Raw genomic sequence first — 72,089 nt, forward strand, 5'->3', positions numbered from 1 at the left:
ACCAGGGGTGGGGGAGACCCAGTGACTCTCTCCTGTTTTAAACAGCATTTTCCTTCCAAGGAGCATGCAGCTCATTTTTACAAATCTTAACTGCAGCTTAGCTTTAGTCGATTGACGAGTCTTACTGCTTGCTTTTTTATTTTCCATTCTCCTCATTATAAATCCAACATTTCCCTGCCAGATGCACACGCTGGCATAGACATTAGAGTTTAGATAAATTAGAAAGAATCCTAGAAAGAGGTGTTGGGAATATAATATATGGCAGATGACCTTTTACAAACCCCGTGAGATAGGCAGGGCATAAACTGTGTAACTGGGTTGTTTTCAAGGCTTTTGAAGTCGCAGTGCAGCAGGTGTCCGGGGCGCTTAGAATCAGAGGGTTTAGATAGGTGGCCTGCTCCATCAGCAGCCCCCGCTGTCTTCAGCCCTCTCTGGAACCCTGGCCAGAGACTCATCAGATGTGTTCCTGAGGGGCCCAGGGGAAGACGGAAAATGTTGAATTGGGGGCAGCGGGTTTCTGCTAGGGGGTTATGGAGATTTCCTAGGCAACTTGGAGTTGGGGGTCGGGGCCGACCCATTGGGCCCTACAGCCTGTACTGTGATGAGAAAACAACATTAGTGGTGACATTTCCGAGGGAGGCTGAGACTGAGGTTCCGCTTTCGTAGATCAGCCCCGTGCTCTGCCCTCCCTGGAGTGGCCTGTGGAGAGCGGCATGGCCCCCAGGACAGCAGATCGCGGGGCTCCAGGCCACGAGGGCCCGGCCACTGACCCACAAGTAGCTGGTCCCTCCCCACGTCCCGTTCTCACAGATCCAGTCCAGAGGGCTGGAAGAGACGTCATGCATCCCTGTGAATCTGGAGGTCTAAGGAGAGGCTGGCAGCTGGTCACGTGCAGTGGCTGTCCCCATGTCGGCGCTTCTGTCATCGAATGTGCCGTTGCTGCTCTAGTGTGACCGCCCCCACCCCCACCCCGGGTGGCAGGGACCCCCACGTGGCAGCCCCCAGGCTCGCTCTCTCTGGATCATCCACCCTCTAGAAGTTTCCCCAGACCCTGAGTAGGAGTGGGCGCTGCTGCGGGAGTGAGTGTGTGTGTCCTCCAGCCCGTGTGATGTTCCACGACTAACCGCACTCTGGGTTTGCACGCTTCCTCCCGCGCTCCTGGGACCCGGCAGCGTGGCAGGAACGCAGAGGCTGGACTCCGCCACAGTCAGGACTCACTCCTGCTGAGCTTCGGGGTGAGCACAGGCCGGCCTGGTCCCGAGGGGGCACGGAGGCCACGCCCTGGGAGTGGAGGGTCGGCGGGTCTGCGGAGGTCGGCCCTGGAGAGCCCTCAGCGGCAGAGAACGTGACCTTGGCGCCCGGCTGCCGCAGGAGTGGTCAGACCACGGCCTGAGGCTTCCTAGCGTCCCTGGGCACGGGTGTCCCTCCCACCGCAGCAGTGCAATCTTTAATCTGTTACTACTTGTTATGTGGACCTGAAGAGATTTCATTACAGGGTTTTTCATTAGTGAAAAGTTCATGCATACCATAGAGAAAATATTTTAGAATTTAATGTTTCTTATATTCATGTAAACTTATGACTTCATTTAGATAGATACTTATTCTTGTATATTCAGGCTATAAATATCCTTTCAGATCAATTCATCTTCTGATACCTGATTTTAGTCTTTCAAATGAATGTACTGTACTGCTTGTCTGTATAAAGCCTATGAACAAACATAGGGCTTTTGTAAATGATGCATTTATTGTCATTATACCTGTTTGATTTTTAAATGATAACCCATGAGAGAAGGGGTTTTCCTGCGATTGTAAAACCATCATGACACGGTGTGCATTATCCTTCCAGAATGTAACCAAGCTCTCCAACTATCACTCTGAAATGAGCAACCTTAATTTCAACCAATGGTCGCATTTTAACGACTGACCTAAACTGGCTTTTTCCAGCAAGAAATGCTTTTTGTCTGCAGCGTGAAGTGATGTAAAAGTACGGGTGTTGAGTGTGAGCTTCTACTGAAATCTGGGCTGAAAGTATGACTAGAAGAAGCCTATGACAATCTCTCCCAAAACCTGGTCTCTGTGGACCCGGATCCCTCCTCTCCGCTGAGACTCTTCGGGGACCAATCGCGATGCCCTGCGTTCACTGCGGAGCCGATGCGCCACATGGTGAAGGAGCCACATCCCCGACAGACAGACAGCATGATGCAGCTCTGACAAAGGCCTCATTTTTCTTCTGTAAACCATCTTTTTACATCTGTTTGTAAACTTGTTTAAAGAATGGATCTAGGCATACATTTTTAGATTTTGATGACATAGCCATTCTGGATTGTATAAGTAGCAAATGTAACTTTTACTTGTTCAGTGGCCCATTAAAAAAGCCAGCAAGAGATGCGTTCAGATCACGGTGTGTTATTTATGATGCCGCTGATAGCTTGGTAGACAGAGACGGCATGTCTCTTTACATGTGGGTAGTGCCTTCAGTTTACCTGTACAGTTCATTGTTACCATTCTGTTTTTCTCTTAATCTTTTGTGAACTTCCTGAATATGTGAGAAAGTACATACAGTTTACTTTGGAACAATTTTTATCACAGTATTATTTATTGCTTTCTTTCAATAAAGTACTGAAGCCAAATTTCCCACTGCCACTTAAGAGTGCCAAGGGAAAGCTGGACTCTCCCTGAGAACAGGCCAGAGCTGGTAATGGGAGCCCGTGTCATCACATGGACATTCTGGTAAGAGAAACGGATGGAGAGAATGGAAAGGCTAGAAGGCGGAAGTATAGGTGTCCCCAAAGGATGACCGACGGGCTGTTCATGCCCTTGGATCCAGAGACAAGAGGCTCCATCACTTCAGCATCTTCGGGGCCAGGGCCCCTCTGCTGCAGAGGCGAGGGCAGCAGGCCGAGGGTGGGAAGAGAGTGCAGGTGTCAAGGCTCACCGCGGGTGCCCGGGCGGGCTGGCCAGGGGAATGCACTAGGGAGTGAGCGTGTGCACGCTTGTGTGTGGGAGCTTTTTATGTCAATTTAGTCAACACTCTTTATTATTCATATACCCACAGAAACAAGAATGTAGCAAGGGGAGGTGGGAGGGAGATTCAAGAGGGACGGGACATACGCACACCTAGGGCTAATTCATGTTGATTTACGGCAGAAATCAAACCAATATTGCACAGCAATTATGCTTCAGAAAGAAAGAACATACAAAGGTGGTCAGGAAAGTATGAAAAAAGATTTCTCATAGAGATTTTTTTTTTTTCTCATAGAGATTTATAATCACAACTCTGCGTACATCTGGGAGCAGGCTGCCCACCATCATCAGACCGCCCCACATCATCAGACATTCCTTCCCAGCATCAGGCCCTAGTCCAGCATCAGAAGTTCCCCCACCCCAGCCTTAGGCCCTAGCCCAGCATCAGGCCCTCCCCAGCATCAGACCCTAGTGCAACATCAGACAGTCGCCCAGAAACAGGCCGTCCCCCAGCATCAGACCCTAGTCTAGCATCAGACATTCCCCCAGCCTCAGACCTTAGTCCAGCATCATAAGCTCCCCCACCCCAGCCTTAGGCCCTAGCCCAGCATCAGGCCCTCCCCAGCATCAGATCATAGTGCAACATCAGACACTCGCCCAGCAACAGGCCCTTCCCCAGCATCAGACCCAAGTCTAGCATCAGACATTCCCCCAGACTCAGACCCTAGTCCAGCATCAGAAGTCCCCCATCAGCATGAAGCCCTAGTCCAGCATCAGACACTCGGCCAGCAGCAGGCTCTCCCCGAGCTTCTGACCCTAGTCTAGCACAAGACGTTCTCCCCAGCATCAGACGTACCCCCTCAATATTCGGCCCTAGTCAAGCATCAGACCCTCCCCCAGCATCAGGCCCTAGTCCAGCATCAGATTTTCCCCCTCCCCGCCCCAGCATCAGGCCCTCCTCCCCCAGCATCAGGCCCTAGTCCAGCATCAGACCATAGTGCAACATCAGACAGTTGCCCAGCAACAGGCCCTCCCCCAGCATCAGACCCTAGTCTAGCATCAGACATTCCCCCAGCCTCAGACCCTAGTCCAGCATCAGAAGTTCCCCCACCCCAGCCTTAGGCCCTAGCCCAGCATCAGGCCCTCCCCAGCATCAGACCCTAGTGCAACATCAGACAGTCGCCCAGAAACAGGCCGTCCCCCAGCATCAGACCCTAGTCTAGCATCAGACATTCCCCCAGCCTCAGACCTTAGTCCAGCATCATAAGCTCCCCCACCCCAGCCTTAGGCCCTAGCCCAGCATCAGGCCCTCCCCAGCATCAGATCATAGGGCAACATCAGACAGTCGCCCAGAAACAGGCCGTCCCCCAGCATCAGACCCTAGTCTAGCATCAGACATTTCCCCAGCCTCAGACCCTAGTCTAGCATCAGACATTCCCCCAGCCTCAGATCCTAGTCCAGCATCAGAAGTGCCCGCCCCCAGCATGAGGCCCTAGTCCAGCATCAGACACTCGGCCAGCAGCAGGCTCTCCCCGAGCTTCTGACCCTAGTCTAGCACAAGACGTTCTCCCCAGCATCAGACGTACCCACTCAACATCCGGCCCTAGTCCGGCATCAGACCCTCCCCCAGCGTCAGGCCCTCCCCCAGAATCAGGCATGGCAGCCCCACTTGTCTGATCCTCCTGAGCACACTCAGGCAGCCCCCGAGCAGCAGGACAACAGCTCTTGCAGGAGGTGCATCTGTAGGAATCATCTGCGGAGCAGCAGCAGCTGGGGTCTGTTTCAGGTCAAGGAGAGGCGAGGGGGCACTTGCGCAGGAGGCAGCGGTGCTGTGGGCACGCTCCCCAGCTCTGCTTCTCCCCGTGGGGGCTCTGCTCTCCTGCTCTCTCACGGGCCCCAGGGCAGTGTCCTTCCAGATTCACGGTCGCCTTGATATCTCAAGCCCAAGTCCTGAGTTGCGTCCCAGTCCAGCTAGGCAGAGGCCTGGGACCACCCACGCTCAGGGGCTGAAAGGATCCCAGGGGGACAGGCAGGCCCCAGTGGGCGGCGGGGCAGGGGACGAGGGTGGCCGCCCACAGAGGGCCCCGCAGCAGCACTGCAAGGACAGCAGCGATGCCTCAGCTCACTCGGGGACGCTGCCGGCCTAGCACTCAGAGATGTTACCGCCGGCAGCAGCTCTGGGGACGCAGGAAGCCCGGTGAGTGACACCACGCCACTCAGGCCGTGTGCGTGGGCACTGCTGACCATGGCCTCGGTTTTCATTCTGGTTCCAACTGTCCCTCCAAGGGCTGACGGGCTCCTCTTCCGAACGGCACACTTGTTTTCTTTATGTGGGTGAAGGCGTCCCTGCTTGTTTCTGTCCGCACTGTTGTCGCTCATCGTGTGGTTTCCTCGTTACAACCTGTGCTTGCTGCTCTTCCAGTTTAACTTAGGAGCAGCCCTTCTTTTCTGCATCAGCGTTCACGGGGCCTTTCCAGGTGGCGCGAGCTGTAAAGGTCCTGCCTGCCAGTGTGAGAGATAACGAGATGTGGGTTGGATCCCTGGGTCGAGAAGATGCCCTGGAGGAGGGCATGGCAGCCCACTCCAGTATTCTTGCCTGGAGAATCCCATGGACAGAGGAGCTAGTGGGCTACACTCCCTGGGGTCGCAAAGAGTCAGACACGACCGAAGCAGTTTAGCACACACTCAGGCTTTAGTTCAGTCGCTCAGTTGTGTCCGACTCTTTGGCACTCCGTGGACTGCAGCACTCCGGGCTTTGCTGTCCTTCACTACCTCCTGGAGTTTGCTCAAACTCAAGGCCATTGAGTCAGGGACGCCATAGAACCATCTCATTCCCGTTGCACCCACCAGAGCGGGGGCTGGGGCTCGGCAAAGTGCACGGTCCCACTGCCTGGGTGTGCACCTGCCCTCACCACTCCCTGACCGCGTGACCATCACTGTGTCCTCCTCTGTAAATCGGGAGGTGGCAGCCCCTGCTTGGGAAGGGGCACGCCCAGCATCTGGCATATAATCAATGCACCTTCCATCTCAGCGTTGTCTTTACTAAGACTAGGGATAGCATTGAATAATCTGCTCCTTTTTCTCTCTTGTGTCTTAACTGTGGTCCAGACCACACCTTGTTTCACTTACCCCTGGGTGTATATCCCACACCCAGCACAAACAAGACACTCTACAAATATCTGGCTGAAGAGGCAGGAACATACCCTGTCCTCAAGGAGATGAAGCCGAGAGACATGGGGGCTTAATGGTAACACTGTGTGGTGAGGAGACCCCAGGAGGACCTGCGTGACTGTGTGGTGGGGCGTGGGCCATGGGCAGAGCCCCTGAGGAGCTCCTGGGGATGAGGAAGGTGGCAGGAAGGAGGAGGAGGGCCGTTCCTTGTGCGATGTCCAGAGATTGGACCTCACCCCTCACTGATGAGCACTTAGGCCGTTTCCAAACACTTGTCAGTGTTCTGGACGAAACAATCATTGCCCAGCTCCTACTCAATCAACTTCATAGAATATGTTTCTAGCGTTGGAGTATAAACATCTGCTTTATTCATTCCATGCTTCATTCATCCACCCATCGAGCCAGCCATCTCTTCAACCATCCATACACACTCACTAATCCATATTCCACCCACTCATGAATTCCGTCTACCCATCAAGCCAGATATCTGTTCATCCATGCATCCACTCTCTAATCCATCCCTCCATCCCTCTACACATAATTCATCCACCCATCCACTCATTAACTCATCAGATCATCTTGGACCCACCGAGAAGACGGATGCCTCCTCCGCTCCTGCTCCCAGGAGGACCCCGAGCGTGAGTGACAGGAGCCTCGTGGCGCAGCGGGGGAGACACAGAAGGGACATGCCTGCAGGCCCTCCTCCCTCTCAACGGGGAAGCACCCACCTGGTCCTAAGGCCTCCCTGCCGGGAGTCCAGGCCGGCCCTTTTACTTCTTGCCAAACAAGCGGCCGATGCAGGACATGATGCCCTTCTTCTTCGCGGCTTTCTGCAGCGAGTCCTGGCTGATGGTGTTGCTGCTGGGGTTGCCCCCGGGGCCGTCCTGAGAGCCGGTCGAGCTTTTGGGAGAGAGAAGGACCTTTAACCGGCACCCTCGTGCAAACACACACCCGTCCTCAAGATCTACTGTTAGAACCGGCCACCCAGCAACACCCGCACCTCAACCTCGAGCACACAGTGGAGGCTCCTTCACCAACCACACTCCACACAAGCAGTGCAGGCTCCCAGCCACAGACATCCGCCCCGGGAAGCTGAGAGTCTCGGACTGGAGCTCCCCCTGGGGAGGGCTTGACTCCAGGCCAGCTGGTGCAGAGGGCACCTTGACCCTCCCTCAGGGTCTCCACTTGGCAGGTGACGAGGCTCCCAGAGAAGGCGAGCTCCCCCAAGCTGGGCAGCTCCCCCCACCTCCACAGGGTGACCGTCCCCGGCCGTGGCAGCACAGCTGCTGGTCAGGAGACCACACGTGCCCTCCATCGAGTGCTTCCTGGCTGAGGACGGGAGCTTAGCAGGCAGCGGTCTGAATGAGGACAGTGTCAGTCACTGCAGGGGATGGAGTCTCCTGAGAGGAGACCCTTGAGGAAAAGGGAGGGACCCTCAAGAGGGAACCCGAGAGGCACGGGGCCGTCACCCTCAGGAACGCACCCCGGGCGGGGCAGACCTCTAGCAAGAGCAGGAAGAAAGCTCCCACAGCGGGGTCAATCCGTAGAGATGGACGTTTTCTAAAATCAGCCAGGCCACTGAGCTCTTCTCACCCAGCACCTGAAGTTCACCACTAAACACAGGCACCGAACCCAGTGGGATTCCTTTAAAGACATCCTTCTAACTCTTTCAAGAGAAGAGGCGCAGGGCTCCTGAAACTGACGACGAGGCGCGCAGGCCCCTTACTTGCGGGCGTCCCTGACGTCCTCGGGGCCGGCAGTGCGCAGCGCCCCCGTGTGCAGCCGGTCCAGCCGAAGGGACCGTGGCGAGGCAGGGCTCGAGGTTTCACCTTTGATGGTGGTCTCGTCGTCTTCTACCTCTTCCATTAAAGCTGGCAGCTGAGTGAGACAGGTGTAAAATGGCAGTGTAAAACTGGCTAACGATAGACTGTGTCAGAAAAGGCAACCTCACAGGCTTTACATTATAACCGAAAACTTATATGTAAATTTATTTGGTATGCTTTCCTCCAAGTACAAAAAAAACAAAAAACAAACAAACAAAAAACCACCCTTGTTCCAGCTTAGTGCCATCTTACAGGACTGTCTTGTTCAAGAGAAGCGGGGCGTGGGGCAGCGAGAGCACCCGACTGAGTGCAGACGCCCTGGACGGGAGCCTCCCTGAAGCCGGGCTCCGCCCTCCCTGGAATCCAGCGACCAGACGGCCACGCCGGGCAGGACAGCAGAGCGATGCCAGCACCGTGAACCCTGCATGGCATGAACCGCCCTGATGAAAGGACTCTGCTCATCGCCAGATGCTGCTCAGAAGCACCACTAGCAAGAGGAAGAAGCCTCTCAGCAAAGGCGTCCAGACCCTTCTGTTTGAAGGAGCAAAGGACACAGCTTGTGCCACCACCCAAGATCATTGGTAGTGACGATGCAGCCACTGGAGCCCAGGACAACAGGGGAAAGACAGAAAAGGTACCTCACCCGGCATGCGAACACCACGTGTCTGGCTCGTGTTTCTCAGTAACGGACAGACTGGGGGCTGACACTGAAGTGCTCACTCGCAGTTCAAGTGTACTTTGCTCACTGTGGTGTACATAGAGCACCCCTAGGTTTTCACTCAGAGATGACCTTGTATGAGACTAGAGAGGTGGGATGGGGAGGGAGATGGGAGGGAGGATCAAAAGGGAAGGGGTATATGTATACCTATACCTGAGTCACGCTGAGGTTTGACAGAAAAGAACACAATTCTGTAAAGCAATTATCCTTCAATTCAAACATAAACCAATTAAAAAAAAAAAAAGATGTTTCTCCTGGAGTCCCAGCTTTTCCGCTGGTCCTGGGTGTGAGGACAGGACAGACAGTGGTGGTAACAGTGTGGGGAACAGACTAACCCCTTCAGGGTCCAGCCAGGTCTCACTAGTACATTTGGGTGTGTGGTTAAGCCAGGGGAAGTTTCAGGAAACAGGCACGGCAAGTATTTTTGTAAACAATGAGTGTGTTGTTTTAACCAACTAACCTGTGCCTTTGTAGTGGGATTCTCTAAAGAATACTGATCCACTGCAGCCCCACAGGAGCTTGGTGACAACAAAGTGACTCAGTGCAAAATACAGCTGAGCCCGTTCAACAGCAGCTGGGTAAACTATGCACCCTCCCCTGATCTCCAACAAGAACCCTCAGGCAACAGAAGGCTACAGAGGCTAGAAATTATCCCCACGGAACTGAACAGGGATCAGTCTCAAATTCAAGGTACAATAAGCCTTTATAAAAATCAGAAAACAACAGAAACAGAGTGGGAAGTGACACGCCTGGGTTGACCGTGGACTCAGGGGAGACAAACACCTGCCTCAAAGTCAGGGACCGCGGCCAGCCCCTTCCCCGGGCCTCCTCCTGAGGAAGGCCTCTGGGTCCCCAGCCTGGCCGCCCATCCCCAGGAGGGAAGCCCGCCCCCCGGGTGCCCACGTGATTAGGATGGGCAGGACCGTGTCCTCACGTAACAGGAGGGCACAGCAGGCCACAGAGCTGGTGAGCGGCACACCCAGGTCACCAGCCCCAGGGCACAGTGCTGCTCCGCGGGGCCCAGTAGAAGGGCTCCCGGGCACTGAGCTGCGAGAACTGGAGCGCGGCTGCCCGAGTCCTGCGGGAAGGTACCAGGAGTGGTCGGTCAGCGGGCTAGGAGCGGGAGAGGGTCAAGGACGGCCTGCCCTCGGGGCACTGGACTCAACAACAGGGGCTCATCCAAGGGACCCGACGGGAGGGGCAGCGAGCTCCCTCCTGATGCTCCCTCCATCAGGGATGCTGTGAGGGACACGAGGGCCTCTGGAGGAAAGGGGGCGGGACGGCAGCAGGGTTAAGTGTCCAGGCTCTCATCAGACCAGTCCGCACCGCACTGCTGGGTGTGCGAGCCTGGGCACGGGGCCCGGCCTCTCTGAGCCTCAGTGTCCACGTCTGCTGACTGGGGATGACAGCCGCCTGGCCCTCACCTGGGTGTCTGCCAGATGAGATGACAGGCTCGGAAAGCACTCGCCACGCTGCCTGGCACACAGAGGCTCCTGCACGCTGCTACCCCCGTCATTAGACTGCTTCCCCCAAAGCTACCACCTACGGCTCGGATTCAGCCGTGTCTTTGAATAACATGCTGAGCGGAAATTCCACCGTGGTCCAGACGTTAGGACTTGGCACTCTCACTGCCGGGACACCGGCCTGGTCCCTGGTTGGGGAACTAAGATCCCATAAGCTGTGCAGCACGGCCAAAAAGTAACTGAAGACAATTTTAAAAATAATCCTATGTCTATTATAAATAAGCATGAGTTGATTAGAAGGTAAACAAGTGGGAGAAAGGCAAACTGTTACAAGAGTCCCCGAATGACCTATTACTAAGAGAACCATCAGCATATTTCAACTGGTGGATGAGTTTCAAAACTTCCATTAAAATGTCAATTATTCACCAGTACATAACCACATAGTGTTCATTCATGTAACAGGATAAGGACTCTTTAATACTTCACAGAGAAACAAACGTATGCTATATTATTAAATAGTTAACCTTTCGACGATGCTTCCTTAACTCACTAGGCTGAAAGGTGCATGCAAAGAAATGAACAGAAACCATATTGATTGCAACTCTGATGCTAAAAATGCAAGAAGCGTCACAGGCAAATACAGTAAAGCAAACATGACGGCAAACATAGAAGTGAGATGAAGACTTAGAGAACATGGAACTGGAAACAGAGCATATTTTTAACCACAGAAGTGAAATGAGCTATTCAAGGTTTACTAGAGAAACACTATAAATTATTACTCAGGAGATACCATTCTATTACAATATCATGATTTATTAAAGCAGAGCATTCTGGTCAGCAAAGGGCCTTAAGAGTTGTCTGTTCTCAGCCAAAATTTGCTATAAGTTAGTTTCCCTTAATAGAAAACCCGTTATACTTTAAAGTAGTAATTTCACTGATTAGGAAGTTACCATAATACCTATTTTAAACCTGAACAAATCTAACCACCTATTGGACATTAATGTAAAATCCTTACCTAGAATTTGATATAAAACTTCTCAGAATAAATCCATTAAAGCAGGTATCCCATGAAAATTTGTAAGGAAAGCTAGCATAATAGCAAGTGGAGTCTTCACATCTTATGAACCATAAAAGATACTTTGCACAAGAGTCTAGGAGAGACATTAACCATGCAAAAGCTGATGAGATTTACCGTCTAAACTCCAAGCATCAACACCGAAAGGATATTGGGTCAAAAGACCATTAACTCTACGTGTAGAGGAGCATTTCTTCATGGAAGCATAATCTCATTTATGATTACACAGGTTATGTAGTGCATGATCCACCTACACAATGCTTCTAACTCTATAGCGATACACTAACTCTAACTTACTGCTATGCAGGAAAAACACCATTTAATGAGACACGAAGACAAAGCACAAACCAGACTAAGGGGACACAGGACTGATATGACCAGAGCTCAAGCGGGAAGATGGGGGAGGGGAGATGGATGTGTGAACTACAGCCTCCGGTGGGGGGGATGGGAGGCTGGAGTCCGGATTGACGAAGGCTAAACAGACAACAGGATGAGTCAGGAAATCGAAACCAATGATGAAAGCAGACACGCCATCAGAAAACTGCACAAGGAGAAAATATTCAGAACTGTTCTTTTACAAATACTCGGAAAGAAATCAAGCATGAAACCACAGAGAAATCGTCCAAGAATTTTAAATATCAACTACTTAGACAATGATACAAATTATAAAACAGTGTGTCAAAAGACCACAAAATGGACCAGTTACCACTTCACATGCATCTAAAATGACCCACAGTTAATTTAATTCTATGCTAACAACGCAGCTCACAGGAAATGGTTGGTAACAGAAAAAAGGGTTAATACAAGTGCAGTTTCAAGGCAGAGGGTTGTACACGTGATTCACGGGGTAAACAGCAGTGTACTCAGAAACCGAGGCTACACACGCAAGAAAGCTGGCACATGTGCTTTAGAGCCGCACACTCCGTCACCAGAAGCCCTAGGGAGTCAGCCCGTGTTGAGACACGGAAGAGTGAGGCAGCCCGACTTCTTCCTTGGGGCCCTGGGGCACCGGGCCTTTATCTGGTTTCACGCGCACAGCTGGCCTGAGCGAGCGGCCAGGCCCATCAGCAAGCGGACCAGATTAGATTCTTGGTTCTGTTGCCACCGCATGCCCTGCACCCTGCATCCACTCGTCCCCGATGGAAAATGTGCTGCCCGGCTTTCACTCGCCATGAGGGCGGCCTATGGTTACTTTCACAAGGCTGTCTGCTCCCTGACCACAGACTTCCCTGCCACTGCCGTGCCCAGCACAGGCCAGGCCCACCGCTCCAGAGGCAGGCTCTGGCTGAGTTTATCATGGCGTGCTAAGCTGGTGGTCCAAATATCAAGACGGATTGGTCCCTGTGCCATTATGGAATGATTAAAGACCAGGCAGTTTTAAAAGTCTTAGACCTCTGAGCATAGCAATTGTAACTGATTTTCTTCTGGGGAAAAACAGAAAAAACAAAGAAAGAAAAACAGTGTGCTCGGGGAGGCAAGGGGCAGGGAGGAGGCAGACACATACCAGAGTCATGACGCCCAGCCGGTCTCCCTGGAGCTCCGGGCTGTGCTGCCTCCTTCGGGGCGGGGCGCGCTCCCTGCTGGGCGGGCAGGAGCCGGCAAGTGAGGAGGCAGGACACATGTTGTCGGAGCTCAGGGACTTAAAACACCAAAGGCTGCCTAAGCACGCCCAGCGCGCCCTGCTCTCAGCCTCCTCGGCCCGCTGCTCCGTGCTCTCCTTCTCCTCCTGGATCCACCTAAAAGAGAGCAAAGCTCGTCAGCTGCCCTCGTCAGCACAGGAACGTTTCTGGCCAACAAATTTGGGCTGGCATTCTGTGTCACGATGAGCAAATTCCAGGAACATCTGCTCATTTCACATCTCGGCTAAAAGGTTCGACTTTCCCTCTTTTGAATATTCTCAAACTTGGAATAACTTAGCACTGAGACTTACAAACTGGCCCCTGGTCATTCACGTTTGATTTGACTTATTTACGTTAACATTCTGACGGGGCCTGGGTGGCGACTCTCTCCCTGTGAGGAGATATCTGAAGTTCACAACCTTCATCTTCCCTGCTCTCAAGGCAGAGGGGCACGTCAGTGCCTCAAGTCTTTTCCACTGGGAATCAGGAACTCTCTATAACCAACACAGCGATTCACGAACAAGCTGGAGATTCTAAACAAAAGTCCCCAGACCAGATGAAGTGCTGAGGGGATTTTTCTTTTTTAATGGTTGAATATGTACAAACACATCACTTGATGAAGTTCTCCACCAGCTTTGTGCGAGTTTCTGGATTCATGTCAATGTGCCGCATTCACCTAGAATTCACGCTTACTGCTCTTCTCCCCTAATGTGTAGTGGATGATTTTATATAGCAGTTTAAATACTCGATGATGCCTATAAAATGATTTCCAAAATAAACTATAGGATTCTTGAAGGTCATAACCTCTTCAGCTTCATTCTACCTATAAGTCCTGAAAGTTTCTCACTTGTTAGAGCAAGCTGATGGACAGAATTTACCATTTATGACAAATCAACTTACTGCCTAAGGAAAATTCACTTTACCTGACAACTTGCTGTAAAAATAAAAATATTCATATGGAACCGTTCCACATTTCCTGCGGGGACAGGGAAAGCCCATCTTTCTGAGCTCTTCTTTGCTCAAACAGGGCGCAGGAAGCAGTCTGTCTCGGCGTCAAAAGTGCAGGCGGCACCACCTGCGTTTGCTGGCTGTGCCGTTCACCCCTGCCTTCCCCCCGAGCCCCGCGTGCTCGGCACACAGGCACGGGCACCTCGGCCTGGGCTGACATGACGAGAACAATCTGAGCAGCAGCTCTGCCTGGTCCTGCGCAGGGTCACCGGCCTGCGGCCACTCAGGACGAGGACCCGGGACAGGGGCGTAGCTGTGCGCGTGTGGCCCAGGCAGGCCTCCGGTCCCCGGACACCCGGCTGCACCCAGACCCAAGGCCCGCTGCTCACCACGAGGAGGGCCTTTGCGTTCTATCCCATTTTGTAAACTGTTACAACTGCCAAGACGGTGTCAGAAGAAAACATCTTAAATATACTGATGAGATGAGAATAACTCAAACCCGTGTCTTTGGACCACTGTCTTACAACAAGCCAATCTTCACACTGTATTAAGTTAAAAAGGACAATGCAGATCTGAGTGGGAATTTGCCAACCCCCAAACCCCTGCTTTTCTGTTCCAGGTGACTTTTCACCAGAATGTGGGAGTCTCCGATGGACACAGGTGGGTGAACCCAGAGGGCTGGGGGGCACACGGGCCACAGAGGACACCGCCACGGCACCTCACCCACCTTGGGGCTCAGAGCTGGGGGGGACACCCTACAACGCCCCCCAACAGAGTGCTGAAACCAGCTGTGGACAGAACGCCCTGCCTGACTGAGCTCTCTCATCAAGGGCAATCTCACAACTGAAAATCCTTGAAGCAGGCCTGAAGTCAGTTCTCTCACTGTGGAACACTCAAGACTTCTCGTAGGAGAAGAGAGCTCCTCAGAGATGCCCACTTTCTGGGGAGCTGAGTTCGGGCGCACCCACCGGATCTCTTCACTGATGGCGTCCAGCTGCTCCTGAAGCGTCACAGGCAGAAGGTCGCCATCGGCCTGCACACTGGGCGGCAGCTGATCGGCCGAGCTGAGGAGGGTGACCCCGTCGCCCTCGCCGTCAGACACATCCTCGTCACTCTCGAAGGCCTGGGCCACGGTGGCCACCACGCGGGCCTGCTGCGCGGACTCCCAGTCCTGTTCCCTCTGGCTCTGCACCTGGGCACGAGAGGACCACGGCTCGTCAGCGACATTCAGGACAGCTCTCGTCTGTCAGGAACCGAGCACAATTTGATATGGAAGCCCTGACACTGGATAAACGGCCATGCTTATGAGACACTGCCATCTCTTAAGCGAGCAGTTCTGAAGAAACGGGCAGGAGGAGAATCCAGTTCCTAGATGGCCTGCTGATACTCAGGTCTCAGCGTGGACGGAAGGCAATCCTGAGGTTATTCACAAGGGTGGGCTGATGGAGTCAGAGACAAAAACCCAAAATTAAAAACATACATCCATGCCTCCATCAGGCAGGCTGAAGGAAAATAAGAAGGAAAAAATCCTTCAGCTCCGCAGCCTCTGGGTCCACCTCAGCGGTCATCACTTGTACTAGTTCCCCGAGGAGTGCCGTCCTCACAGGTTCCCAGGCCTCCGTGCTCCAGGCTGGTCTGAACACGCACAGACAGGAGCGAGCACGGCAGCCGGGGGACTGGAGGGCCAGCCCCCCACGTCTGTCCTCTCGGGGCACAGGCATTCGGGCTGTTCTGGGGGATAGCCCCTCGCACCACAATGGCGGCTCTGCCATCAGAGACGCACGGGAGAGTGCCTGCTGGGGCCCGTGCCGCCCTCCCACTCTCACACCTCACACCCTGTTCTCTGCAAGTCTCCCCCCCTGTCCGACTCTCAACCCAGGTCCTGCCTTCTTTCCCAGAGATGACCTCAAAGCATCTGAGGGGCAGCCTCGAGGTGCTGGCTGCTGACTACCTGGCCCCTGTGGCCAGAGCCCTCACCCCTGCCTTCCTCACGACCCCTCCCCAGGGCCTGGCCACCCCCTTCGCTGGCTGCAGGACCACCTCCCATCATCCCTGCTCTGTTTCAGCGAACCAGCTGCCTATGGGTTCACCCCAGCCCGGTCAGCACATCCTCTCCATTCTCTCGCCTTCAAATGGCACAAAGGGAACCAGCAGACTCCTCCTCCAGGGCACCCTGCAGTGCCCACTGGGGGACTCTGAAGGCTGCTTGGGAGAGGCATCTGCTGTCCATATAGCGTATGGTCCATCTACATTATGCCTGTAACTGCATAGTGATACACTAACTCTAACTTACTGCTATGCGGGAAAATCACCATTTAATGAGACACGAAGACAAAGCACAAACCAGACGAACGGGACACAGCACTGATACGCCCAGAGCAAGTGGGAGGATGCTGGAGGGGAGATGGATGTGTGAACTACAGCCTCCGGTGGGGGGGGGGATGGGAGGCTGTGGTCTGGATTGATGACGGCTAAACAGGCAACAGGATGAGTCAGGAAATCAAAATCACTGATCAAAGCAGAGACACCGTCAGAAAACTCCACAAGGAACAATATTCAGAACTGTTTTTTTACAAATACTTGGAAAGAAATCAAGCACGAAACCACAGAGAAATCGTCCAAGAATTTTAAATATGAACTACTTAGACAATGATACAAATTATAAAAGCAGTGTGTCAAAAGACCACAAAATTGACCAGTTACCACTTCACATGCATCTAAAATGACCCACAGTTAGTTTAATTCTATGCTAACACCACAGCTCACAGGAAATGGCTGGTAACAGAAAAAATGGATAATACAAGTGCAGTTTCAAGTAGAGTGTTGTACACGTGATTCACGGGGTAAACAGCAATGCACTCAGAAACCTAGGCTACACAGGCAAGAAAGCCGGCACATGTGCCTTAGAGCCACACGCTCTTTCTCCAGAAGCCCTAGGGCGTCAGCCCGTGTGGAGACGCGGGAAGAGTGAGGTAGCCCGACTTCTTCCCTGGGGCCCTGGGGCACCGGGCCTTTAACTGGTTTCACGTGCACAGCTGGCCTGAGCATGCGGCCAGGCCCATCAGCAAGCGGACCAGTTTAGAGTCTTGGTCCTGTTGCCACCGCATGCCCTGCACCCTGCAGCCAGGTGTCCCCGATGGAACATGTGCTGCCCGGCTTTCACTCGCCATGAGGGCTGCCTATGGTTACCTTCACGAGGCTGTCTGCTCCCTGACCACAGAAACTTCCCTCCCGCTGCCGTGCCCAGCACAGGCCAGGCCCACCACTCCAGAGGCAGGCTCTGGCTGAGTTCACGATGGCTTGCTAATCCGGTGATCCAAATATGAAGCCTAATTGGTCCCTGTGCCATTATGGAATGATTAAAGGCCAGGCAGTTTAAAACGTCTTAGACCTCTGAGCGGAGCAAATGTACCTGATTTTCCTCTGGGGAAAAACAGAAAAAACATAGGAAGAAAAATAGTGTGCTTGGGGAGGGATGCGGCAGGGAGGAGGCAGACACATACCGGAGTCATCACGCCCAGCCGGTCTCCCTCGCGCTCCAGGCTGTGCTGCCTCCCTCGGGGCGGGGAGTGCTCCCTTCTGGGCGGGCAGGAGCCGGCAAGTGAGGAGGCAGGACACAGGTTGATGGAGCTCAGTGACTTAAAACGCCGAAGGCTGCCTAAGCGCGCCCCGCCCGCCCTGCTCTCAGTCTCCTCGGCCCGCTGCTTCGAAATCTTCTTCTCCTCTAAGATCCACCTAAAAGAGAGCAAAACTCGTCAGCTGCCCTTGTCAGCACAGGAACGTGTCTGGACAACAAATCTGGGCTGGCATTCTGCGTCACGATGAGCAAATTCCGGGAACATCTGCTCATTTCACATCTCGGCTAAAAGGTTCGACTTTCCCTCTTTTGAATATTCTCAAACTTGGAATAACTTAGCACTGAGTCTTACAAACTGGCCCCTGGTCATTCACGTTTGTTTTGACTGATTTACGCTAACATTCTGACGGGGCCTGGGTGGCGACTCTCTCCCTGCGAGGAGATACCTGAAGTTGACCACCTTCACCTTCCCTGCTTTCAGGGCAGAGGTGCACGTCAGTGCTTCAAGTCTTTGCCACTGGGAATCGGGAACTCTCTATAACCAACACAGCGATTCACGAACAAGCTGGAGATTCTAAACAAAAGTCCCCAGACCAGATGAAATGCTGAGGAGATTTTTCTTTTTTTAAGGTTGTATGTGTAACAACACATCACTTGATGAAGTTCTCCACCAGCTTTATGTGAGTTTCTGGACTCATGTCAATGTGCCGCATTTACCTAAAATTCACGCTTAGTGTTCTTCTCCCCTAATGTGTAGTGGGTGATTTTAAATAGCAGTTTAAATACTCGATGATGCCTATAAAATGATTTCCAAAATAAAATACAGGATTCTTGCAGATCATAACCTCTTCAGCTTCATTCTACCTATAATTCCTGAAAGTTTCTCACTTGTGATAGCAAGCTGATGGACAGAATATACCATTTATAACAAGTCAACTTATTGTCTAAGGAAAAATAAAATATTAATATGGAACTGTTCCATAATTCCTGCGGGGACAGGGAAAGCCGATCGTTCTGAGGTCGTCTGAGCTGAAACAGGGCCCAGGAAGCAGTCTGTCTCGGCATCAAAAGTGCAGGCGGCACCACCTGCGTTTGCTGGCTGTGCCGTTCACCCCTGCCTTCCCCCCGAGCCCCGCGTGCTTGGCACACAGGCACGGGCCCCTCGACCTGGGCTGACGTGACGAGAACAATCTGAGCAGCAGCTCTGCCTGGTCCTGCGCACGGTCACCGGCCTGCCGCCACTCTGGACGTGGACCCGGGACAGGGGCGTAGCTGTGCGGGTGTGGCCAAAGCAGGCCTCAGGGCCCCCGGACACCCGGCTGCACCCAGACCCAAGGCCCCCTGAGCACCACGAGGCGGGCCATTGCACTCTATCCCATTTTGTAAACTGTTACAACTGCCAAGACGGTGTTGAAAGAAAATATCTTAAATATACTGATGAGATGAGAAAAACTCAAACACATCCTTGGACCCCTGTCTTACAACAAGCCAATCTTCACACTGTATTAAGTTAAAAAGGACAATGCAGATCTGAGTGGGAATTTGCCAACCCCAAACCCCTGCTTTTCTGTTCCAGGTGGCTTTTCACCAGAACGTGGGAGTCTCCTAGGGACACGGGAGGGTGAACCCTCTAGAGGGCTGGAGGGCACACGGGCCACAGAGGACACCGCCTTGGCACCTCAGCCACCTGGGGGCTCAGAGCTGGAGGGATCACCCCACAACGATGCCCCACAGAGGGCTGACACCAGCTGTGGACAGAACGCCCTGCCTGACTGAGCTCTATCATCAAGGGCGATCTCAGAACTGAAAATCCTCGAAGCAGGCCTGAAGTCAGTTTTCTCACTATGGAAAACTCAGACTTCACGTAGGAGAAGACAGCTCCTCAGAGAAGCCCAGGTTCTAGGGAGCTGAATTCGGGTGCACCCACCGGATGTCTTCGTTAATGGCGTCCAGCAGCTCCTGAATCATCACAGGCAGAGTGTCCGCATCGGCCTGCCCTCTGGGCGGCTGATCGGCCGAGCTGAGGAGGGTGACCCCATCGCCCTCGCCGTGAGACACGCCCTCGTCACTCTCGAAGGCCTGGGCCACGGTGGCCACCACGCGGGCCTGCTGCGCGGACTCCCAGTCCTGTTCCCTCTGGCTCTGCACCTGGGAACAAGAGGACCACGGCTCGTCAGCGACATTCAGGACAGCTCACGTCTATCAGGAACCGAACACAATTTGATATGGAAGCCCCGACTTTGGATAAACGGCCATGCTTATGAGACACTGCCATCTCTTAAGCGAGCAGTACTGAAGAAATGGGCAGGAGGAGAATCCAGTTCCTAGATGGCCTGGTGACACTCAGGTCTCAAGCGTGGACGGAAGGCAATCCTATGAGGTTATTCACAAAGGTGGGCTGATGGAGTCAGAGACAAAAACCCAAAATTAAAAACATTCCATGCTTCCATCAGGCAGGCTGAAGGAAAATCAGAAGGAAAAAACACTTCAGCTCCCCAGTCGCTGGGTCCACCTCAGCGGTCATCACTTGTACTAGTTCCCCGAGGAGTGCGATCCTCACAGGTTCCCAGGCCTCCGAGCTCCAGGCTGGTCTGAACATGCACAGACAGGAGCGAGCAGGGCAGCCAGGGGACTGGAGGGCCAGCCCCCGCAGCTGTCCTCTCGGGGCACAGGCACTCGGGCTGTTCTGGGGGATAGCCCCTCGCACCGCAAGGGCGGCTCTGCCATCAGAGACGCACGGGAGAGTGCCTGGTGGGGCCCGTGCCGCCCTCCCGCTTTCACACCTCACACCCCTCTCTCGGCAAAGTTCCCCCCTGTCCGACTCTCAACCCAGGTCCTGCCTTCTCTCCCAGACATGACCTCAAAGCATCTGAGGGGCAGCCTCGAAGTGCTGACTGCCGGCTACCTAGCCCCCGTGGTCAGAGCCCTCGCGCCTGTCTTCCTCATGACTCCTCCCCAGGGCTGGGCCACCCCCTTCGCTGGCTGCAGGACCACCTCCCATCATCTCTACTCCATTCCAGCGAACCGACTGCCTATGGGTTCACTGTATCAGCCCGGTCAGCACATCCTCTCCATTCTCTCGCCTTCAAATGGCACAAAGGGAACCAGCAGACTCCTCATCCAGGGCACCCTGCAGCGCCCACTGGGGGTCTCTGAAGGCTGCTTGGGAGAGGCATCTGCTGTCCATATAGTGTATCATCCATCTACATTATGCCTGTAACTACATAGTGATACACTAACTCTAACTTACTGCTATGCGGGAAAATCACCATTTAATGAGACACGAAGACAAAGCACAAACCAGACTAATGGGACACAGCACTGATATGACCAGAGCAAGGGGGAGGATGGGGGAGGGGAGATGGATGTGTGAACCACAGCCTTCCGCGGGGGGGGCGGTGGGAGTCTGGGGTCTGCATTGATGATGGCTAAACAGACAACAGGATGAGTCAGGAAATCAAAACCAATGATGAAAGCAGACACACTGTCAGAAAACTCCACAAGGAAAAATATTCAGAACTGTTGTTTTTTACAAATACTCAGAAAGAAATCAAGCATGAAGCCACAGAGAAATGGTCCAAGAGTTTTAAATATCAACTACTTAGACAATGATACAAATTATAAAACAGTGTGTCAAAAGACCACAAAATGAAAAAAAAAAGACCACAAAATGGACCAGTTACCATTTCACATGCATCTAAAATGACCCACAGTTAATTTAATTCTATGCTAACAACGCAGCTCACAGGAAATGGGTGGTAACAGAAAAAAGGGATAATACAAGTGCAGTTTCAAGGCAGAGTGTTGTACACGTGATTCACGGGGTAAACAGCAATGCACTTAGAAACCTAGGCTACACAGGCAGGAAAGCTGGCACATGTGCCTTAGAGCCGCATACTCTGTCACCAGAAGCCCTAGGTGGTCATCCCGTGTTGAGACGCGGAAGAGTGAGGCAGCCTGACTTCTTCCCTGGGGCCCTGTGGCACCGGGCCTTTATCTGGTTTCACGCCCACAGCTGGCCTGAGCTCGCGCCTAGGCCCATCAGCAAGCGGACCAGTTCAGAGTCTTGGTTTTGTTGCCACCGCATGCCCTGCACCCTGCAGCCACGCGTCCCAGATGGAACATGTGCTGCCCGGCTTTCACTCGCCATGAGGGCGGCCTATGGTTACTTTCATGAGGCGGTCTGCTCCCTGACGACAGAAACATCCCTTCCACTGCCGTGCCCAGCACAGGCCAGGCCCACCGCTCCAGAGGTAGGCTCTGGCTGAGTTCATGATGGCATGCTAAGCTGGTGGTCCAAATATGAAGCCTAATTGGTCCCTGTGCCATTATGGAATGATTAAAGGCCAGGCAGTTTTAAAAGTCTTAGACCTCTGAGCGTAGCAAATGTACCTGATTTTCCTCTGGGGAGAAAGAGAAAAAACAAACAAAGAAAAACAGTGTGCTCGGGGAGGGATGCGGCAGGGAGGAGGCAGACACATACCGGAGTCAGGACGCCCAGCCGGTCTCCCTGGAGCGCCGGGCTGTGCCGCCTCCTGCGGGGCACGGAGCGCTCCCTGCTGGGCGGGCAGGAGCCGGCAAGTGAGGAGGCAGGACACAGGTTGACGGAGCTCAGGGACTTAAAACGCCGAAGGCTGCCGAAGCGTGCCCCGCCCGCCCTGCTCTCAGTCTCCTCGGACCGCTGCTTCGAAATCTTCTTCTCCTCTAAGATCCATCTAAAAGAGAGCAAAACTCGTCAGCTGCCTTTGTCAGCACAGGAACGTTTCTCGACAACAAATTTTGGCTGGCATTCTGTGTCACGATGAGTAAATTCCGGGAACATCTGCTCATTTCACATCTCGGCTAAAAGATTTGACTTTCCCTCTTTTGAATATTCTCAAACTTGGAATAACTTAGCACTGAGTCTTGCAAACTGGCCCCTGGTCATTCACATTTGATTTGACTCCTTTATGCTAACATTCTGACGGGGCCTGGGTGGCGACTCTCTAACTGTGAGGAGATACTTGAAGTTGACAACCTTCACCTTCCCTGCTCTCAGGGCAGAGGTGCACGTCACTGCACAATTATTTTCCCCTTGGAATCAGGAACTCTCTATAACCAACACAGTGATTCATGAAGAAGCTGGAGTTTCTAAACAAAAGTCCCCAGACTAGATGAAGTGCTGAGGGGATTTTTCTTTTTTAATGGTTGTATATGTACAAACACATCACTTGATGAAGTTCTCCACCAGCTTTGTGCGAGTTTCTGGATTCATGTCAATGTACCGCATTCACCTAGAATTCACGCTTACTGCTCTTCTCCCCTACTGTGTAGTGGATGATTTTATATAGCAGTTTAAATACTCGATGATGCATGTAAAATGATTTCCAAAATAAACTACAGGATTCTTGCAGGTCATAACCTCTTCAGCTTCACTTCTACCTATACGTCCTGAAAGTTTTTCACTGGTGATAGAAAGCTGATGGACAGAATTTACCATTAATAAGAAGTCAACTTACTGCCTAAGGAAAATTCACTTTGCCTGACAACTTGCTGTAAAAATAAAAATATTCATATGGAACCATCCCATATTTCCTGCGGGGACGGGGAAAGCCCATCTTTCTGAGCTCTTCTTTGCTCAAACAGGGCGCAGGAAGCAATCTGTCTCGGCGTCAAAAGTGCAGGCGGCACCACCTGCGTTTGCTGGCTGTGCCGTTCACCCCTGCCTTCCCCCCGAGTCCCGCGTGCTCGGCACACAGGCACGGGCACCTCAGCCTGGGCTGACGTGACGAGAACAATCTGAGCAGCAGCTCTGCCTGGTCCTGCGCGGGGTCACCGGCCTGCGGCCACTCTGGACACGGACTCAGGACAGGGGGGGTAGCTGTGTGGGTGTGGCCCAGGCAGGCCTCGGGGCCCCCGGACACCTGGCTGCACCCAGACCCAAGGCCCCTTGAGCACCACGAGGCGGGCGTTTGCGTTCTATCCCATTTTGTAAACTGTTACAACTGCCAAGACGGTGTCGAAAGAAAATATCTTAAATATACTGATGAGATGAGAAAAACTCAAAACACATGTCCTTGGACCCCTGTCTTACAACAAGCCAATCTTCACACTGCATATTAAAAAGGACAATGCAGATCTGAGTGGGAATTTGCCAACCCCCAAACCCCTGCTTTTCTGTTCCAGGTGGCTTTTCACCAGAACATGGGAGTCTCCTGGGGACACGGGAGGGTGAACCCTCTAGAGGGCTGGAGGGCACACGGGCCGCAGAGGACACCGCCTTGGCACCTCAGCCACCTGGGGGCTCAGAGCTGGAGGGATCACCCCACAACGATGCCCCACAGAGGGCTGACACCAGCTGTGGACAGAACGCCCTGCCTGACTGAGCTCTATCATCAAGGGCGATCTCAGAACTGAAAATCCTCGAAGCAGGCCTGAAGTCAGTTTTCTCACTATGGAAAACTCAGACTTCACGTAGGAGAAGACAGCTCCTCAGAGAAGCCCAGGTTCTAGGGAGCTGAATTCGGGTGCACCCACCGGATGTCTTCGTTAATGGCGTCCAGCAGCTCCTGAATCATCACAGGCAGAGTGTCCGCATCGGCCTGCCCTCTGGGCGGCTGATCGGCCGAGCTGAGGAGGGTGACCCCATCGCCCTCGCCGTGAGACACGCCCTCGTCACTCTCGAAGGCCTGGGCCACGGTGGCCACCACGCGGGCCTGCTGCGCGGACTCCCAGTCCTGTTCCCTCTGGCTCTGCACCTGGGAACAAGAGGACCACGGCTCGTCAGCGACATTCAGGACAGCTCTCGTCTGTCAGGAACCGAGCACAATTTGATATGGAAGCCCTGACACTGGATAAACGGCCATGCTTATGAGACACTGCCATCTCTTAAGCGAGCAGTTCTGAAGAAACGGGCAGGAGGAGAATCCAGTTCCTAGATGGCCTGCTGATACTCAGGTCTCAGCGTGGACGGAAGGCAATCCTGAGGTTATTCACAAGGGTGGGCTGATGGAGTCAGAGACAAAAACCCAAAATTAAAAACATTCCATGCCTCCATCAGGCAGGTTGAAGGAAAATAAGAAGGAAAAAACACTTCAGCTCCCGAGTCGCTGGGTCCACCTCAGCGGTCATCACTTGTACTAGTTCCCCAAGGAGTGCCGTCCTCACAGGTTCCCAGGCCTCCGTTCTCCAGGCTGGTCTGAACACGCACAGACAGGAGTGAGCAGGGCAGCCAGGGGACTAGGGCACTAGGGCCACAGGCACTCGGGCTGTTCTGGGGGATAGCCCCTCGCAGCACAAGGGCGGCTCTGCCATCAGAGACGCACGGGAGAGTGCCTGCTGGGCCCGTGCCGCCCTCCCACTCTCACACCTCACACCCCTCTCTCGGCAAAGTTCCCCCTTGTCCGACTCTCAACCCAGGTCCTGCCTTCTTTCCCAGACATGACCTCAAAGCAACCGAGGGGCAGCCTCGAGGTGCTGACTGCCGGCTACCTGGTCCCCGTGGTCAGAGCCCTCACCCCTGTCTTCCTCGCGACCCCTCCCCAGGGCTTGGCCACCCCCTTCGCTGGCTGCAGGACCACCTCCCATCATCCCTGCTCCGCTCCAGCGAACCAGCTGCCTATGGGTTCACCCCTATCAGCCCAGTCAGCACAGCCTCTGGGTTCTCTCGCCTTCAAATGGCACAAAGGGAGCCAGCAGACTCCTCCTCCAGGGCACCCTGCAGCGCCCACTGGGGGACTCTGAAGGCTGCTTGGGAGAGGCATCTGCTGTCCATATAGCGTATGGTCCATCTACATTATGCCTGTAACTGCATAGTGATACACTAACTCTAACTTACTGCTATGCGGGAAAATCACCATTTAATGAGACACGAAGACAAAGCACAAACCAGACGAACGGGACACAGCACTGATATGACCAGAGCAAGTGGTGTGATGCTGGAGGGGAGATGGATGTGTGAACTACAGCCTCCGGTGGGGGGGCATGGGAGGCTGTGGTCTGGATTGATGACGGCTAAACAGGCAACAGGATGAGTCAGGAAATCAAAGCCAATGATGACGGCAGACACACCGTCCAAAAACTCCACAAGGAGAAGATATTCAGAACTGTTCTTTTACAAATACTTGGAAAGAAATCAAGCATGAAACCACAGAGAAATCGTCCAACAATTTTACATATCAACTTCTTTGGCAATGATACAAGTTAGAAAAGCAGTGTGTCAAAAGACCACAAAATGGACCAGTTACCACTTCACAGGCACTGAAAATGACCCACAGTTAATTTAATTCTATGCTAACAACACAACTCACAGGAAATGGGTGATAACAGAAAAAAGGGATAATACAAGTGCAGTTTCAAGGCCGAGTGTTGTACACGTGATTCATGGGGTAAACAGCAGTGCACTCAGAAACCTAGGCTACACACGCAAGAAAGCTGGCACATGTGCTTTAGAGCCGCACACTCTGTCACCAGAAGCCTTAGGGCCTCAGCCCGTTCTGAGACTCTGAAGAGTGAGGCAGCCCGCCTTCTTCCCTGGGGCCCTGGGGCACCGGGCCTTTAACTGGTCTCACACGCACAGCCAGCCTGAGCGCATGGCCAGGCCCATCAGAAAGCGGACCAGATTAGATTCTTGGTTCTGTTGCCACCGCATACCTTGCACCCTGCAGCCAGGTGTCCCTGATGGAACATGTGCTGCCCAGTTTTCACTCGCCAGGAGGGCGGCCTATGGTTACTTTCATGAGGCGGTCTGCTCCCTGACCACAGAAACTTCCCTGCCACTGCCGTGCCCAGAACAGGCCAGGCCCACCGATCCAGAGGCGGGCTCTGGCTGAGTTCATGATTGCGTGCTAAGCCGGTGGTCCAAATATCAAGACTGATTGGTCCCTGTGCCATTATGGAATGATTAAAGACCAGGCAGTTTTAAAAGTCTTAGACCTCTGAGCGGAGCAAATGTACCTGATTTTTTTCTGGGGAAAAACAGAAAAAACAAAGAAAGAAAAACAGTGTGCTCGGGGAGGGATGCGGCAGGGAGGAGGCAGACACATACCGGAGTCAGGACGCCTAGCCGGTCTCCCTGGAGCTCCGGACTGTGCTGCCTCCTTCGGGGCGGGGAGCGCCCCCTGCTGGGCGGGCAGGAGCCGGCAAGTGAGGAGGCAGGACACAGGTTGTCGGAGCTCAGGGACTTAAAACGCCGAAGGCTGCCTAAGCGCGCCCCGCCCGCCCTGCTCTCAGGCTCCTCGGCCCGCTGCTCTGTGCTCTCCTTCTCCTCCTGGATCCACCTAAAAGAGAGCAAAACTCGTCAGCTGCCTTTGTCAGCACAGGATCGTGTCTGGACAACAAATTTGGGCTGGCCTTCTGTGTCACGATGAGCAAATTCCGGGAACATCTGCTCATTTCACATCTCGGCTAAAAGGTTCGACTTTCCCTCTTTTGAATATTCTCAAACTTGGAATAACTTCGCACTGAGACTTACAAACTGGCCCCTGGTCATTCACGTTTGATGTGACTTATTTACGCTAACATTCTGACGGGGCCTGGGTGACGACTCTCTCCCTGTGAGGAGATACCTGAAGTTGACAACCTTCACCTTCCCTGCTCTCAGGGCAGAGGGGCACGTCAGTGCCTCAAGTCTTTTCCACTGGGAATCAGGAACTCTCTATAACCAACACAGCGGTTCACGAACAAGCTGGAGATTCTAAACAAAAGTCCCCAGACCAGATGAAATGCTGAGGGGATTTTTCTTTTTTTAAGGTTGTATGTGTAACAATGCTTCACTTGATGAAGTTCTCCACCAGCTTTGTGCGAGTTTCTGGATTCGTCAATGTGTCGCATTCACCTAGAATTCTCGCTTCCTGCTCTTCTCCCCTAATGTGTAGTGGGTGATTTTAAATGGCAGTGTAAATACTCGATGATGCCTATAAAATGATTTCAAAATAAAATACAGGATTCTTGCAAGTCCTAACCTCTTCAGCTTCATTCTACCTATAAGTCCTGAAAGTTTCTCACTTGTGATAGCAAGCTGATGGACAGAATTTACCATTGATAAATCAAGTCAACTTACTGCCTAAGGAAAATTCACTTTACCTGACAACTTGTCGTAAAAATAAACATATTAATATGGAACCGTTCCATATTTCCTGCGGGGACGGGGAAAGCCCATCTTTGTGAGGTCGTCTGAGCTGAAACAGGGCCCAGGAAGCAGTCTGTCTCGGCATCAAAAGTGCAGGCAGCACCACCTGCGTTTGCTGGCTGTGCCGTTCACCCCTGCCTTCCCCCCGAGCCCCGCGTGCTCGGCACACAGGCATGGGCACCTCGGCCTGGGCTGACGTGACGAGAACAATCTGAGTAGCAGCTCTGCCTGGTCTTGTGCGGTGTCACTGGCCTGCGGCCACTCTAGACACGGACCCGGGTCAGGGGCATAGCTGTGCAGGTGTGGCCCAGGCAGGCCTCGGGGCCCCCGGACACCCGGCTGCACCCAGACCCAAGGCCCGCTGCTCACCACGAGGTGGGCCTTTGTGTTCTATCCCGTTCTGTAAACTGTTACAACTGCCAAGACGGTGTCTAAAGAAAACATCTTAAATATACTGACGACATGAGAAAAAAACTCAAACACATGGCTTTGGACCCCTGTCTTACAACAAGCCAATCTTCACACTGTATTAAGTTAAAAAGGACAATGCAGATCTGAGTGGGAATTTGCCAACCCCCAAACCCCTGCTTTTCTGTTCCAGGTGGCTTTTCACTAGAACGTGGGAATCTCCGATGGACCCGGGAGGGTGAACCCTATGGGCTGGAGGGCACACGGGCCACAGAGGACACCGCCTCAGCACCTCACCCACCTTGGGGCTCAGAGCTGGGGGGGAAACCCCACAACGCCCCCCCCACAGAGGGCTGACACCAGCTGTAGACAGAATGCCCTGCCTGACTGAGCTCTATCATCAAGGGCGATTCAGAACTGAAAATCCTTGAAGCAGGCCTGAAGTCAGTTCTCTCACTATGGAACTCTCAGACATCTCGTAGGAGAAGACAGCTCCTCAGAGAAGCCCAGGTTCTGGGGAGCTGAGTTCGGGCGCACCCACCAGATGTCCTTGTTGATGGCGTCCAGCGGCTCCTGATACATCACAGGCAGAGTGTCGGCATCGGCCTGCACACTGGGCGGCAGCTGACCGGCCGAGCTGAGGAGGGTGACCCCGTCGCCCTCGCTGTCAGACACATCGTCGTCACTCTCGAAGGCCTGGGCCACGGTGTCCACCACGCGGGCCGGCTGCGTGGACTCCCAGTCCTGCTCCCTCTGGCTCTGCACCTGGGCACGAGAGGACCACGGCTCGTCAGCGACATTCAGGACAGCTCTCGTCTGTCAGGAACCGAACACAATTTGACATGGAAGCCCCGACTTTGGATAAATGACCATGCTTATGAGACACTGCCATCTCTTAAGCGAGAAGTTATGAAGAAACGGGCAGGAGGAGAATCGAGTTCCTAGATGGCCTGGTGACAGTCCGGTCTTAGCGTGGACGGAAGGTATCCTGTGAGGTTATTCACAAGGGTGGGCTGATGGAGTCAGAGACAAAAACCCAAGATTAAAAACATACATCCATGCCTCCATCAGGCAGGATGAAGGAAAAAAAGGAAAAAATCCTTCAGCTCCGCAGCCGCTGGGTCCACCTAAGCAGTCATCATTGTACTAGTTCCCCGAGGAGTGCGATCCTCACAGGTTCCCAGGCCTCCGTGCTCCAGGCTGGTCTGAACACGCACAGACAGGAGCGAGCAGGGCAGCCAGGGGACTGGAGGGCCAGCCCCCTGCGGCTCTCGTCTCAGGGCACAGGCACTCGGGCTGCTCTGGGGGATAGCCCCTCGCACCACAAGGGTGACTCTGCCATCAGAGATGCACGGGAGAGTGCCTGCTGGGGCCCGTGCCGCCCTCCCACTCTCACACCTCACACCCCTCTCTCTGCAAGTCTCCCCACTGTCCGACTCTCAACCCAGGTCCTGCCTTCTCTCCCACACATGACTTCAAAGCATTCGAGGGGCAGCCTCGAGGTGCTGGCTGCCGGCTCCCTGGCCGCGTGGTCACAGCCCACGCCCCCTGTCTTCATCACGACTCCTCCCCAGGGCCTGACCTCCCCCTTTGTGGGCTGCAGGACCACCTGCCATCATCCCGGTTCCGCTCCAGCAAACCGGCTGCCTATGGGTTCACCCCCATCAGCCCGGTTAGCACATCCTCTCGCTTCTCTCACCTTCAGATGGCACAATGGGAGCCAGCAGACTCCTCCTCCAGGACACCCTGCAGCGCCCACTGGGGGTCTCTGAACGCTCCCTGGGAGCGGCCTCTGCTTTCCCCCTCCTGCCTGGTCTCCAGCTCTCTGCAAGCAGGTGCTGTGCCCCGCCCTGCCGAGCAGCTCCCGGGGGCTGGAGGAACCCATGTCACCAAGCCTCCTCTCCTCCTTGCCCACCCCGCCGCCCTCCTACATGTCTCTCCCTGGCTCCAGGTCCCACCCTCCCTGGGGTTATTCCTCAGGCCCTTGCGCCCCATTTCAAAGATAAATAACATCTGATATCCACCACTACAGCCTTCATACTTTTTGAAAATGAAAGTACACAAATGACGAACCCTTAACTGAATTGCACGATGACTGTCCAAACTCACCTGTTTGTGTGCGGTCCTTAATTCCTCTTCTAAGGAACTACACCTTTCGAGAGCGTGTCGCAGTTGCTCTCTCAACTGAAATAAAAGGGGCCGAATCACTGTGTGTTGATGTGTGTACATACGTTAGTGCACTTCTTATTCTACCCTCACCTGATTCCATGGCTACTGTAACAGAATACCTTTAATGTCTCTCATTGACCTTAAGGTGAAGAAAATCTGCTTACTAACAGCTTTAAATTCTCAGTTTCAGAGGAAAAAACTGTTATCCTAAAAGAACTGTATTACCCAGTTTTTAATTGCAAATTGATATACAGAATAAAAAAAAACCTTGAGGCATTTATGCCAACTAATACTTTTTAACTGGGCGCTTCCCAGGTGTCTCAGTGGTAAAGAATCTGCCTGCCAATGTGAGAGGGCAGGTTCGATCCCTGGGTCGGGAAGATCCCCTGGAGTAGGAGATGGCCACCCACTCCAGTATTCTTGCCTGGGAAGCCCCATGAAGAGAGGAGCGTGGTGGGCTACGGTCCACAGGGTCGCAAAGACTCGGACATGTCTGAGCATGTACTCAGGCAACGCTCTTTAACAATATAAAACTCTGAGTTCTTACAGAAAAGCCTGTATTTACAAGAATACAAGAAGCTCAAAAGTCAACTAGTTCCATAAATACACGCATCGTCCACCTAACCAGGCAGCAAATGCACAAATCCAGGACGGCCGCGGGGCTGGTACCTTCTCGTCCAGGGCCTTGTGGTGCTCAAAGTGCAATCTCAGCGCCCTGAGCAGCTCCACCTCGCTGGTCATGCTGGCTGGGGACTGCGCCTGCTGCGGGCCCGCCGTCATCCCGAGGGACGGCACATACCGGGAAACCAGGACCTCCAGGTGTTCCAGCAGCAGCTGCAAGGCGCAAAGGAGCACCTTCAACCTCACACTTGAATTCAGGGCCGAGAACGCCTCTCAGCTTCACGCTAAGGCCAAAACCATGCTAAGGCACGTCGGAATCCCGCCAGTTCAGTCTGAAGTTAGAGTGGACTTCCCCAGTGTCCCAGGAGTTAAGACTCCACACTTCTGCAGGGCTCATGGGTTTTAATCCCTGGTCGGGGAACTAAGATCCCACACAAACTGCAGCATGGACAAAAATGGAAGCTAAGAGAACTCTCCCCTCAAATGTACTAAAATTACATTAGCTCTCATCATAAATTTGAAGCAAGGTATGAGAACCCCAAACTGATCCACCTCGGTCTGCTCAGTGGGAAGATGTGAAAAATGACTTGAAAACCAGACAGACTTTAAAGACAGCAACACGGAGCCCAGTGGTGACCCCCGCGGGGCACAGGTCAACACGTGAGACTCCGCCTACTGACCCTGGTGTTGTTCCTTTCGGCTTTCAGCTCCGCGATTTCCGCTTCTCTTGTAAGAAGCTGCTCCCTGCATGCCTTTAGTTGTTGAGATGTGGCCAACTCCTAGAAAACAGGTAAATGAGGGAGTAACTAAATGCAAACACAAATGTTAAGTTAAAGAGAGCGAGACTCTGAAGACTGACACTGTCCATTCTCTCCAGGCTCCACTCAAAGGATCTCCCTGCCCCTCCGGAGAAGAGGGGGCCCACTGACCCCAAGACCACACAGACCCCCACAACTCAGACTGGCCTGCAGCCTCCACCTCAACCTGGCAGGCACGCGGCAGGGGAGAACCCGGAATCCAAGCCAGCCTTCTCAAGACCCAGGGAAGTCTGAGAAACTTTCCTAAACATACACCTAACAACAAAGTGAATAAAGAGATTCTTAAACGACACACAGACAAGTGACCTAGAGCCCCTGGGGAGAGTGAAGAAGAGAGGTAAGGTCTACAAGGCCACCAGGCTTTGGAGTGTTCCTCTGCGAAAGAGGCTGATGGCACCCCAAGGCCGTCTGTTAGCCTGACTCCACTGAAGTCACCCAGTCATTCCATGAACTGCTTAAAATGGTAAATTCATGTTAAATGTATTTTATCACAATATGTATGTACGCGGGGCTGTCCACGTGGTGAACTTGCTCAAACCGAACCACGCGGACTCTTTCATTCTTCGATTGTTCTTTGCACAAATACAAAAATCCTGGGCCATGTATCCCCTACTACATACTAAGTATTCGGCACCTAGAGCACTGCCCAACACTTTGTAAGAGGCATGCAGTAGACATGTGAAGCTATGAGGGTGTATGTTATACACATGAGCACTAGGTACCCATCACGAGAACACTGGACGCACTGGTCTGTGCTTTGCAAGATGGGACACGTTAAGGGGCTTAGCCTTTCTGCTTCAAGGGCTGACTCTCTAGCTCAATCCACATGCCCCAGAGACTCCTCCAGCCAGGGGATCCCTTGTTTGGAAGAAGAGAGACCTTAAGGGGCTTAGCCTTTCTGCTCCAAGGACTGACTCTATGGCTCAGCCCACGTGCCCCAGTGACTCCTCCAGGCACTGTTTCGCTTCCTGTGGGGCCCCCGCCCATCGTCCACACACCACCTGCACAGCCTCTTACAAGGTCAACCTGCTGGGGTCGATCCTGCCCAGGAGGCCAGAACGCCCTGGCCGGCAGGGCCCACAACCATGCGAACACAGTGAAACACAAACCCAATGCTTCGCCAGGTGAGGGCCAACCCGACGGGCCCAGCCCCCGGCTGCTCTCACCTCCGGCCACTCTGCTTCCAGGACTTGGGATGAGGCCAACTTATTTCTTGTCTTGGCCTTTTTCTTGGGGTGGCAGCATGGGAAAAGCGCCCATAGGCTGGCCCTTCTGCGACCCATCCTCGCGGATGGGGGCAGCCCCCCACTCAGGGGCACCTGCTGTTTCCCAGGCAGATCACCTGAGGTATCACCACCGATCTCACACTATGACCACCGTTCTCACGCACACACCGCTCTCACACACACCGCTCTCACACACACCGCTCTCACACACACCACTCTCACACACTGCTCTCACACACCGCTCTCACACTATGACCACCAGCTCCGCTGTCTCAAGAAGAAATGGCACGAAGGCTCTGCCTCCAGCACATCTCCCAGGAGCCCAGAACATGGAACCCACTCTGTCACAAGGGGCTCCATGGTAACAGAGGGGCTGGGCTCAGGCCCACCATCAAGGGTGCAGAGAGCGGGGAGGGGCTGCCAAAAAGATGGCAGGTGTGTGTTGGGTGCAGGAGAAGGAAGGCCGTGCCCACAGCTCAGGCCCACCGTCAAACGTGACCCTGCAAGGTCACTGGGTCACAGTCAAACTGAACAGTATAAACTGCTTTAGAAACCACCACCGCTAGGGATGAGCACGTCTTCTAAGTGGGCTTCTGCTTCCTCCACCCCTGAAACAAGCCTGCAGTGAGGCTACTGAAAGGGCACCCCTGAACTCAAGGGTGTGCCCAGAATCCACCCGGCTGAGGAGGACTCACCACGCTGGCTGCCCCTCACTCTCACCCTGAGCTTGGTCCTCCCTGACTGTCTCCCTCACTCGAGCTCAGCAAGGGCTTGACCAACCTCGCTCCGGGCGCTTACAATGACCCCACAGTGGGGACACGGGTTCATTTAACCTGCTGCGAGCTCGCCCTCTTAACTTGGACCCTGGGCCGCCAGAAGACTCGGCCCCATGGCGGCTGCATGGTGGAGGTTCAGGGGTGGCCCTGCCTCCAGCCGTGACAGCCAGCGCCTCCCAGATCCCGCCAGGGGCTGCCCTGCCCTCCCTCCGCGCCCGAGTCTCCCACCCCCTCTCCTGGCCCCACCCCCAGCCTCGTGGCTCTCCACGCACCAGGGCATAGCCCACACTGCTCCTGGCTCAGCCCGGACCTCTGCGGTCACTTGAGGACTCAGTCCCCTGGGTGCTTGGGGTCCTATGTCCGCCCGTCTCAGCAATGACAGACTCTGGGGAGACAGGGTACAGATTGGGGTCCCGCCCTCAGTGCACCCTGATCACATTCTCTTTTTTTTGCTTTATCTACTGGAGTTATCTGAGACGTCTTTTGAAAACCTCAACTGTGGCTTTCAAAAAGACTGTAAAATCACTGTGCTCAACTTGAAGAATAAAATCTTCATTTTCAACCTAAAGTGAAACTGGAGGGAAGATTAAAAGCAGTCACTTTTCTTTTTTTTTTTTTAATCGACGAAAGAGCGTTTATTTACCTATTTATATATCTGCCTTGGTCCAAAAAATACTAAAGGTGGTAAAAGCAGTCACTTTTCAAACTGAAAAAGAAAACCCACATGTGACCCCATCACAGAACACAGGTCACGCAGCCCCGCCCTCCTCAGCTTCTCGTCCACCACCAGCATCCTGTCATCGCAAGGCCTGCCCTGGGCTGGCAGGCGCAGGGGAAGCGGGCACACCGGCTCCTCCGTCCCCAGGCTGCGTGGGCCGCTTGCTCCACCTTCCTCCCAAATTCAAGTGGCACTGAAAGAGCATGGGCAAGCTGGGGATTCTGATCCGAAACACAACCGTGGGTACTAAGCAAGGACCCCTGCCTCTTGTTTTCCCGGGATCAAATAAAGATGATCAGTATAATTACTGTGATGCTTACATGTGGCCTCAGATGAGAGAAGACACCCAGGGCTTCCCCACTTCCAGTTACAGATGCAAGCAACTTGTAGGTCAGCCTACCCAGAGCTAGAAAAGCTAAATACATTTTAAAAGAGGTCCTCAGGCAGCCACAATCCAAGATTTCAAGCACCAGGGAAGCCCAGTGAGGGAGCTGGAGACTGAGAGGTCCGCTCCTTCCCCCGGGGCATCTGAACAAAGCTGACTCTGTGAACAAAAGGCAGGGGAAAGTCCAGCAGAGGGGACTGGCTAACACAGCTCTGGACGGTTCCTCGGGCTGGGAAGACAAACATATGAGCGCAGGCCTGACAAGTCAGTCCAGATGGGAGAGATCAATCTCTCCAAGAAAAGTTAGGCACAGAAAACGTACCCAACACTCTGCCCAAACTGGCTGAGTGCTGAGTATCAATCACCTCGTGGTCTTCAGGAGGCGGACGGTGAGATTCAGGACCTGCCGAGAAGGAGGGGCCCTGGGAGGGCCCCCAGGCTTCCAGACGGGGACGCTGGAGGGCTCCTCCCTGGGGTCGGGTGGGGGGAGGCGGGGAAGCTGGGTGAAGGCTGCTGAGACTCAGCTTACAAGGACCCCCCAGCCTCAAGTCACTCAGGCCCTGAGTGAACAGAGAGCTCTGTCCCCACTAGAGGTCTACGTCAGAGGAAAGTCTGGAGAAGACAGCATCACTCAGGACCTCTAGGGTTTTCCAAACATAGTGTCCAACATGCAACCAACAAAGCAAAAAAGGGTGTAACAACAAACAGGACCAAGAGAAAAAGAACTGAAACACATCCAGAGGTAGCAGATGTGTATCAGAATATCAGAGGTATGCTAGAGGTATCAGATGCAAACGTCACCAGTTCAAAAAATATACTTGACCAAAGGAGAAATTTCTGAGAATCAAAACCAATGCTACAACGTTAAAATAACAGGGACTGAATTTACGAACTCAGTCTCTGGGCTTAACATCAAACTGGATGTAGCTGAAGAGAGGATCAGTGAACTGAAGGTTGGGCCAGTTAAAAAATATATATAAGAGGGAAAGAAGTACAGAAAGAGCCCGTTGTGAAACTATGTTGTTAAAAGATATAAATGGGTCCCCTTATGAGGGAGAAAAGACAGAAAGGGGAATAAGAAATGCCTCCAGGGGTTGGAACTAAAGAGCCTCTTGATGAAAGTGGAAGAGGAGAGTGAAAAAGCTGGCATAAAACTCAGCATTCAAAAAATGAAGATCATGGCATCCGGCTCCATCGCTTCATGGCAAATAAATGGGGAAACAATGGAAACAGTGACAGACTTTATTTTCTTGGGCTCCAAACTTACTGCAGATGGTGAAATTAAAGGACACTTGCTCCTTGGAAGGAAAGCTATGATGAAATTAGGCAGCATGTTAAAAAACAGAGACATTACTTTGCCGCCAAAGGTTCATTTAGTCAAAGCTATGTTTTTTCCAGTAGTCATGTATGGATGTGAGAATTGGCCCATGAAGACAGCTGAATGCCGAAGAATCAATGCTTCTGGACTGTGATGTTGGAGAAGACTCTTGAGAGCCCCGTGGACTGCAAGGAGATCCAACCAGTCCATCCTAAAGCAAATCAGTCCTCAATATTCACTGGAAAGACTGATGCTGAAGCTCCAATACTTTGGCCACCTGATGCGAGAAACTGACTCACTGGAAAAGAACCTGATGCTGGAGAAGACTTAAGGTGGGAGGAGAAGGGGACGACAGAAGACCAGGCGGTTGGATGGCATCACCGACTCGATGGACATGAGCTTGAGCAGGCTCCGGGGGCTGGTGATGGACAGAGAAGCCTGGCATGCTGCAGTCCATGGGGTCGCAACGGGTCAGACGCTGAGTGACTGAACTGACTGGCACGGACGGGGGCAAGAGTTGGCTCAAGAATCAGACTATTGACTCAAAAGTGAAAACCACACATTGGTTTCAGCAGCTCTGCAGGTGCCTGAGGCGAGAAGAAAATGTTCCAGTGCTCAGAGGAAAAAAGGTGTGGCTTTTAATGGCACAGCAACGCCGAGAGCTGACTTTTCAAGAACAACGAAGTCAGGAGATCATTGACGGGCGCCTGTAAAATGCTGAAAACAAACACCACCAACCTGTAGTTCTACACCCAACAAAAACACGCTTCCAAAGGGAAAGAAAATAAAGACTTTTAGGGCAAATGGAAATGAGACAACTCATCACCCACAGACACGAACTAAAAAAATATTAAGGCCGTGCTTTGGGAAAAAGAAAAGTAGTCTCTGACTGAAATATAAAAAACAAGTAAAGACCAACCATGAGGTAACTGTGACAGTACACATTAACTCTACAATCATGACAACACCAAAAATATATCTACAGTTTTAAAGGATAACAGTGACAAGGAGGAAACAGCCGTGTCAGGGAGGCAGTAACAGCACTAAGTTAGACTTAAATGTAAACCACATGCCGTATCTGCGCACGCTCACCCAACCACCTGGCAGAGGAGGAAGAACTAGAAAAGCACCTCATCCTTCTAACAGAAGGCCCGAGACAAGGACACAGAAGAGGCGGGACAGACAGAAAACAAACAGCAACACGCTGTCTGCACTCGGGAACATCAAACTGTAAAGAGAGCAAAGGTTCTCACGGAAAGATAAAAAGTGTCAAACTGATTAACATCAAAACTCTACACTACGGGAACATCAAACTGTAAACAGAGCAAAGGTTCTCACGGAAAGATAAAACGTGTCAAACTGATTAACATCAAAACTCTACACTATTCACAGGGGTACATGTGAAGATGGAAGACCACAGACAGGTGATACGGAAAGATACGCAGGCAAACAAGGACAGAAACCTGATGTGGCAATATCACTGTCAAACAGTGCCTAGAGTAAGAAGCATTCCTAGCGATAAAAGGAAGCATCTCATACTGATACAAGTTCCGTCTACCAAAAAGATGAGGATTCTAAATTTGAATGTACCTAATAACATAACCTCAAAATATCAATACATAAAAACTGACAGAAACAGAAAAGGAGTAACAGCCAGGTTCACAATCGCAATGGCAGACGTTAAAGACACATCTCTCACGGAACTGGGCTCCCTGGTGCGTGGTCACCTGCAGCCATGAAGGACCTGAAGTGCGGCCGGCGCTGCGCTGAGGCGTGCTGCACACGTGAGACACGCACTGGAGTTTAAAGACGCAGCGTGAAGAAGAGAACAGAAACTGATTCATTGGGTTCCATCATGCTGATCACACACGGAAAGGGTACCGCTTTGGGTGTGTTAAAATAAAACGTATTACAGATGATTTCACCTACTTCTGCTTTACTCAACGTGGCTACCGAAATCTGAATTATATGATTGACAAACCTGATCTAAGTGATACGCACGGAACACTGCATTCCCCCTGATACGCATGATTTTCAGGGACCCAAGGAACATATAACAAAAGGAATATATATTGGGCCACTAGGAAAGCTCGAATTATTTCAAAGGACTGAAATAATGCAGGGTATGCTTAGGGATTGCAATGGGCTGACGGTCTATGTGCCCTCAAACTTCACCCCGCCCGTGGAGATGATACTCGGAGGCAGGGACTCTGGGAGGGGTCAGGTCAGGAGGGAATGGGCTCCCGTGATGCGAGAACAGGGAGAAGCAGCAGGCAGTCTAGGAACCAGGAAACAGGCCTCACCAGACGTGGCACCTGCTGGTGATCTTGGGACTGCCCAGCCTCCAGTACTCTAAGAAACAACTTTCTCTTGTCTAGCAGCTAGTCTACAGTATTGGTAACAGTAGCCCAAAAAGCCTAAGACAGGGCTCTTCATGGAATTAAGCTAGGAATCAAAAAAGGGTCACTAGAAAAACCTTCCCAAACATTGGGAAGTTAAATGACATACTTCTTGAAGAACTTCATGAATAATAATTTTAAAAAACACAACGAAAACTAGAAATACTTTTCCATAAAAGATAATGAAAGTCTGGCTTATTCAAACTTGTGGGACCCAGCGAACTATGTTTACAGGGTAACTTAAAGCCTTAAACACATATCCTGGAAAAGAAGGAAGGCTAAAAATCAATTAAGCCTCTATCCCAAGAAACCAGAAAAGAAGCACAGCAAACGACACACAAGGCAGATGGAAGAAAAAGGAGCAGAAAATAAGGAAACAGTAAGCACATACAATTTTTTTTAAAAAACAATGCCAAAAGTTGGCTCTTTGAGAAGATTGATAAAAATGATAAACCCCTAGAGAAACTGATTAAGAAAAAGAGGCAGGGCACAAATCACCAATATCAAGGATTTTTAAAAGGGTAGACAACCCATCTTGCAGACAACAAAGATATTATGAACTTACTATTTAGGTCACTTACCAATTGCAGAGTCTGCTGGCCTCACTAAATTCTTAGCAGCGGGAAATGCTTTCCCTAAATAGACCCAAGAAGACATACAAAATCAGAAATTTTTATTTGCATGAAAAAAATTAAATCTGAAGTGAAAAGCCTCCCCCCAATGAAACCTACTTGTTTTGCCAATCAATTCTTCCAAAAAGCCAGGGAAGTAAACAGCAATCTCACAGGAACTCTTGGGGTAAACCAGGAACACTCTCCTCCTTGTTTCATAAGACTAGCATAACCTTGATACTAAAACCAACAAGGAAAAGAAGTACAATAAGGTCAAATTGCTGACTCTGAGTAGAGATGCTGCTGCTGCTAAAGCTAAGTCACTTCAGTCGAGTCCGAATCTGTGTGACCCCATCCCTGGGATTCTCCAGGCAAGAACACTGGAGTGGGTTGCCATTTCCTTGGGGAACTTTCAAGACAAGACTCTTAAAACATGTCCAGAATTCACTTCATACCTTTGCCATTTCCTTCTCCAGTTTATAACAAGTACACTTCCACAAAACCAAGAGAGGCCCAAAGGAAGACAGGTGGGGTGTATAAAAGCCTCAGCACTTAAAACTCAAGAGACATGAAAACTTTCTGGCCAAAGAAATGAATGTGTGATGGTGGAATTCGGAAGAGAGACATGAATAGCTTTGGGACTACACAATGGCCCCTGACACCTCAATGTAGGAGAGGCTCATGGCATAGACACTGAGCCTTTGGGTAGGAGTGAGATGGGGGCTGAAGACCACATTTTGTTGTTGTTCAGTCACTAAGTCATGTCCAACTCTTTGAGACCCCATGGACTGCAACACGCCAGGCTTCCCTGTCCTTCACCATCTCCCAGAGCTTACTCAAAACTTATGTCCATGGACTCAGTGATGCCATCGAACCATCTCATCCTCAGGCGCCCCCTTTTCCTCCTGCCTTCAATCTTTCCCAGCATCAGGGTCTTTTCCAATGAGTCAGCTCTTCACATCAGCTGGACAAACTATGGGAACGTCAGCTACAGCATCAGTCATTCCAGTGAATATTCAGGGTTGATTTCCTTTAGGATTGACTGGTTTGATGTCCTTGCAGTCCAAGGGACTCTCAAGAGTCTTCTCAAACACCACAGTTCAAAAGCATCAATTCTTTGGCGCTCAGCCCTCTCCACAGTCCAGTTCTCACGGTTCAGGGCAGAGTCGGACATGAGGGCCCAGCACCCAGGTTCAAGTGCTGGCTCTGCCCCTGTCGGGCCCAGGGGCCTTGATCTCCTTGCCCCACCTCTCAGAGCCTCAGTTCCTTCCCTCGGTAAAGGGATCTGACCCCTGTACCACAAGCCGGGGCAGGATGCCCACACAGGGTGAGGTGGGGATGGGGGTTTGCGTCCAGGCTGACAAGTCCCTGAGAACAACTGTGGCTGCATTATCCTTACATACGGAGCTGTTGAAATTAGACTTGAGGTGCCTCAAAGTCGAGAAACCCCACCCCAATGTCCAGGCTATGAGGAGGGACCCCTACCCCCAACTCCACCCTCATCACCACACTTAGCCAAGTCTGGGAACTGTCTCCGACACCAGCTCACGCCCACAAGGCCTCAGCTGGAAACTGCAAGAAACATGCCCGTCCCCCCGCCCCGTGTCCATGGCCTCCCTGCCCACCCCCGGCAGATGAAAGCCCCTCCATTCTACAGATGGAAAGACTGAGGCTGCTCAGCCCCCAGGACGTGGCCGGGCTGGGTCTGGACACACACACGTGGGCTCAGAGGGGCTGGGCGGGGTATGAGCCTCCCTGGGAGCTCAGGTGCCCTCACCGCCTGACCGAGCCTCCTGGGTTCTGGTGTGGAGGCGGCTCCCATCCTCCAGCAGGCAGCTCCTCGCTTGCTTTTCAGAAAACAACATCCACAAAGATGGGAAACAGATGCCGCCGCGGCCCACACCAGCTCCGGGGAGGAACGAGGAGAAACTACAGCCCGCCAGCCCTGGGGTGCGGTGGCGAGCCCTGAAAGGCAGCTCAAAAGCAAACTGACCTTGTAGGGTTCACGTGTCTGCGGCCTTCATAATTCTGCCAAAGCCGGAGTCAAGTTCAACATCAGGGCAGTGTGGGCCTCGGTCAACCCCAGTACTCAGACGGGATTTTCAGTGTGGCCTTCTTGGCAATGACCAGTGGGCATAAATTATGCTCTGGCTTTGAGGTTGGACTTGAAAAATGCTGATGGGTTTCAGTTACAAGGAAACATGTTGGCCCACAAGCTGCTCTTGTCTGTTTCCTGGGAACCCTGGCTGCTGGGACCCCAATGCCATTGGAGGGACAGAAGAGTGGGGGGTGGGCAGATGAGGCGCTCCTGCAGAAAGCAGGCCTGGGCCGCCTGCCTCCAGGACCTTTCCCCACCATTTCCATCCTGTCTGCTGCCCCAGGGGTCTCTGGCATGACACCGCTCCTGGACCCTCGTGTGTGATACTGACTTCTGGATCAAGGTGTCAGATCCTAATTTGACAAGCAGGGCCCCTCTTGTGGGTGGCTGGGCAAGCTATTTTTAAGCTGAGTTCCTCTGGGCCCACGCTTCCTGGGGGAGGTGGGGGGCAAGAGGGTCACCTGTGGTCACAGCCAGTCGGCCAGGCTCAGCCTCCACGCGTCCTATATACGACGTTATGAACCCGTTTCTTCCAGACCCACCACTCCCCCCTCTGCTGGGTTCAAGTGAAGTGTCACATCTCAGCCAGAAGGCAAATTCTGAGCTCTTCCTCTGGCAGAAACAACTTCACAAAATAAGCCAAGAAAGAGAGCTGGGAAAGCAAACCACATCAACGACCAGAAAAGCATTCCTCACTAGACAAAGCTAGAGAAAAACCCAACATCCTTGTGGCCCAAAAACCCTCTTGGAAATCAACGTTCAGTAAGGAAGAGACGAAACATGTCAAGTTCCAAGGACAGGCATTGCCCATGGCCAGTGTAGTTTCGAGACGGCCTGACCGCTCAGATGTAGGCACACACCAATGTCAACCCCAGGTAGACAGCAGTGATGGCCATCACCATAGTAAGTGTTTAGTCTGGTGACAACCTGCCCCAGGCACCACATAAGGGGGCAGACCTGGTTCTCTTCCTCCGCCCCCACACCATTCACTCACGAAGGCAGCTCAGGTGCTATCGTGCCCTGCCTGCCTGTCTGGCTCATCCATGACCACCTCCAGGGAAGGACTCTGCCTTCTCTTCTCTGTGCACCATGAACCTGCACGCAGTGGGCCTTCAGAACCTCAGGAGACTCACCCCACCCCCACTATAGACAGAACCCTCCCCAGGCATTAAAACCGCCGTGGAGCCACTTTGGCCCAAGCCCTGGTTACGGATCCCTGGAGCCTCCTACAGCTTCTACAGCGTGAATAATCAGGTCCTTTATACACAGATTCCTGTCTGTCAGATCTGAGCTTTGGATTCATTGTCAGCTCTGTCCCTTCCATGGCAGCCAGGTGGGCCGCGATGCAGACAAAGGAGCTCATGAGCTGAGTTTCAAGGGAGGCACTGAAAGGACAGCGATGGATGCAACCTGTTGCAAACTGAAGGAGGGTCCCTGCATGTCTCAGAAAAGGCCTCTGGTGTGCAGGTGTGGAGGAGGGCCCCCACGGTGCAAAGGAAAGAGAGGTACTCAGGGGCAAAGGCTCTTGGCCTCTCCTGTAGCAGCTCCAGTTGGAAGCTCAAGAACAGTGGACAGCCAATGTGGTCACCTGAGCGTGACTCTTATTCCCTCACAAAGCAAGAGAAAGGGGGCAGGGTGTGGGAGTACCCAGAGGGTGTGGTGGGGTGGGTGAAGGGAGGTGTCCTTCTTCTCTTCAATGCAAATTGCTTTTGTGAGTCTCAGAGCTGCCAGAAGGCAGTTACCAAGTCAGGTCCCCACTGTATCCAGTGTGGGCTGGCTGCCTTAGCCCCTGTCACATGGACAAGCCACACCATATGGCTTCCCTGAGTTCTAACAACAGGATCTGGGGGTTTTGTGTAGGTACACACTTCCTTGCTGTAGCTGTGTTATCCCCTTCTTTGAGCCCCAGTTTTCTCCTCTAGAAAAAGGACATCCATTGCTACCTTAGCAGGTTGCTACCTTAATCCCGTGAAGACTAATTAGGGTAATTCTACAATTAATAGCTGGCCTTAAGAGATATTGGGCTTCCCCGACAGCTCAGCTGGTAAAGAATCCTCCTGCCATGCAGGAGACCCCGGTTTGCTTCCTGGGTCAGGAATGCTCATCCGCTACACAGGGACAGGCTACCCACTCCAGTACTCTTGGATTTCTCTTGTAGCTCAGCTGGGAAAGAACCTGCCTGCAATGCGGGAGAATTGGGTTCAATCCCGAGACTGGGACGATCCCCTGGAGAAGGGAAAGGCTACCCACTCCAGTATTCTGGCTTGGAGAATTCCATGGACTGTATAGCCCATGGGGTCGCCAAGACTTGGACACGGCTGAGGGACTTCCACTTCACTTTCAAGGGATATGACCTGAATCCAGGTTAAACTGGAGCCTCCCAGTGTCATCCGGCATTTCTTCGCTGAGGCCGGCCAAAACCCACACAGGTGCATTTCCACAGGTCTCCGCTCAGCCAGCTGGACAGAAAACCCAGCGTGTTCAAACAAGCTGACAGACAAGCAGGAGAGGACTCACGGGCAGACGGCTTCCCTCCGGTCTCAGGTGGAGCTCCGGGACCACAGCAGGAACCAGGACTCTCAACCCCTGGGCTCAGCAGCGCCCTCCGTCTCAGGCCGGCGGCTCTGCCCCGACAGGCGCGGGAAGGCCACCAACCGCCCCAGGCTGACCTCACGCCCCTCCCACTGCTGTAGCCTGACCTCACCCGGCCCCACCCCTTCCGGCAGAACCAGCGCTGGTCCTCCCTTGAGGCCAGCGTGAGGCCCGGCCCTGGGCCCTGATTGGTCACCGCCCCAGTCCTGAGCCAATCACGGTGGCCAGGGAGGATGGAACACACAGATTGGCCAGGTCCAGGTCATGTGACCATCCCCTCCAGGACACGCCTGAGCCGCTCACCCTGTGTCAGGGGTGGAGACAGTGCGATGCCCCCAGAGCAGGGCTAAGAGTCCCGTCACTGTGTGCGTGTGCTCAGTGTTCTGGGAGCCTGAGAGTCCTGGGAGTGCCTGCCAGTCCTCTCTACACACCGCAGACGGAATAGTCATGACACACCTCTTCCCTTCCGAAGCGCTGTTTCACGCACCCACTTTCAAGGGAGCAAGACCTCCTGTTCAAAGGTAGGTTTGGAGAGCTTCCCTCTCTTAACCTCTGGGCTTGTTTCTTGTACCATCTTAGAATAATGTATTCAGTTTAAAACCCCCACGCGCACCACCACATGCTGCTTTGCCTGTTCAGGATTCTTAGCTGTTCTGAGGAGAGGGCAAGGCCCCGGGGCCTCCCAAAGGGAATGAGTTTTGTCCAAGGGAGCACCTGAGAGGTGAATCACTGAATCACTTTGCTCTACACCTGAAACAGGCAGTTTATTGTAAATTAACAACACCTCATTTTAAGAAAAGATATTCCCTCATGAAAAATGGCTCAGAATTTTGTGAAGTTTTTTCTTCAATTGTTGGCTGTTAGTAGGTGTCTAATTGGTTTGGTGGTGTTTTTCGAGGTACCTTCCCACATGGATACCAAGTTGTCCCAATGGGAGGATTCCTTTGTCCTTTCTCCTGGAAGTGTCCTTTCTGCGTTTACACATTAAGAAGCTGTTTTAAAAATGCCAAGTATCAAAAACTTCAGTTCTTTGGTAATTTGTACAGCACCCCAGAGGCACGTTTCCATGTCTGTGTCTTCGCTTCGCATTTCACCTTTGCCAGTTTCTAGTGTACACAAGTACCCTCAGAGGGTTCTCTGTAGTGAACCATGTATGTTTCTGTGAGGACAGAGGATGTGAGCACGGAGGACGGGCTGAGTCCATAGTGACCATGTGACCATGCTCAGCAACCCCACTATTAAGTCTGGCTGAGACTTCCTCAGGCAAGCTCTGTGTTTCTTCCTCTTCATCTCTGGATACACAAAGTGATGTTGGTGGATTGGGACGTGGGTCCCTGGGTCCAACAGTGTAGAGATATACCCATAGCCTGCTTTGCCATTATATTTTCCTCCTGTGGGCTCTGCTGAGCTGGTGTGGAGATATTTCTGCTAAAGACTTGAGAGGTAGTCAATCCTTCTCCTTCTCATCCCCTGCCTCGTCTGTGCTTCTGTCATTTTTTTTTTTTTAATGTAGCTAATTTCAATGTTGTTAGTCCTTGTGTCGTTCTGACTCTCAGGCACCTGTGGTTTAATAGACCCCCAACCCCCAAGAGCTCCTCTTTGCCTGGTGGGGACATGGAGCACTCAGGGAGCAGCACCACATCGCAATGGAGCCTGGACCAGAGAGACGGTTCTTGCCAGGAAGGCTCCATGCCTGCTGTGAGGGGTTTGGAGTTCACATCTGATTGTGCATCCCCCGGGCCCTCGGTGCAGGCCCTGCTCTGAGATCTGGAAAGGAGATGGCGTCCCTCCCTGACACAGAACTAGTTTTTTTGTCCTTTTTTTGTCCTCATCCTTGTCCAGTCCCATTTGTCTCCCAGGCTCTACACTTGACCCTCACCCACAGGATCAGGAGAGCCCATTTCTAGACGAATTTCATACAAGGAGAGGCTCCCGGAGACACTCCAACCCCCGGGCCTAAGTAAGTATTTCCTTGGAGTTTCACAGCCCTGGGAAGAGATACTGGATTTGTGCCCATTTTTCAGTTGAATATGTTGAGCCTCAGTTCACTGTGTGATTTGCCCTGAGTCACTCTGCAGGTCAGTGAGTAAGGTAGGATGTGAACCCAGACTCTTTGTCTTGGAGCCCATGACTGTACAGGTGTTTCTGCTCCTCGATTCAATTTATTTCAGGTTTGGTTATTTTTTTTTTTTTGATGCATTTGTATATGAGACTGTTCTGTTCTCTCTCTGATGTTTCATATCCTGCTCTATTGATGAATTTATTAGTTTTAAAGCTTGTTACTTGGTGGAGTTTTTAGGGTGTCATATAAATCCTGTCATAATCGAATAGTGGCAGTGTAACTTCATCTGTTCCTATGGGGATGCTTTTTATTTCCCTTTCTTGCCTAGTTATGCTGGGTAGGACACTTCCCCCTCTGTGTTGAACAAGAGTGATGAGAGTGGGCATCCTTGTACTATTCCTGATCTTTTAGGAAAATCTTTCACCTCTTTACCACTGAGTTGGATGTTAGCTGTGGGCTTGTCTTATATACCCTTTAGGATGTTCCATGTATAGCCACTATATTGAGACATTGTAGCCAAATTGATGTTACACTTTGTTTTTTTATTTTTTTTTTTTTGATGTTACACTTTGTCGAAAGCTTTTTCTGCAATCGTTGAGAAGATCACATGATTTCATTCTTAGTTTTGCTCATATTGTGTATCACAGGGATTGATGTGCAGATAATAAATCATGCTCGCAGGCACAGAATCAATTCCATTTGATCATCGTGTATGCTTCTTTTAATGTATCTTCAATTTGGTTTGCTAATATTCTTTTGAGGATTTTTACATCCGTGTACACCAGGGTCAGGGTTCTCTGGTGGTTTGTTTGGAACGAATCTGTCTGCAATGTGGGAGACCTGGGTTTGACCCCTGGGTCAGGAAGAGCCCCTCAAGAAAAGAATGGCTACCCACTCCAATATTCTTGCCTAGAAAATTCTGTGGACAGAGGATCTGGTGGGCTACAGTCCATGGGTCACGAATAACTGGACATGACTGAGTGACGCACACTTACAAGAGTGCTCCTTGACATTCTTAATATCTAAATTTAAGATTTTATCTCAGGCAAAAATTACAGTCTAAGGCAAAAATGTCAAAATCCAAGAGTCCTTAGAAGTAAATGACAATAAGGCAGAACAGATGAAAGCAAGAAGGACTCCACATGATTTATTTTTTGTAAGAATTTTAGATCTTCAGAGGAATTCTTATGAAACTGAATGAAAATGCAAGCCTTAGTTTAAAATGGAACCCTTTTTGGTATTATGTTTCTATGTTGAGAGTGAAGTTTTATTATTTCTGTATGAGATATTAAGCAATACTGTGTAGCTACTAAAATCATATTTTCAAAACCTGTAATGACATTTATAAGCACTTGTAGTGGAAAAATAGCTAGGGATAGAAGATGATCCCATATAGCTTTAGATGACTGTACAGATGTATTGAATGATAGTTTTCAGATTGTATTTATTTCTTTTTAGTTGATGGATAACTGTTTTACAATGTGTGGTTGGTTTTCCTCATGCACCAACACGAATAGGCCAGAAGTACATTGTCCACTCTTTGGTGAGCTTGCCTCCCACTTCCCGCCATCCCACCCTCTAGGTCATCACAGGCCACCATCCTGGGCTCCGTATGTTATATAGGAACTTCCCACTAGCTAGCTGTTTTACATATGGTAGTGGTGATGTTTCAATGCTAGTCTCTCAATTTGTTCCACCTTCTCCTTCTCCAGCTGAGTTCACAAGTCCTTCCTCTACATCTGTGCATTTACTTCTGCCCTTCAAATATTCACCAGTACACTTTTACAAGATTCCATGTGTATGCATTAATATAGTATGTTTGTTTTTCTCTTTCTGACTTACTTCCCTCTGTATCACAGTTTCTAGGTTCATCCACCTCAGTTAAACTGACTCATAGCTGTTCCTTTTCCCGGCTGAGTAATATTCCATTGTGTATATGTTCCACAACGTCTTTATCCATTGTTCTCTTGATAGACATTAGGTTGCTTCCATGCCCTGGCTATTTTAAATAGTTCTGCAATGGACATTGGGGTACATATGTCTTTTTAGAGGTATGGTTTTCTGGGGTATATGGCCAGTAGAGGATTGTTGCATGCTATGGTAGTTTTCTTCCTACGTTTTTAAGAAACCTACACTCCTTCTCCATAGTGGCTGCATCCATTTCCATGTCTGCCAACAGTGCAAGAGGGTTCCCTTTCTTCCATGTCCTGTCCAGCATTTATTATTTGTAGAATTGTTGATGATGGCCATTCTGACTGGTGTGAGGTGATACCTCATGTCATTTTGATTAGCATTTCCATAATAATGAGCGATGTGGAGCATCTTTTCATATGTTTGGTGGCCTTCTTAATGTCTTCTTTGGAGAAATTTGTTCATGTCTTCTGCTCAACTTTTCAATTGGTTGCTTTTTTTCTGATATTAGGCTCGATGATCTACTTGTGTACTTTGTAGATAATCCTTTGCCAATTCCTTGCTTTACAATTATTTTCTCCTGTTCTGAGGGTTGTCTTTTCATCTTGTTTATAGTTTTCTTTGCTGCTTAAATAATTTGAAGTTTCTCTAGATGCCATTTTTAAAATTTTAGTTTTTTATCTCAGTCATTCTTAGAGGTGGATCAAAGAGGATCTTGCTGTGATAAATGTCATCGAGTGTTCTGCCTATTTTTTCCTCTAACAATTTTATAGTTCCTGGCCGTACTGTTGGTCTTCAATCCATTGTGAATTCATTTTTGTGTATAGTGTGAAGCAGTGTTCTAATTTCATTCTTTTCCATGTAGTTGTCCAGTTTCCCAGCACCACTTCGAGAGGAGGCGCTCTTTTCTGTCCTTTCTCCATTGTGCATTCTTGCCTCCCTTGTCAAAGGGAAGGTGCCTGTAGGAGTGTGGGTTTACCCCCCCACTTTGCATCTTGGTCCATTGCTCTATGTTGCTATTTTTGTGCCTGTACCATAGTGTCTTGATGACTCTAGCTTGGTCGTATAGTCTGAAGTCAGAAAGGTTGATTTCTCCAGTTCTACATTTCTTTCCAAGGTTGCTTTGGCCCTTCTGGGTCTTTCTTCTGCCATATACATTGTAAAATTATTAGTCCTAGTTCTTTAAAAAATGTCTTTGGTTGTTTGATAGGGGTGAATTGAATCTGCAGATTGCCTTGGGTAGTAGAGTGATTTTCACAACATTGATTTCCTTCAAGTCAAGAACATGGCATATCTTTCTATCTGTTTGTTTCATCTTTGTATCTTTCATCATACAGCCTGTCTTTCTGCATACACATGTTTCGTCTGTTTAGGTAGGTTTATTCCTAGCTATTGGAGAAGAAACTGGCAACCCACTCCAGTCGTCTTGCCTGGAAAATCCCAAGGATGGAGGAGCCTGGTAGGCTACAGACCATGGGGTCCCGAAGAGTCAGACATGACTGAGTGACTTCACTTTCACGTTTCACTTTCATGCCTTGGAGAAGGCATGGCAACCCACTCCAGTGTTCTTGCCTGGAGAATCCCAGGGACGGGGGATCCTGGTGGGCACCCGCCTATGGGGTCGCACAGAGTCGGACACGACTGATGTGACTTAGCAGCAGCAGCATTCCTAGCTACGCTATGTTTCTTGTTTCAGTGGGGAATGGCACTGTGTCCTTAATTTCTCTTGCTGATTTTTCTTGTTGTGTGATAAGTATGCAAAGGATTTCTGTGTATTACTTTTGTATCCTGTGCTTTAGTAGATTCACTGATTAGCTCTAGTAATTTTCTGGTTCTATCTTTAGGGTCTTCTGTGAATAGAAACAGGTCCTCTGCAATCCAGGAGAGATGGACTTCTTTTCCAGTATGCATTCTTTTTTGTTTTCTTCTCTGATTGCTGTGTCTATGACTTACAAAACTGTATTGAATAATAGGAATGAGAATGGGCACCATAGTCTTGATCCTGATCTCAGAGGAAAAGGTTGCATGTTGACACCACTGAAACTAATGTTTGCTGAGAGATTTTCCTCTATGCCCTTTCTTATGTTGAGGTAGGTCTCTTCCATGCCCAGTTATGGGGCGTTCTTTAAATCATAAACTGGTGTTTAATTTTGTCAAAACCTTTCTCTGCATCGATTGAGATTATCATATGGTTTTTATCTTTCAGTTTGTTTATATAGTGTATCACATTGATTGATTTGCACATAGTGAAGAATCTTTGCATCCTGGGGATAAACCCCCCTTGAACTTGATGTATGACCCTTTTACTGTGTTTTTGTTTAGTTTTGTTTTTGCTAGCATTTTCCTCGGGATTTTTGTGTTGATGTTCATCAGTGATGTTAGCCTGTAATTTTCCTTTCTGCGTGGCATTTCTGCTTCATTTTGGTTCATGGTGATGGTGGCCTCACAGAATGAGTTGGGCATGCTCCTCCCTCCACATTTTTCTGGAAGAGTTTGACCAGCATAGGTATTATCACATCTCTACCATTTGAGAGCATTCGCCTGTGAAGTCCTGGCCGTTTGTTTGTTGGAGACTTTTGATCACAGTTAGTAGTGCTTGTGATTGATGTGTTCACCAGCTCTAACAGCTTGTGACTGGTGTTAGTGCTTGATTGATTCATATTTTCTGTTTCTTCCTGGTTCAGTCTTAGAAGATTGTACTTTTCTAAGAATTTGTCCATTTGTTCCAGGTTATCCATTTTATTGACATGCAGTTGTTTCTGATTGTCTCTCATGATCGGTTCTCTTTCTGTGTTGTCTGTTGTAACGTCTCCTTTTTCATTTCGAGTTGATTTGAGTCTTTGCCCTATTTTTCTTGATGAGTCTGGCTCATGATTTGTCAATTTTGTTTATGTTCTCCAAGATGTATCTTATTGTTTTATTGATCTTTGCTAGTGTTTCCTTCATTTCCATTAATTTCTGCTCTGATCTTTATGATTTCTTTCCTTCTGCTAACTTTGGAGGTTTTGTGGCCCTTTTCCTTCTTTTTCTAGGTTCTTTAGGTGTTAGATTAGGTCATTTGATGTTCTTTTCATTTCTTGAGGTAGGCTTCTTGTCTTGCTATAAACTTCCCTCTTAGCGTTGCTTTTATTGCATCACATCGGTTTTGGGTTGTCATTTATTCATTGCCATTTGTTTTTCGGGATTTTTAAATTTCCTCTTTGATTTCTTCAGTGACCTGTTTGAGTTCTCCATGTGTTTGTGTTTTTTACAAATGTTTCTTATCAATGATCCCTAATCCTGTATCAGTGTGATCAGAAAAGATGCTTGCTATGATTTCAGTTTCTTAACTGTGCCAAGGCTTGATTTGTGACCCAAGGTGTGATCCGTTCCAGAGAGTGTTCATGTGCATTTAAGGGGAAAAAAATGCATTCTGCTGTTTGGTGATGGAATATGCTAAAGATATCAATAAGGTCCATCTGGTCTAATGTGTGGAGAAGGCAATGGCACCCCACTCCAGTACTCTTGCCTGGAGAATCCCAGGGACAGGGGTGCCTAGTGGGCTGCCATCTATGGGGTCGCAGAGTCGGACACGACTGAAGTGACTTAGCAGCAGCAGTCTAAAGTGTGATTTAAGGTGTATGTTTCTGTATTAATATTCTTTGTGGATGATCTGTCCATTGGTCTAAGTGAGGTGTTAATATCCCCTAGTATTATTTTCTTACTGTCAATTTCCTGTTTGATGTTTGTTTCTGTATGTCTTATGTATTTAGGGGCTCCTTTGTTGGATGCGTGTGTATTATTATTACAATATCTTCTTCCTGGATTGATCTCTTTATCGTTGTGTAGTGTCCTTCCTTGTCTCTTGTAATAGTCTTTCTTGAAATGTCTATTTTATCTGATATGAGAATTGCTACTCCAGCTTTCTTTTAATTGCCATTTGCATGGAAAACCATTTTCCAGGCCCTCAGTATTAGTCTGTGTGTGTCCCTAGGTCTGAGGTGGATGTATTATTGACAGCATTTTTATGTGGCCTGTTTTTTGTTTCCATTGAGCCAGTCTGTGTTTCAGTTGGACCATTTAATCCTTTTATATTTCAGGTAATTATTGATATGCATGATACTATTATTATTTACTTTATTATTCTGGGTTTTTTTTTTTTTTTTTTTCATGTCTATTCACTCCCTTCTATTTCCTGCCTGGAGAACATCCTTTCATATTTGTTGTAAAGCTACTTTGGTGGTGCTGAATGTCTTCACCTTTGCTTATCTGTAAAGGTACTGAGTTCTCAGAGTAGGACAGGACTGAGCAACTAAGCATAGCACATGCCAAGCACAGCAACTTGGAGAATCTGCTCTTGCTGCAGGATCCACCTTCTGTCCACTTCCACTTTTCCCTGCAGGTCTCACTACCTGCTGATCGTGTTGCCAGAGTGTCCCTCCTAGGTGTCTTGTCACCAGTTTGAGGACATGACCTCCAAGATGTCAGGCCAGTGGGAAGTTGATGCCACACACCTTAGCAGGTGGCGGTCTGGCGCCTCTGGTGATAATTTCATTAAGCTCAGCCCTCCCCCACCCTAGATCTTCTCGTTTGCATTGTTGGTGTGAATTTGAGGACTTCTATAGGACACATGTGACCCGTGGCTCTTCAGTAAGAGGAGCTGCTAACCTTGGCTGGCAGAGTGAGGCAGGGGGCTGTGTGCTAGGTTCCTTTGTCTGAGAAGGAGAACACGTCAATTTCATGAGGCCTTGAGCTCTCAGACCCAAAGGAGTGAAACCGGGGCTGTAGAAAGTTGACAGGCACTGACTGGAAATCTGTGTGAGGAGGTGCTGCTTCTGGCTGTGTCCTGTGTCTCATGCTGAGCACAGAAAACTGATGCTTTTGAACTGCGGTGTTGGAGAAGACTCTTGAGAGTCCCTTGGACTGCAAGGAGATCCAAGCAGTCCATCCTAAAGGAAATCAGTCCTGGGTGTTCATTGGAAGGACTGATGCTGAAGCTGAAACTCCAATACTTTGGCCACCTGATGCGAAGAGCTGACTCATTTGAAAAGACCCTGATGTTGAGAAAGATTGAAGGCTCGAGGAGAAGGGGACGACAGAGGATGAGATGCTTAGATGGCATCACCGACTCAATGGACATGAGTTTGGGTAAACTCCAGGAGTTGTTGATGCACAGGTAGGCCTGGCGTGCTGCGATTCATGGGGTCGCAAAGAGTCGGACATGACTGAGCGACTGAACTGGCTGACTGACCAGCACCATCATCATACACAGTCACTGGCCCTTGTCCAAGTCCAACAGGTCCAACTCCCCTTATCCCCTGGCAGCCTTATTCTGCTTTGTGTTTGCAGTGGGCTTATCTGGGCATCTCACAGTGGAAGCATAGATTATTTGCCCATTTCTCTTTAGCTTGTTTCACTTGGCATATGACTTCAAACTTTACTCACTTTGTCACCCATATCAGAATTTCCTTAATTGTTAAAAATAAATAGCACATAGGCTCACCATCATGTACAATCAGGGAAGTACACATTAAAATCGTGATATCTCACACCACACCTCTTAGGACTGCCAAACTCCAAAGATAAGATAATAGTCATTGCTGGAGGGTGAGGAGCCACAGGAACCATTCCCGGTTGCTGGTGGGATGCCTGTGCAGCCCCCACGAGAGACAGTCTGGCAGTTTTCCCCAAAGCTCCATAGGTCTCACCTTGGGATCCAGCCACTGCGCTTTCAGTAATTATGCAGTTGCTCTGAGATTCTAAGTCCAAATGCAAATGAGGATGCAACTTTGCGCGGCAGTTCTATTCACAGTGGCTATAAACGTGAAGACATCAGGATATCCTTCAGTAGATGAACGTGCAAGCAATTGGTGTATACAGATATCAAGGGGACCAGAACACACCACCCCAAATTAGGTCAGTCTGACTTATTTTAGTTTGATTAATTTGAAAAAAAAAAAAAAACTGAGTAGAGGTTGCCCCCTATTTTTTTTAAGATTTGCTCATGTCTTTAGGCCACGCTGTGTCTCCGTCGCTCTGGGCGGGCGTTCTCTAGTTGTGGACGCGGGTTCCCCTCTGGGTGCAGAGCACGGGCTCCAGGGGTGCAGGCTCAGGACTTGGGGTGCCCGCCTTTAGGAGCTGTGGCTCCCGGCTCTAGAGCACTGGCTCAGCAGGTGTGCATGAGCTCAGCTGCCCTGAGGCATGTGGGAGACTCCTGGATCAGGGACAGAACATGTGTCCACCGCTTTAGCAGGCAGATTCTTAGCAGCTGGCTCGCCAGGGAAGGCTGAGGTTGCCCTTCTGTGAGGTACATTTACATTTATTAGGGAAATCGCCATTTGTAAGGGTGTGCCTCTTTGAACCTAGGAGACGGATAATTACATCTCAAGGAAGGAACACTTATCAGTGAAGAAGTCAGGACTTCAATCTGCAAACAATCATCTATTTATTTACTGTGCTTTGCATGGTAACCTGCCATAAATGGCTTCCGCCTTCCCCTCAAGGTCTTTTTTCTGTTTGGGGCTGAAGAGCCATTTAGGGTGAAGTCTTAGGTCATTTCAGGGAGTGACTCAGTTTTCCTTGACATCTCCTCTCTATGCAAAAGGTATACATGTTAATTGAACTTCTGTTTTTCTCCTGATAAAATGTGTTCAATCATGGAGAAGGAGGGCTCGACCAAGAACCTGGAAGGGGAGAAGGAAATTTATTTTCCTCCTGTATACATGCAAAGGAATAACACTCAACAGTGGAAAGGAATGAAACATCAACCCTTGGAAGACAGGGATAAAGCTTCGATGCATATGGCTAAGTGAAAGAATCCAGTTGAATAGGCTGCACCCAGTATGACCCCATTGTGACATTCTCAGAAAGGTAAAGCTACATAGATGATTAGCAGATCATGGAGTGGGAATTGGAAGTGATCGTTTAGGATGAATACCTGTCAATATGCATTTGTCTAAGCGTATCATTTTATATAGTTCAAAGGGTCAATCAGAATCTATTCAAGTGTTCTTCTGTATTGTATAAGTAAGTCACAGGATGGAATACCAAACACAGCAGAATCTCAACATCATTCACTATTCTATCACTATTCAAGAAATGCAAATCAAAACTGCAAATGAGATATTAGCTCACATCAGTCACAATACCTATGATCAAAAACTCTAGAACCAATGCCGCAGAGAATGTAGAGAAGAGAGACCCCTGTTGCACTGTTGGTGGCAATGTAAATTGATAGAGCCACTGTGGAGGGCAGTATGCAGGTTCCTTAAAAAACTGAAAATAGAACGACCATACCACCCAGCAATCCCACTGGGTTTGGTGAGGCTACCATAGTTCAGAAAGACATATGCATGCTCATGTTCATTGCAGCCCTTTTTACAATAACTAGGACATGGAATCTGGAGAAGGAAATGGCAACCCACTCCAGTACTCTTGCCTGGAAAATCCCATGGACGGAGGACCCTGGTAGATTACAGTCCATGGGGTCAGGAAGAGTTGGACAGGACTGAGCGACTTCACTTTCACTTTTCACTTTCATGCATTGGAGAAGGAAATGGGAGCCCACTCCAGTTTTCTTGCCTGGAGAATCCCAGGGACAGAGGAGCCTGGTGGGCTGCCATCTATGGGGTTGCACAGAATCAGACACGACTGAAGCGACTTAGCAGCAGCAGGAGGACATGGAATCACCCTAAATGTCCGTCAACAGAGAACTGGGTAGGAAAAGGTGCTGCATTGTCGGGGTCCAGCCTCAGCAGGATCCAGGGGTACCCTCAGGATGAACGGCGTCGGCGAGAGAGAGAAGTGAGACCAGCCTTGATAGGGCCAAGTCCGCGAGGGGGAGAGAGAGAGAGAGAATGACCAGACGGGGGTGTTTGCAGGGTCTGGCAGAGTCTGGCAATGCTTTATTTTTTTACCATAGCTTTTATACCCTAAGTTAATACATTTTTAGGGGAAGAAAGTTTAACATTACATCATCTTGTCCCTCAGGAAACCAGGGTGTTTCCAATAAGTTCTTTGTGAGTATCTCTTACATTATCTTCTGGCTTCGGGTCCTATTGACATTTTATGACCTAGGTGAATGAAAAGCTGTTTTCCTGTAATCTATTCTTTAATGAACACAAAGGTTAGTCCTTTTGCAGAAGTTATTAGTTGAATTTATCTAAAAGGTTTACAAGACAAAGACTCTGCAGCTCCAGTGAGGCAGCCCCTGTTTAGCATTCCTGGTTAAAATGAACAATTCTAACCACTTTTAAAATAATATTTTTCTGTTACATTAATACGCATTTGCCAAGCAGGCTAGAATGCCAGCAAAGGGGTCTGAATTGAAACACTCTTTTCATCCTGGATAATCTTACAGGATACCGCCGTCCGGGGGACATGTTGATTAAAGTTCTAAGTTGACTCTGTTTGGAGAGAAATCGGGGAAGGCCTTCTACCTGTGTCACAGAAATTAGGGAGTAGTCTAACACAGCAAGCGTCAGAAAGACAGAGATCATCTTTAATGTGAGCGCCGGGCAGCTTTTCGAAATCCCTGAAGTCCTGATCTGCCGTGCTTGGCAGGCCTTCTCCTCATGCCCTTGTCATGGGTGGGATCTCGTGTGCTGGCTCCCGGCACTGCATATGTACGGTGTAATGTTGTGTAGCCATTAAAGAAATGAAAGTGGGTTCTCTGAAGAGATGTGGATGGACAGTCAGTCATAAAGTGAAATGAGACAGAAAATCAAAAACAAATATTGTGTATTCGTGTATATATATACACACACGTATATATGTTTGTATATACGAATCTATACATGTATATATGTATACACACACCCATAGAGAGAGAGGCTTCCATGGTAGCTCAGCTGGTGAAGAATCCTCCTGTAATGCATGGGGCCCCAGTTCAATTCCTGGATTGACAAGATGCCCTAAGAAAGGATAAGCTACCCATTCCACTATTGTTGAGCTTCCCTTGTGGCTCAGACGGTAAAGAATCTGCCTGCAATGTGGGAAACCTGAGTTTGGTCCCTGGTTTGGGCAGATACCCTGGGAAAGGGCATGGCAACTGACTCTTGTATACTTGTGTGGAGACTCCCCTTGGGCAGAGGAGCCTGAAGGACGCAGTCCATTGCCAGAGGAGCCTTGCAGGCTACAGAATGGACAGGACTGAGCAACTAAGCCCTGCGTATGTAGAGAAACAGGACCGATGAGCTCATCTCCAGAGCTCAGACAGAGGCACAGATACAGAGAAGGGACTGGAGGACCCCAGGGGGCGGGGAGGGGGGCCGAGCTGAGAGAGGAGCGCTGACACGCATGCAGTGCTGGCGTGTCTCCTGTTGTTGCTCTCTGTTTGTTTTTAAACGTCCTTTATTTATTTCTAATAGTCCTCAGGTCTTTAAAACAGAGAGCTAGTGGAAAGCGGCTGTGTAGCATACGGAGCTCAGCTTGGTGCTCTCCCTTGACCTAAAGAAGAGGAATGAGGGGATGGGTGAGAAGCTCAAAGGGGAGTGGATTGATGTATACATATAAATGATTCACTTCATTGTACAACAGAGAATAATGTACCATTGTAAAATGACTATCACACAATTAAAAAAGAGAGAGAGACAACAACTAGGTGGTCCTGGGGCTACGCCTCTGCGCTCCCAAAGCAGGGAGCCCAGATTTGATTCGTAGGCAGGGAACTGTATCGCACATAGCACAACTGAGACCCAGAGCATCCAAATAAAAACAAATAAAAAAATATGAATGCCACAGACAGCAGAAAAACTAAAATAGTATCCATATATTTCTGATAAATGTTATAAAAAATGGGGACATTTCCTTTTCAGGAAAAGGCCTGAGGGTTATTAGAAATAAATGAAGGAAATTGAAAAACAAACAAAAAGCAACGAAAGAAAACCTGTTATGTGAAACAAAAGAAGTCAGACACAAATGCAAATCCATGATCCGGTTTTTATGAAATCCTAGACAATAGATCTAATCTCTCGAAACCAGCAAATCATTTGCTGCCTGGTGCTCATCAGAGTGGTTGGGAAAAGGACAAGAGAAGATTTGTGGTGATGGAAACATTCTGTATGTTGTCTGTGGTGGCTGTACGTGGGTGTATTTATCTGCCAGAAATCATAAAATTATATCCTTAAATTAAGTTTTATTGCATGTAGATTATAGTAAGGTCATGAAGCGATATTTAACATGATTTGTCACTAGAGAAATGCAATTTAAAACCACAAGGAGAAACGATCTCGCATCTAAGATAGCTTCAATGTAAAGATTGGAAACAACAGAATATAACAAGAGTGCACAGGATTAACAAGTGGTGGGAGGACGTGGAGACGCTGGAACCCTACATCTTGCTGGGGAGAATGGAACATGATGTGGCCACTGTGTAAAACAGTTCACACACCCTCAAAAAGTGAAAATTGACCTCTGAGCTGGCAAGAGTACTCCTAGGTCTAAACCCGAAGAATTGCCAGGAGGGACTCCAACAGATACTTGTACATGAATATTCACACCAGCACCATTCACAACAGACAACAGGGAGATGCAACCCAAACGTTCATCAGTGGGCAATAGATAAACAGAATGTGTAACATACACAGTTACCCCTCAGACAGCACAGAGCACGTAGCCCGGATGTTGCACACACAGCCCCAGCATTCACTGTCCATCTCCTCCAACATCATGGAAGTTCCGTGTCTGCTGAACCCACGAAGCATCCCAAAGGAATATTTACCAAATAAATGCACTTACTTATAGTAAACATAACAGTAGCTTTGACACGTTCCCTTAAATAGAATGTTTTTACAACCATCAAGCTTTTGATCGTGACTTTAAGTGATGACATATATTTTAAGGAGAAAGAGGCACTGTGATCAGATGTTCCACAAAGTTAATCTGAGGATTAACTCTGAGCTCTGAGTGACTGTTTTTACTTTGACACATGAAATAAAGACTCTCACTTTCTCATAATCGTGACAGAACGTCAGGTCTCGGGCACTGTGTCCCCCGCATAAAGCACAGCTGAGAGCTGCCTGGGTTGACCTCCTGTGTTTCTCCAGTGGGTCACAATCACTGGCTTCCTTGTGAGTCCCCAAGGGGCCTGAAAAGAGACTGCACTCATGGCTCTATGGAGCTTCCTTCTGCTCCAGACCTTCTCCTCTTCCCCTCCCGCCCTCTCTCATTTCCAATGACCAGGCACCCACAGGAATTAATCCCTGGACAATGACTGCATCATTCCATGTTGCAACATTTGCTTCTGAAGCTCCAGTGTTACCCTTTCCGTTCCATTTCGAGTCTCTTTATTGAGTGAGCTTCCTGCAGAAGGATGAGGCATCCCAGATGGATAATCCTTAGACCAGACTGCTAATTCTCAATCCTATCCATTCAGTGCCTCCTTTTCCTAACAAATATGTTATTGATGACTGAAAAATATGGACAGCCTGTAAGTTGAGAACTATGTTTTACTTGGCAGACATTCTGAGGACGTAAGCCTGGGATAGAGCCTCTCAGAGAGCTCTGAGTGACTGTCCCGAAGAGGTCAGGATATATAAAAGGAAAAAGCATGTAGTTGAACATCAAAAGGTGAATGCTACTCACAAAAATAGACATCTCAAGTTAATGCCCTCAGTGCTTTTCTGTGCATAGGAAGATGCAAGAGTCTGGGTTCACTGAAACATGCCTTTGATGTACACCTTAACTACTTAGGGCCAGTGTCCTGTTTGACTCCCTCCTGTATCCTCTCAGGGCTCACAGAGGAGGCGGCTGTAGTGGCTGGAGGCAGCAGCATCCTTTGTTTACTGAAATGGCATCAACATTCTTTGTCCACATTTCCTTTACCATTCTGAGAAGAAATTAATAGACAAAAGCCTAGCTACACTTATACCTTTAAAGCTCTGATGTCTATACTCTAAAGCAGAAACAACTCAGTACCCTGGTACATTTAATTTCATCAATGCATGTAAATTATTGAACCAGAAAGTATGATGAAGGCAATCAATATTTGTTCTTTTATTTATAACCCCTTTGAATACAGCAGCAAAAATTACCTTTATTACCACTAATAGGGTTTTCCAAAATGATGAACACTTGGTAAAGGTAAAGTAAGATTTTCCTTAGATGTGACTGGTAATTCCATTTCTGGAAAGTTGTGTATATTATGCATGTTAAAATATAGTGTTGGATATTTAATGAAATGTTTAAGATAATATATATGGAAATAGTAAGTATATACTATGACAAGCCTAGACAGAATATTGAAAAGCAGAGACATGATTTGCTAACAGTGGTCTGTCTAGTCAAAGCTGTGGTTTTTCCAGCAGTCACGTACAGATGTGAGAGTAGGGCCATAAAGAAGGCTGAGCACTGAAGAATTGATGCTTTTGAATTGTGGTGCTGGAGAAGACTCTAGAGAGTCCCTTGGAGAGCAAAGAGATGAAACTAGTCAATCCTAAGGGAAGTCAACCCTATATATTCATTGGAAGGACTGTTGCTGAAGCTGAAGCTCCAACACTTTGACCACTGGATGTGAACACTCGACTCATTGGAAAAGACCCTGATGCTGGAAGAAATTGAGGGCGGGAGGAGAAGGGAGTGGCAGAGGATGAGATGGTCAGATGGCATCACCAACTCAATGGACGTGAGTTTGAGCAAACTCAGAGATAGCGAAGGAAAGGGAAGCCTGACATGCTGCAGTCCACGGTCTCCCAAAGAGTTGGACACGACTTGGTGACTGAACAACAACAGTATTAATGCTTTGAAAAATAATTTATGCTTACACGTTTTCTTTTCCAATTTATGCTTTGTCTATAGAATGCTTGTAGGAAATATGCTGGATGCCTGTGTCTGCCCTCCAACCCCAGCAAAGAGAATATATTTGGGGGGAGTAAATATGCATTAATTTTTATGCATAAATTTTTAATAATCATGAAAGTATTCCAATGAGATCACATTCAATGCGATAATAATTTGACAGAGAATATATCATAGTGCACTCTAAGTCCCATCCCCTTAACACAAGGAGTAGATGGTGAAGGCAGTCGGTCTGTGGAGGGGATGTGTGGCATCCGTCTAGAGCTGGGAGCACAGACATTGCTTGAAAGGCTGGAATGGAGGGAGGGTTGCTGTGTTGTGCCTTTCCAGTGTTCACACTTCCCTGAGAAATTCTGCTCCAACCACAAACCTGTTTATAAATCACAGGGCTGTCTTTTACTATGTACTCGCCTGGAACAAAGTACCCAAGGTTTCTCAAAAGAGAGAAGAAAAAAGATCTGCTAATACTGCTGTCCTCAAATTCTTCACTTATATGTGGAATCTAAAAAAGGCTACAAATTCACTTATTTAGAAAACAGAAATAGACTTAAAGACCTCAAAAACAAACTTCTGGTTATCAAAGGGGAAAGGGGGAGAGGCAAATTAGGGGTTTGGGATTAGCACGTACACACTACCATATATGGGAAGATCCCATGGACCGAGGAACCTGGTAGGTTACAGTCCATGGGGTCGCCACGAGTCAGACACAACTGAGTGACTTCCCTTTCTTTTCACTACTATATATAAAATAGATTATCTTCAGGGACCTACTGTGTAGCACAGGGAACTCTTCCCAATATTCTGTAATAGCCTATATGGGAAAAGAATCTGAAAAGGAATAGGTATACACACACGTGTGTGACTCAATCACTTTGCTGCACACCTGAGACTCACACGACCTTATGAGTCAGCTACTTCAGTTAGAAAAAAGGAAGGTTTGGGGAAATTATAATCACTTTTCTGAAAGTAGGGAATAAATAAAATGAGCAGTATGATCATAAATTTTTAAGAGTCCATGGAGAATGAATCCTTGATAAATTTTTAAAAATTTGGAGGGATTTTTATGTTGGTTTGACACTGGCTTTGATCCCCACTGTGCTTTTTCCTCATGGCTTAGTTTTAAACCTAAACTGTATTTGATGCTGGGAGCTCTTGTTTGCTTCTGCTTTCCTTGCAGTTTCTTTCTGTCCCTCTGGAAGTCTCCCCTTGCAGGAACACAAATCGCACATCCTCGTGTGTAGTGCTGAGTTGTTGAGAATTCGTGTCTGTTTCTGCCAGTGACTGTTTGTATACAAATTCTGTTGTGTGATCTACCTCTAGTTTCTCTGTCTGGGAACATTCACGAATGGTGGAGTACAGGAAGTGCCTTCTGTCCTCCCCTATTTAATAACTACCTCCAGCTCTCCTGGGCAGACAGTCTCTCCTGACGTACGTGTACTGAACCTTCCCAGTGACTGTCCATGCTGGCGGGCAGACACTAGAGGGATGGTGCTAGCAGGTAAGATGAGTGCTTCCAAGCTTGTGCCCCGCACGTTCCTGACACCTTCTTTAAATCCCTTTAAAGCTCTCCCGGTGGCTCAGTTTGTAAAGAATCTACCTGCAGTACAGGAGACTTGGCTTAAATCTTGGGTTAGGAATATCCCCTGGAGAAGAAAATGGCAACCCACTCCAGCATTCTTGCCTGAGAAATTCCATGGACAGAGGAACCTGGCGGGCTATAGTTGATGGGGCTGCAAGAGTCAGACACGACTTAGTGGCTACACCTCCACCACCACCATTCTGCTGATGATACAGGAGAGTAACAGTTTATGTGGAAGACCATCTGGGTTTTCTTGTGAATAAGGCAGAGGTATTTCAGTGGTGTCAAGTGTTGATGGTTGCAGGTACCTGCTAAGGGCTTTAGCAACTACCAGAGTGAGGTCCTGACAGGTATAACATGAACATTCATGAACAGGAATAGCATTTGATGGTTTTAACATTCTTCTTGACGGATGCATCATCCACCCTTCCCCTCCTTGTCTCCCTTGATTGCAACAACTCATGTTTAGCTGGACAATTAGTCAATTAAAGGAATAGTCAAATGTCTTTATGAGGATATAAAATTCCTATATTTTCCTTCACTGAACGTTGGACAAAAAAAGTGTTGCCTGCCATTTCAGTAAACAAGGAATGTTGCTTGCCATTAAGCTCTTGGTCACTGCAGCTGCCCCTGATGGTGTACCTGAAGGGATTGGGGTGGAGAGAAGCAGGATGCAGGCCCCCCCCAGACAGGACCCCTTTAACATGCACATCAAAGGAATGATTTCAGTGAGCCCAGACTCTTACATCTGCCCATTCACAGAAAGGCATCTATAATCATTAACTCGAGACATCAGCTTATCTGTGATTAGCAGTAATCTTGATCTTTGACTACATGTTTTTTGTTTTGTTTTCTCAGCAAAAACTTCTATACATTCTGGCTCCTCCCTTACCTCTTTGAGCTCTCTCCCTCATAGCTCTCTGAGACGCTGTCTCCCAGGCTATAGTTCTCAGTAAGGTCCCCAAACGAATCATAATTCTCAACTTTTAGGTTGTGCTTTTTTTTTTCCCTAGCCAATGACTTATTTAGGAAATTGAATGATTCTAGATCTGTATTTGGTTTTGAACTTTTTGTTTACTCACCAATATACAAAGATTTGCCAACATGTGGTTGTGATATTTTCAGGGGCCCTGAATAGCCATTCAGTTTGAGATTGCTGTGTGTCAGTGTCCACCATCATTATGGGTCTGTCTGCTATTGCTGTGTGCATATGTCCACCACAGCTATTGTCTGTGTCTCCATTGCTGTGTGTCTGTGTTCACCATTGCTGTGTGTACATGACTACCATTTTGCAAATTCCCCTCAGCCCTTGGCATTTAACAACATTCCAGTTGTTCATTTTACCTGGGGAGGAAAGATTTGTGGGACTGTGGTATCTTTGTCTGTGGACTGTGAAGAATACATCTGTTGAAAAGCTAGTTTTCAAGTTTAGAGGAAATACAGGCCTACAAGTAGTATAGAGACCACCTATAAACTCTGAGATGTATGATGTGTTAAAGGTCTATTTAAGTAGTCATTTAATAATACAGAAGGATTTTTCCTTGAAATTGCTGAGACATCCTCAGTTCAACCCAGAAAATGCTGTTCCATTCCTAATGTACTTAACATGCACAGTTTTAAATTTTTTATTATTTTTAAAATCTTGGCTGCGCTGAGTCTTCGTTGCTTTGCGTGGGCGTTTCCTAATGACAGCAGGCAGGTCTACCCTCTAGTTTCAGTGCTCGGGCTCCATTGCAGTGGCTTCTCTTGCTGTGGAGTACAGGCTCCAGGGTGCATGGGCTTCAGTAGTTGTGGCTCGTGCATTTAGTTGCCCCACGGCATGTGCAGTCTTCCCAGACCAGGGACCCACCCTCTGTCTCCTGCATTGGCAGGTGGATTCTTAACCCCTAGACCATCAGGAAGGCCAACAGGCAGATTTTCTGTTCAAGTAAGATGAGAGAAACTAACCACCAGACGGATGATTGTAAAATTAGGAGGTGGGTTTCAAACACACATTTAAATAATTACAGGGTAAGGTGACAAGTGCTAGGACAGAATTCTGTGGGAAGAACAGGGTAGTTGCTGAAGAGGCGACGATTACTTGGTCTTGGGGGACCTGGAGTAATCTTCATCATGAGGCAAGATTTGAGGCCATTTGTACAAGTTCATATAAGCTTGAGAGAGTATATGAGGACTTCCCCAGCAGGTGGGAGAAAGTTTGCTGAAAGGCACAGATGTGGAAAACATTACAATATTTGGGGTAAGGAATTCTGTGTTGGTGAAATTGACCCACAGGAAAGTTGACATTGGATTTGGGTGAAGCCAAGACAAATAGGGATGGATGTGGTCAGATGGCTCTGGGGTGGCAGTGATAAGAGAGGGGGAAATCTGCTCCTGAGATTTTTATCAGGGCTGACTGCGCTAGGAAGTGGTACCTAACTGGATGCAGGCAGGGAGAGACTGAAGTCAGCTTCTTTCCTGGGTGTCTGGAGCAGATGGCCATATGCCAATGTTGGGTATTCAAAGGAGGTACATGTGTGGGGAAATTAAGGAACAGATGACCAATGGGCCCTGTAGATTTGTTTTTTCTTCTAAGTTTTTATTTTGAAATGATTCCAGATTCACAAGAAACAGCATCCATAGTACCCAAAGGTCCTGTGTAGCCTTTCCCCAGTTTTCCCCAATGATGACATCTCACAGAAGTATAGCACAATGTTAAAACCCGAAAACTGACATGGGTATTTTTTATGGACCTTTTTTCAGTTTTGCCAGTTTCTCATGCACTTGTGTGTGTATGTGAATGAGTGTATGTGCATGCATGTTTGTGTGTGTAGTTCTAGGCAGTTTTATCACATGTGCTGGATTGTGTAACCATCACTACAATCAAGAGACAGAATTGTTGGAAATTCCCTGGTGGTCCAGTGGTTAGGACTCAGAGCTTTCAGTTCTGGGGCCGAGGTTCAATCCCTGATAGGGACTGATCCTGCAAGTCATGCAGCTAAGTGAAAAAAAAGATACACAATTGTTCCACCTCTGCAAAGATCCCTTTCCCCATACTAATCCCTGACAGTTTCTATTCTGATTTCCATCTCTTAATTTTGTCATTGTGAAAGTGTTATATAAATGGAATCATGTAGTATGTAACCCATAGCCTTTTGATACTGCCTTATTTTCACTCAGTATTAATTCTGTTGCGATCCAGCCAAGTGTTGAGTGTATCTAAAGCTCATTTCTTTGCACTGCTGAATAATATTCCATGGTATGAATGCTCTAACATTTGCTTTATACACTGAGGGACATTTGGGTTGCTTTCAGTTTTGGGCTATTTCCTGCCACTTCTGTAATTTGATTATGGAACTTCCACAGGACTTCCTCCAACAGACTCTTAGAGGGCACAGACAAAACCTTTTGAGCACGAGGAGCCAGGAAATAGGAGCAGTGTCCCCCACGGGACTGAGCCGTGCCTGCCTGTGAGTGTCCAGGAGTCTGGCGGAGACATGGGTCGACAGTGGCCTGCTGGGGGTCAGAGGCCCTGAATACAACAGTGCGGGCACAAGGCCTTTTGAAGGAGTAATTTTGAAGGGGTAATTACTACAATTACCCCTACCAAGTTTGGCCTGTGACTATTTACATACATTAAGTTTGGTTTGTTTGTTTGTTTTAATTTTTTTAAATGAGGAATAATTGCTTTACAGAATTTTGCTGTTTTCTGTCAAACCTCAACATGAATCACCAATAGGTTTATACATATTTTTTGTGCTGATATGTTTTCTCCTACTGTTCGTGGGTTTCTCAAGGCAGGAATACTGAAGTGGTTTACCACTCCCTTCTCTGGTGGACCACGTTTTGTCAGAACTCTCCACTGTGATCCGTCCCTCTTGGGTGGGCCTACATGGCCTGGCTCATAGTTTCATTGAGTTAGACAAGGCTGTGATCCATGTGATCAGTTTGGTTAGTTCTCTGTGACTGTGGTTTTCACTCTGTCTGCCCTCTGATGGATAAGAATAAGAGGCTTGTGGAAGCTTCCTCATGGGAGAGACTGACTGTGGGGGAAACTAGGTCTTATTCTGGTGGGCGGAGCCATGCTCAGTAAATCTTGAATCCAACTCTCTGTTGATGGGCGGGGCTGTGTTCTCTCCCGGTTGTTTGCCCTGAGGCAAAGTGTGGTCCAGGTAATTGTGGTAATCGTGACCTTCAAAAGGACGTGTGCACACAGTTGTGTTCAGCGCCTGGACCCCGCAGCAGGCCCCTGTCGACCCATGCCTCCACCAGACACTCCTGGACACTCGGAGGAAAGTCCGGCTCAGTCTCTTGTGGGGACACTGCTCCTCTCTCTTGGCTCCTGGTGTGCACAAAGTCTTGTACTGTGTTTGCACAAACAAACATGTATTCCAAATCTGTGTCCCCGGTCCTGTGGAAGTTCTGTAATCAAATCTCACTGGCCTCCAAAGAGAATTCCCTGGGGGTTCTCAGTCCCTCTGCTGGATCCCCAGGTTGGGAAATCCGTTGTGGGTCCTAGAACTTTCTTAACAGGGTGAGAATTTCTTTGGTATAATTGTACGGTTTGTGGGTCATCTGCTCGGCGGCTCTGTGGTGGTGCAAACCGTGACCTCCTCCACGAGGGCTTATGCCACACGCTGCATGACCCAGGTCTGCTGCAGCCAGAGCCCATGACCCCATGGCTGGCCACTGCTGACCCAGGCCTCTGCAGGAGACACTCAGACACTCAAAGGCAGGCCTGGCTCAGTCTCTGTGGGGTCTCTGGGTCCTGGTGTGCACAAGGCTTTCTTTGAGCCATCTGAGCATCTCTGGTGGGTATGGGGTTTGATTCTAAACATGATTTTGCCCTTCCTATCCTCTTGTTGCGGCTTCTCCTTTGCCTTTGACATGGGGCATTCACATCATGGATTACTATACAGCAATGGAAAGAAATGAGCTTTCAATACACTCAACACTTGGTGGTATTGCAACACAATTATACTGGGTCAAAATAAGCCAGTATCAAAAGTCTATGGATTACATACTATATGATTCCATTTATATAACACTTTCAAAATGACAAAATTAAAGAGATGGAAAACAGAATAGTAATAGGTCTTGGAGTATGGAATGAAGCAGGGCAAAGGCTAACAGAGTTTTGCCAAGAGAACACACTGGTCATAGGAAATAGCCTCTTCCAACAACACAAGGGATGACTGTATACATGGACATCACCGGATGCTCAAAACTGAATCAGATTGATTATATCATTTGCAGTCAAAGATGGAGAAGCTCTATACAGTCAGTAAAAACAAGACCAGGAGCTGACTGTGGCTCAGATCATGAACTCCTTATTGCCGAATTCAGACTTAAACTGAAGAAAGTAGGGAAAACCAGTAGGCCATTCAGGTATGATGTAAATCAAATCCCTTATGACTATACAGTGGAAGTCAGAAATAGATTTAAGGGACGAGATCTGATAGACAGAGTGCCTGATCAACTATGGACGGAGGTTCATGACACTGCACAGGAGACAGGGATCAAGACCATCCCCATAGAAAAGAAATGCAAAAAGGCAAAATGGCTGTCTGAGGAGGCCTTACAAATAGCTGTGAAAAGAAGAGAAGCGAAAAGCAAAGGAGGAAAGGAAAGATATTCCCATTTGAATGCAGAGTTCCAAAGACTAGCAAGGAGAGATAAGAAAGCCTTCCTCAGCAATCAATGCAAAGAAATACAGGAAAACAACAGAATGGGAAAGACTAGAGATCTCTTCAAGAAAATTAGAAATACGAAGGGAACATTTCATGCAAAGATGGGTTCGATAAAGGACAGAAATGGTATGGACCTAACAGAAGCAGAAGGTATTAAGAAGAGGTGGCAAGAATACACAGAAGAACTGTACAAACAAGATCTTCATGACCCAGATAATCATGATGGTGTGATCACTCACCTAGAGCCAGACATCCTGGAATGTGAAGTCAAGTGGGCCTTAGGGAGCAATCACTACGAACAAAGTTAGTGGAGGTGATGGAATTCCAGTTGAGCTATTTCAAATTCTAAAAGATGATACTATGAAAGTGCTGCATGCAATACACCAGCAAATTTGGAAAACTCAGCAGTGGCCACAGGACTGGAAAAGGTCAGTTTTCATTCCAATCCCAAAGAAAGGCAATCCCAAAGAATGCTCAAACTACTGCACAATTGCACTCATCTGACATGCTAGTAAAGTAATGCTCAAAATTCTCCAAGCCAGGCTTCAGCAATACATGAACCGTGAACTTCCAGATGTTCAAGCTGGATTTAGAAAAGGCAGAGGAACCAGAGATCCAATTGCCAATATCTGCTGGATCATCGAAAAAGCAAGAGAGTTCCAGAAAAACATCTATTTCTGCTTTATTGACTATACCAAAGCCTTTGACAGTGTGGATCACAATCAACTGTGGAAAATTCTGAAAGAGATAGGAATACCAAACCACCTGACCTGCCTCTTGAGAAACCTATATACAGGTGAGGAAGCAAAAGTTAGAAATGGACATGGAACAACAGACTGGTTCCAAATAGGAAAAGGAGTACATCAAGGCTGTATATTGTCACCATGTTTATTTAACTTATATGCAGAGTACATCATGCAAAATGCTGGGCTGGATGAAGCACAAGCTGGAATCAAGATTGCGGGGAGAAGCATCAATAATCTCAGATATGGAGATGACACCACCCTTATTGTAGAAAGCAAAGAGGAACTAAAGAGCCTCTTGATGAAGGTGAAAGAGGAGAGTGAAAAAGTTGGCTTAAAACTCAACATTCAAAAAATGAAGATCATGACATCTGGTCCCATCACTCATGGTAAATAGATGGGGAAATGATGGAAACAGTGACAGACTATTTTCCTGGGCTCCAAAATCACTGCAGATGGTGACTGAAGGCATGAAATTAAAAGATGCTTGCTCCTTGGAAGAAAAGCTATGACAAACCTAGACAGCATATTAAAAAGTAGAGACATTACCTTGCTGACAAAGGTCCATATAGTCAAAGCGATGGTTTTTCCAGTAGTCATGTGTGGATGTGAGAACTGGACCATAAAGAAGGCTAACACCGAAGAGTTGATGCTTTCAAACTGTGGTGTTGGAGAAGACTCTTGAGAGTCCCTTGGACTGCAAGGAGATCAAACCAGTCAATCCTAAAGGAAATCAATTCTGAATATTCATTAGAAGGACTGATGCTGAAGCTGAAGCCCCAATACTTTGGCCACCTGTTGCAAAGAGCCAGCTCATTAGAAAAGACCCTGATCTGGGAAAGGTTGAAGGCCAGAGGAAAAGGGGACAACAGAGGATGAGATGGTTGGATGGCATCACCAACTCAATGAAAATGAGTTTGAGCAAGCTCTGGGAGATGTGAAGGACAGGGAAGCCTGGCGTCCTGCAGTCCGTGGAGTCACAAAGAATCAGACATGACTGAGTGACTGAACAGCAACAACATGAGAAATCTGGATAACATCCTCCTTCGTGATGAAGGACTGCATGCTTTCCATACAAGAAGAAGCAAGAAAGGCAACAAGAAAGGCACCATCTGCTTTGACAAGTTTCGTACAGCTTTGTATGGAGGTTCTAACCAGGGAAATCAAGCCAGAAATGAAGAACAACAGGCTATGTATGCAGGAAGTCCTATGGGATACAGGAAAACTACTGAAACTACTAAAGGAGCTATCAAGTTTCCGGGATACAGTCAATATAAATGAATTGTATTTTTTCAAAATTGCAATAAAAATACAAGAAATAAGCCATTCAATTTCTGATAGCTTACAAAAGAGTAAAATACTTGGGAAGAACTTTAACTTAAGAAGTATAGAACTTTCACATCAAAAATGCAAAACATTTTGGGAGTAATTTTAAAAGACAAATAAGTGGAAATATAGCCTATATTAATGAATCAAATTACTTACTGTTATTAAGATAACAGATCTACAGATTCAAGACAGTTACTGTCAAAATCCCAACATATTAAATTGCCAGCGCATATTAAATTGCACAAATTTAAAAGCCAGTACAATGCTGAGCAGGCTTCCCTTGTGGCTCAACTAGTAAAGAATCCACCTGCAATGCAGGAGACCTGGGTTTGATCCCTGAATTGGGAAGATCCGCTGGAGAAGGGAACAACTACCCACTCCAGTATTCTGGCCTGGAAAATTCCGTGGACTAGAGTCCATGGGATCACAAAGAGTCGGATACAACTGAGTGACTTTCACTTTCACTGCACCATGCTGAGCAGTTTTTGATTACCGATTCACTCTCTTTACTTTTTAATGGTCTGTTCAGATTTTCTACTTCTTTCCAGGACCAGGAGTCTTCTCTGGCAAATTCGACTAATTTTTAAAAAAAATAATTAATGTCAGTCCTTCTAAAATTATTCCAAAAAATTTAAGAGATGGGAACACTTTTCAGTTCATTCTGTGAGGCCTGTATTATCCTGTTACCAAAGCCAGTTAAGGACTCTACAAGAAAACTATAGATCAATAATTTCAATGAAACGCAAAATTTTTCAACAGTGTTAGCAAACCAAATTCAAAAATTTATTAAAATAACTATACAATGTGACCAACTGAGATTTATCCCAGTCATGCTCTGATAGTTCAAAATACTCAAATTAATAAATGTAACATGTCACACTAATAGAATGACAGAGAAAAATCGCATGATTGGCTCAACAGATATAGAAAAAACAGCTAACAAAATATGACATTCTTTCATGATAAAATTCAACAAATTGGATATAGAAGAAACATACTTCAGCATGATAAAGGACAAATACAGCAAACTCATTGCTTATATTATAGTAAATGGTAAAAACATTGAAAGCTTTTCCTCTAAGCAAGATAAGGATGGCCACTCCCTCCACTTTTATTCAGTATAATCCTGGACATCCAAGCCAGACTGATTAGGCAAGACAAAGCAATAAAATTCATCCAAATTGGAAAGGAAGAAGTACAATTGTCATTTTTGCAGATTATATGATTTTATATAGAAAACCCAAACATATAACCAAAAATCTACTGGAGCTAATCAATGATTTCAGTAAAGTTGCAAGATATAAAATCAATAATCAGATATCAATTTCATTTCTATATACTAAGAAACATCTAAGAAAGAAAATTTAAAACCATCACATTCAGAATAGCATAAAAAGCAAGATACATAAACATAAATTTAACCAAGGAAGTGAATGATATGTATGATGAAAACTACAAGATTTTTTTGAAAGAAACTGGAGAAGACCCAAGTAGAAAGAGATTTCTTGTTCATGGTGTAATAATTAATATTGTTAAAATGCCCATGCCTCCCAAAGCCACCTATAGATCCAACACAATCCTTAATAAAATTCCAATGGCATTCTTCATAGAAACAGTAAAAAAAAAAAAAACAAAAAACTGTCTTTCATTTATATAGAATCATAAATGACGTCAAATAGCCAAGACAAATCTGAGGGGAAAAAACAAAGCCAGCAGCAGCACACTTCCTAATGTCAAACCATCATATAAAGTTCAAGTAATCAAAACCACATGTCACTAGTATGAAGACAGGCATATAGACCGATGGGACAGAGTAGAGAGCTCAGAACTAAATCTCCACATATATAGGGAAAACTAGATAAATACCCAAGAAAATTGAAAGTGGACCCCAATCTTACATCACCCTCAAAAATTAACTAGAAATGGATCAAGGACTTAAATATGAGAGCTGATAGCATAAAACTCCTTAAAAAAAATGTAAGGAAGAAATACCTTGACATTGGTCTTGGCAATGATTTCTTAGATAAGATATAAAAAGCAAAAAAAAAAAAATGCAACAGACTTAATCTCAATATTAATCTCAAAAGCTTCTGCACAGTGAAAGAAACAATTTAAATGAAAAGGCAGCTTACAGAATAGAAGAAAATATTTGTATCAGATTAGGGGTTAATATCCAAAGTATATAAAGAACTCCTACAACTCAACAACAAAAAACAAACTATCCAACTAAAAACTGGGCAGAGGAATGAAAAAGACATTTTTCCAAAGAAGACAACCAAGTGGTCCAAGTACATTAAAAGGTGTCAAAACCACAGTGAGAAAACCCTCATGCCTGTCAGAACGGCTATCATCCAGAAGACAAGCAACAACAAGTGTTGATGAGAATATGTGGGAAACAGAACTCTTGCACAACAAGG

General features: G+C 48.6%; 1 protein-coding gene across 1 annotated transcript; it reads right to left on the reverse strand.

The window, feature by feature from the left end:
• Positions 1-4,002: 4,002 nt before the first annotated feature.
• Positions 4,003-38,937, reverse strand: LOC122688480 (liprin-alpha-1-like). Its single transcript, XM_043894496.1, has 10 exons — positions 38,886-38,937; positions 31,345-31,443; positions 30,713-30,877; positions 29,984-30,058; positions 28,443-28,639; positions 14,750-14,776; positions 12,719-12,950; positions 7,862-8,013; positions 6,864-7,035; positions 4,003-5,466 (listed from the first exon to the last, which is right to left on the reverse strand). The coding sequence occupies exons 3-9, from the start codon at positions 30,821-30,823 to the stop codon at positions 6,906-6,908; spliced, it is 924 nt and encodes a 307-aa protein (XP_043750431.1). The 5' UTR covers positions 30,824-30,877; positions 31,345-31,443; positions 38,886-38,937; the 3' UTR covers positions 4,003-5,466; positions 6,864-6,905.
• Between the last annotated feature and the right edge of the window lie 33,152 nt (positions 38,938-72,089).

The sequence above is a fragment of the Cervus elaphus genome, chromosome 33 (genome assembly GCF_910594005.1).
Source record: "Cervus elaphus chromosome 33, mCerEla1.1, whole genome shotgun sequence".
Taxonomy (NCBI): domain Eukaryota; kingdom Metazoa; phylum Chordata; class Mammalia; order Artiodactyla; family Cervidae; genus Cervus; species Cervus elaphus.

Bases quoted from the DNA above. Each gene is read 5' to 3' on its own strand.
- LOC122688480 (XM_043894496.1), bottom strand. From the start codon at position 30,823: ATGACGGCGGGCCCGCAGCAGGCGCAGTCCCCAGCCAGCATGACCAGC. The intron at 12,951-14,749 runs GTGGGTGCGCCC...GCTCTCTTTTAG, and splicing joins GCCATCAGTGAAGAGATCCG to GTGGATCCAGGAGGAGAAGG. The intron at 7,036-7,861 runs GTAAGGGGCCTG...CTCTCCCAAAAG, and splicing joins GACGTCAGGGACGCCCGCAA to CTCGACCGGCTCTCAGGACG.